At 40.5% G+C, this 64,063-nt stretch overlaps 1 protein-coding gene across 1 annotated transcript; it reads left to right on the top strand.

Annotated features, from left to right (window-relative positions):
- The first annotated feature begins 26,658 nt into the window (after positions 1–26,658).
- On the top strand, positions 26,659–59,814 carry sema3ab (sema domain, immunoglobulin domain (Ig), short basic domain, secreted, (semaphorin) 3Ab). The gene is made up of 17 exons (XM_015964631.3): positions 26,659–26,970; positions 40,763–40,923; positions 41,325–41,387; positions 45,698–45,817; positions 47,151–47,241; positions 47,979–48,098; positions 50,405–50,547; positions 51,770–51,884; positions 51,968–52,037; positions 52,120–52,264; positions 52,346–52,565; positions 53,278–53,369; positions 53,462–53,503; positions 54,155–54,312; positions 57,895–57,962; positions 58,602–58,747; positions 59,084–59,814. The coding sequence occupies exons 1-17, from the start codon at positions 26,853–26,855 to the stop codon at positions 59,609–59,611; spliced, it is 2,400 nt and encodes a 799-aa protein (XP_015820117.1). The 5' UTR covers positions 26,659–26,852; the 3' UTR covers positions 59,612–59,814.
- The last annotated feature ends 4,249 nt before the right edge of the window (positions 59,815–64,063 follow it).

The following is a 64,063-nucleotide window of genomic DNA, read 5'->3' on the forward strand; positions in this document are numbered from 1 at the left end:
CGTGACGGGATACTCTCCCTACGAGCTAATGTTCGGTAGGCAGCCTCGGTTGCCTATAGATATTGCCTTTGGGTTACCGCATTTGAACAAGCCCTCTATAACTCATTCTCAGTATGTTAAAGAACTGAAGAGTCATCTGGAACAGAGTTATGACATTGTCATAAAAAACTCTCAAAAAACAGCGAGGAAGAACAAAGAACGGTTCGACAGAAACATTCGTGAGTCCACACTAGGTGTGGGAGATCGTGTTTTAGTCCGAAATCTTCGCTTAAGAGAAAAGCATAAATTAGCAGACAAATGGGAGCAAACAGTGTATATAGTTCTCAAACAGATGGAAAACTTGCCAGTATACACTGTAAAACCAGAGAACGGAGAAGGACCCAACAGAACACTCCACAGAGATCTTTTACTGCCTTGTGGTTTTCTCTCTTCATTAGAAAATGAAACAGAACGCGTTACGAAACCTAGCAGACCTCATACAAGACAGAGTTCAGCCTTAGAACCTGACCCAGATGAGCCACTTGACGAAGAGGTAGATGAGTTTTATTACTCTGATCTTCCACAAGTGCTAAACCGACCATCCTATCAAATAGCGGTCACCTTGCCAAATAGGGAACTCATAGCAGATTCAGGACCGGTAAATAATATTCAACAACAAAACACACTATCCTTACACACAGGGGATCGCAAGGAACCAACCTTAGCTGGTAATGAAAATGCTGAATTGTCCTTACTTGACAAAGGCATCAACACCGAAACATTCTTACCTGACAGAATGAGTGAAACTGCGACATTCTTACCTGAAAGAGTGAAAGAAGCAGCAACATACTTACCTGAAAAAACGAAAAAAAACGAAGTATACTTACCTGACGTAGAAACGGGGGATGAAACTAACACAAACCTACCTCAATTGGATGGTGTCCTAAAGTCGCAGCAACGTGATGTAAGTTTTGAACCCATCATACACGATCAGACACATACATCTGGAAAGACCAAAGTCTTAGAGAATAGCTCATCAGCTCTGTCGGAAACAGAGAGCTCACTTCGTCCTGTCTCAGTTGAGAATCAAACCGAAACGGATGAGCATGATACTGTGCAACCAGAGATGTATGTCAGGAGATCTGAACGAAGTAGTCAGCCTCCTCAAAGACTAACTTACTCTCAATTGGGCAATCCACTAGTGACCGTAGTTAGGTCCCTTTTCCAAGGACTTAATAAAGCTTTTATTGACTCTCTTACTCAAGAAGTTGTGTACCCCGTAGAAACAATGCACAGGGACGTGCATGATATTTAATGGGGGAGGATGTAACCCAGAAGCTAGAACCTTAATGAGGTATTAACTAATTGGCTTACTAATATGATCCATCCTCAATTTAGATAAAATATAAAATATAAATTAAGGAAATTAACAATACTAATTAATAGATATCTAATTAACTAATAGATAATTTCATAATGAATTATTGGAAGGGTGAATAACTAAAATAACGAGTTTAATATTAAACATCGGTTAAAACAAGAATCTTGAACATCACTAACAGAAACAGAAGAGGAAAGCTGTATACTATTGGTCCAGGTGGGAATCTGAAATTTCATTGGCTGAGAGAAATAAGTCCCGCCTCCGCGAAATAAAACCGTGCGACGCAGCTGAGCGAGAGGAGAGACAAACGGCTGTGCAGCACGCAGATACAGAAAGCAAAGACTGAGCGGTTAGAGAGAGAGAGAGAGAGAGAAAAAAAAACAACGGTCGAGGCCGTGAAGAACCCTGATTTGGGTGCCGCATAGATAGAGGGAGAGGCGGACTTGACTCCTTCTAATAAGAGCTAGGAACTTGGAACCAACGCGGTGAGTAAAGAAAAAAGAAGAGAAAAAGCTAACGATGCAACTTAAAAAAAAAAGGAAACTTAAATAGCTTATCAAATTAATTCCATTCTTATAGATTTGTGTGGAGACGACAGAGTGAACCAATCCTCTGTAGGAGGGAACCGTTGGAGCGCGTTGGTGAGTGAATGAGATTAAATTCAGTAAATTATTAAATTCAAAAAGCTAATTACAGCAACCGAGGTGACAGCAGTGGGCTGCTAGACGTTAGATCCCAGGAGTTAACATCTCAAACTACCAGTTAACGGTGGTAGGGCATATAGGAGTTAACGGCTCAAACCGCCAGTTAACGGCGGTAGGGCATATGGGATTCCCAGGAGTTAACGGCTCAAACCGCCAGTTAATGGTGGTACGGCCTAGATGTACAAGGTCCTCAGGGGTGTTATAGCTAACGCCATAGAATTAGCAATGCGTCCCTTAACCAAACATTTAATAATAAAAAAAATAGATAAATAAAAATAAATAAAAGCTAACTGATTAGGGAGGAATTATTTTACAAAGGTGGACCAAAGGACCAGAATTTATATTTTGTTGAATTTTGTTATAGAACATTTTATTTATTCATTTATTTATTTATTTATTTATTTATTTATTGTGTTACAGATATACAAGGTGTCACAATGCTGTATAGAAACACAACTAAATGTATCCTTGTTGTCATGAATGTATTTCTTGTTGAATAGTGTAGAGTAATAGAATCTATCTGAGCCTATTGAGCTGAACAATTGTTGTCATATGTAATTATATTTCCAGAGCTACTGAGAATTATTTTAATAGACAATCAAATTGATGTTATGTTAGTTGAACTGTGAACCCAAACATGATTGGCTATGCCAATAGAGTGAAGCATTTGTTTAAGTCTGTAAGACTTTATGCTGTGATGTGACGAGAAGGGTCGATGCCAACTCGCTAACAGTCCTGTTGTTTACAGGCTGGGTTTTTTTTTTCCTTGGGTTTGATCCCGACTCCTATGATCACTCACTTGGAACGAGAACTGGATTTCTTCCTGACGAGGGAGATGGCGAGCCTTAACCACTGAACGAACCAGGACATCTCAAGTAACTGAAGAGCAGACTGCTCTCTTCTGTGAACAATCTCAACGGTGCGGTAGGAAAAAATCGCACCACCGGACTCTGACTTTCACCCCAAGCGTGGGGATTTGACTTGACGCCGGCTGACTTGTGACTCATATGATCAAATCTCATACCGACCATTTTACTATTGTCGATTGTTTTCATCTGTTTTTGTGTGCTATCTTTATGTTATATTTCCCATTATTATTAAAATTTAGTATATAAACCGTTTCATGCTATACCCGTGACTCCAGTCATTCTTAAACAACCTCCAATTCTCCCCGAACCTAATTATTGGCCCATTTGTTTATTTTTTCTTTTAATTATCTTATTGTATCCTGTAATCCGGTTACAATACCTCTTAGCCAATAGCGGTGGCAGATTTAAATTAGAATACAGTGCAGAGTTTTTACCGGACAATGGCACAACACTGCCAGTCTTAGGCAGAGTATTTAAATTTTAACTAAGATGCACTGAAGTGCCAAATTATTGACGACACGTGTCTGCAGCATGATTAGACACTCGCTTATTTAGTTTATCAGCAAAAAAAAAAAAATATTTGGGGGTGACTTGCTCTTTAAGATCCATGTAAAGGTTAAATGTGATTAATTATATCTAGAAAATAAAACAGTTCTAGCTCATTAATAAAAAAATAACTACCCCTATTTTATTGCCTGATATTTTTAAAAAGTGGAAAAAAGTGTTAAAAGTTTCCCTTCATTCAAGCCTCAGTGACTTTTAGCTAAAAATATCGACTCCAATATTTAATAATTCAGCATTGTCCAATCGAACCAATTGAACTTTAATTTCAGCCTTGCAAACACCATAACTTGGTCTGCTGCTCTGCTGCTGTTAAGCCACTAATCGCAAAGAAGCCTTAAATTACTGTTGTTTACCAAGTTCATCAACATTATGCTAATCTGTATAAACACACACAAAGGCATTGTTTTAACCCATGGCCTTGAATCTCATTTGACTTTAAACTATGTGCAGCCTACTAACCTTCATGTCATTTGAACTAATTTGATTCATAAATTAGATTTTGCTGATGGAATGGGTCATGCCCCCATTCATCATGTATTCAGTCCGCTGTAATTAAAGAAAAAAAATCCAAAAGAAGCTCCATGCATCCATCTTGTTTTATGGAATGAACGTGACCAGTCTCTTTGGCTTAGTGCTTACTGGGAGACAAATTTGGACCCCGTACAGTGGAGCTTTGTTAAGGCACCCCAGAACTGACACATGTGTACACCCATGCACGTGCACACACACACTCCACAACAACTCAGCAGAAGTCAGTCTTAAACTCTATTAGGGGCAAAAACACCTAAATTAAACGCTGCATGCTTGTGGTTTTTCATTTAGTGCGCTGACAGCGATCCAATATTCCTGTGGTGATGTTGGATAACTTTATGACCCTGGAGAGCACAGCTTGGGATATGGACTGGGCCAGATACCCCCACTTTACTCTCTTTTCACAGCACAGTTCATTCAAATGTTTAATGTGCAAGAACTGAGTTACTGCTGCAGAGGACTGGCAAATGATTCTAACTACTGTTTGTGGTGGCATGTGGAGGGTTTTGATCATTTAGTGAAAACATTACTGTGGTAAAATAATGATAATTCTGTTAAAAAAGAAAGAAATATTACAATAACACCCCAGACTCACATTACAGGCCAAATCTCTTCTGGCTGCTGAGGTCTAGATGGATTTCTTATTTGATGCCAATAGTTAAACCCATCAGGGATGTGAAATATCTTCAATCGGTTTCTCGCTGAGCTGCGACTGTTGGTGACTGCAAACAGTTATGTGGATTTTTCCTAATTAGTCACGCTGAGAAGGAGGTTAGGACCCAAAAACGCAGAACACACTAGACAGGAGCAGATGTCAACAAGTAAATCCTTTATTTAAATTAGGAGACTTGATCGAGTGATCCAAAAACAAAAACAGAAACAGAAGTTCACAACTGAGCACTGACTCGAGCAAAACTCAGGAGGGAACAGAACAACGTAGACACAACGATGGACCGACAAACACTGAGGGACAAGACAGGGTTTTTAAACACAGAGGGAGGTGATCAGGGGAACAGGTGACAGGTGTGAGTGAGATCTGGAGGGAAGGCAGGTTTATTCAATAAACTAAATGGGTAAAGAAGAGAGCAGGAGGGAATAATCATGGGACAGAAGAATAGGAAATTGTTGGTTGAAAAATTAAAAGTTAAAGGATGTAAGAAATATGATTTGAATATTCTGTTAAATGGGGGGATAGTGGTTTATAAGTTAGTCATAGACTTTTTAAGGGAAAGTAGAATACTTGATAGAATTTAGTTAAGTGTTTTAATTTTTTAATTTTTTAATTTTTATTTTTTTGTAGGATACTCCCCACTTCAACTCACACTCCCATTCAGTAGGTGGCGGAAATGCACGTGAAAGTTGGTTGCCACCCACCAATTAAACAACAGAAGAAGAAGAAGAAGAAGAAGAAGAAGAAGAAGAAGAAGAAGAAGAAGAAGAAGAAGAAGAAGAAGAAGAAGAATGGGACATAAGAGGAGAACTTGGAGGAGACTGGGGACAGAGGGACACAGAACATGACTTAATTATCTGAAAACAGTCCCAAGGGTTGAAAAAAAAACCTTGTGTGAGTGATGTTGGTCTTGCTCTCAGGTATGACATTTTAAACATATTAAAAAAGATGCATTTTTAATATTATTGTGGGTGACTTGAGCTCTTCTTTACCTAACAGGACAGTGGTGGCTATTGGATGGCTGATTTAGAGCCATAATTAGCTGGATTTCACACGGAGTTTTAATTACTAATTAAAGCATTTTAGCAAGACATTTCATAGAAACATTTGCAAACAAATAATATCAATTGTGTGATGGTTTTGAAAATTTTCGATGAGTGCCTAATGCAGGAAGATTTTTTTTATGTTTAACCTTCAACTCAAAGTGACTAATCATATTTTAAAAATAAGTAAAAAACTGTTTCTCATTTAGCTTAGTCTTTTAGTAAACAAGCTGGAGCTGGTTTGCTCCCACCCCTGTCCTGCTCAGGCTGCTATAAGCTGAGAAGCTCTGATATCAGGCTCAGTGGAGCCACTGTTCCTCCAGTGGCCGCTCTCTCTTTCTTGCGAGCCGTGATATTGTTCTTATTTATTTGTTTCTGTGGGACATTGTGAAACACATTATTTTGAGGCACATACTTTTTTGAGCAGATTCCTTCATGCAGTCTATACACATACTGGCTTTACTTTCTGTGAGTAAAACTTGTGACTTGGAGGTTGGTGAACAAATTGCAAGTGAGCTAAGAATAAATCGATTCTAGCTGATTCTGCTTCAAAGGTGGTCTCATGATGTATGTTAATCATTAATGTAATAAAGGTTAGGCAAATGGTGTGGTTCCATATCGTAGTAGAAGTGTATCTTAATAGCAACCATATGCAGTACCATTCCTGCAAATGCCTCAGTGGTGTTTCTAAAAACGGCCAAAGCAAAGCAGATGGCCGTCTAGGCCCTGCTGACATCACATAAATGCTCTCCGACAGCGAGCTCCATTAATTTTACTTGATGACACGTCTCTAAATTAAAACTCCCTGATACGCCTACATGCTCGTCTGTGTTTTAAGAATGAGCACTCGCAGGAAACAGGTCCCACGAAGTCATGCATTGGACTTACGGAAAGGAAACATTTGGGGCTTGCTGGAATTTTCTGAATGGTTACCGTGCAGGCGAGCTTTTCTCCTGCGTACAGCACTTTGGAAGTTGTAAATCTTTGTCACTCAGGAACCACAGAGCATTCAAGCTGCCGCCTTTTATGTGTCTGTGGTGTCTGGAACACACACTCAGTCATACGGACTCCTTGAATGATTCATGGATGACTGTCATTCTGGGCTGGATGTGTTTGCTGGGATGTTTGAGTCCGAGCACATCCTATAATCAGCTTTGGGAAACATTTATGATACCCCATCAGTTCTCCTCATTTACACTCTTCTCACACTCTTCCTTTCTCAGTGGCCTAGTGGTAGAGTGTCCACCCTGAGACTAGGAGATCAGGGGTTCGACTCCTGGTCGGGTCATACCAAAGACTTTGAAAAAATGGGACCCAATGCCTCCCTGCTTGACACTCAGCATTAAGGGGTTGGATTGGGGGGGGGGGGTTAAACCACCAAATGGTTCCCGAGCGCGGCTGTGTCTGCAGCTCACCGCTCCCCCAGGGGATGGGTCAAATGCGGAGAATAAATTTCGCACACACACCTGTGTGTGACAGCAAATGGGACTTTAACTTTTTAAACTTTTTAACTTCCTGTCTTGTTCTATACCTTGTTTACACTCAGAAAAGCCTGCCAGCTTCGCCGCAGAGTGAAGCAGGCAAGCTTGCTTAGCACTAACTCTATTATTTTCATAAAAAAAAGAAGTGTGCCAAATTTTCGCAGGTGCTTCCTTCAAAACACATCAGCACCCTTTTCTCACCCGTTTGCATTTTCACAGTTGACTTGTTACCAAGAAACATAATGTTTACCTGTAAAAAAACAATGTAGGATTAGATTTTAATTGTTCAATTGTGAAAACTGAGATATTTAGCCCACATGAACTTGTTTTCTGTAGTTCTAACCTCAAGCTGTCCTCATCCCCCGTCCTTTTCATTTGGTGCATGTTCTCACACTGCCTCAAGTTCATAATAACTAATAAAACAGTCGCCACTGTAGAACTGTAATTGCACACCCCTCTTGTTTGCCTCAACACTCTTGGTGTTGTAAGAGGATATTCTACCCCCCCCCCCCCCCCCCCCCCCCCCCAAGAACCTTCAGTAGTTCAGCTATAGGTATAATAGGCCATTGTCTTGTTATTACTAATTTGCTTTCAGGGTAAGAAAGTTCAGTGACTGGATTGTTTTGTCATGCCAATAAAACTGGTTTCATTTACTGTTTGTTGATGTTGTTGGTCGTAGTAACAGATGTGCCAGCTCAAATATTTCAGCCAGAGGCAGAAAAGCATGCCACTTGATCTCATAACCCAACCTGGTGTGTTTTTCTGAACATCAGCACCACATTAGCATGGTAACCAGGTGTGTTGTTCCAGATTGTGCTTGGATATGATTTATAAAGGCCAGCTGATTCAGTTATGAGGTGTTCAAATTTCAGTAATAAACTTTCAGTCTTCCTCCTTGAACCGTCACCTTATCGTGGTGGAGGAGTTTGAGTGCCCTAATGATCCTAGGAGCTATGTTGTCTGGGGCACTTAGTGCCCCTGGTAGGGTCTCCCATGACAAATTGGTCTTAGGTGAAGGGTGAGACAAAGAACGGTTCGAAGGATCTTTCATGGTGGTTAAAATGAAGAGTCGGAGTACCCGGCCCGGAGGGTTACCGGGGTCCCACCCTGGAGCCAGGCCTGGGGTTGGGGCCCGTGAGCGAGCGCCTGGTGGCCGGGCTTTCGCCCATGGGGCCCGGCCGGGCCCAGCCCGAACCGGATACATGGGCTCGTCCAACTGTGGACCCACCACCCGCAGGAGGAACATGAAGGGTCCGGTGCAATGCGAATCGGGTGGCAGACCAAGGCGGGAGCCTTGGCGGTCCAATCCCCGGACAAGAAAACTAGTTTTTGGGACATGGAACGTCACCTCGCTGGCGGGGAAGGAGCCGGAGCTTGTGGCAGAGGTTGAGCGGTACCGGCTAGATATAGTCGGACTCACCTCGACACATTGCATTGGCTCTGGAACCCAAAACCTGGAGAGGGGTTGGACACTCTACTTTGCTGGAGTTGCTCCGGGTGAGAGGCGGAGGGCTGGGGTTGGCTTTTTGTTAGCCCCGAGACTCTCTGCCTGTGTGTTGGGGTTTACCCCGGGGGACAAAAGGGTAGCTTCCTTGCGCCTTCGGGTCGGGGAACGGGTCCTGACTGTTGTTTGTGCTTATGGGCCAAATATCAGTTCAGAGTACCCACCCTTTTTGGAGTCCCTGTGACGAGTGCTAGATAGTGCTCCATCAGGGGACTCCATTGTCCTGCTGGGGGACTTCAATGCTCACGTGGGCAATGACAGCTTGACCTGGAGGGGTATGATTGGGAGGAACGGCCCACCTAATCAGAACTCGAGCGGTGTTTTGTTATTGGACTTCTGTGCAAGCCGCAGTTTGGCCATAATGAACACCATGTTCGAACATAAGGATGCCCACCGGTACACTTGGTACCAGGGCAGCCTAGGTCACAGGTCGATGATAGATTTTGTAGTTGTATCATCTGACCTGCGGCCGTATGTTTTGGACACCCGAGTGAAGAGAGGGGCGGAGCTGTCAACTGATCACCACCTGGTGGTGAGTTGGATCAGATGGCAAGGGAACATGCCGCGTAGACCTGGCAGACCCAAACGCATAGTGAGGGTCTGCTGGGAACGCCTGGCAGAAGAACCTGTCAAGACGGTCTTCAACTCCCACCTCCGGCAGAGCTTTGACCACGTCCCGAGAGCAGTGGGGGACATTGAGTCCGAGTGGGCCTTGTTCCACTCTGCGATTGTCGAGGCGGCTGTTGCTAGCTGTGGTCGTAAGGTGGCCGGTGCCAGTCGTGGTGGCAACCCCCGTACCCGCTGGTGGACACCAGAGGTTCAGGGAGCCCTCAGGCTGAAGAAGGAGGCCTACAGGGCGTGGCTGGTCTGTGGGTCTCCGGAAGCAGCAGACAGGTACCGGATAGCCAAGCGGGGTGCACCAGTGGCAGATGCCGAGGCAAAATCTTGGGCGTGGGAGGAGTTTGTTGAGGCCATGGAGAAAGACTATCGATCGGCTCCAAAGAGGTTCTGGCAAACTGTCCGGCGCCTCAGGAGAGGAAGGCAGCAACTCGCTCACACTGTTTACAGTGGGGATGGGGAGCTGCTGACGTCAACTGAGGCTATAGTCGGACGGTGGAAGGAATACTTTGAGGAGCTCCTCAATCCCACCAATGCACATTCCGAGGAGGAACCAGAGCTGGGAGGCCTGGGGATGGACTGTCCGATCTCGGGGGCAGAAGTTGCTGAGGTAGTCAAACAACTACACAGCGGCGGAGCCCCGGGGGCGGATGAGGTTCGTCCTGGGTATCTCAAGGTTATGGATGTTGTAGGGCTGTCATGGTTGACACGTCTCTACAACATTGCGTGGTCATCGGGGGCAGTTCCTAGGGAGTGGCAGACCGGGGTGGTGGTCCCCATCTTTAAGAAGGGTGACCTGAGGGTGTGTTCCAACTATAGGGGGATCACACTCCTCAGCCTCCCTGGAAAGGTCTACTCCAAGGTACTGGAGAGGAGGGTCCGATCGATAGTTGAGTCTCAGATAGAGGAGGAGCAATGTGGTTTTCGTCCTGGCCGTGGAACTGTGGACCAGCTCTATACCCTTGCAAGGGTGATGGAGGGGGCATGTGAGTTTGCCCAACCAATCCACATGTGCTTTGTGGATTTGGAGAAGGCTTATGACCGTGTCCCCAGGGGCACCCTGTGGGGGACGCTCCAGGAGTATGGGGTGGGTGGTTTTCTGTTAAGGGCCATTCAGTCCCTTTACCAGAGGAGCATGAGTTTGGTCCGCATAGCCGGTAGTAAGTCGGACCTGTTCCCAGTGAGGGTTGGACTCCGCCAGGGCTGCCCTTTGTCACCGGTTCTGTTCATCACTTTTATGGACAGAATTTCTAGACGCAGCCGTGGTGTGGAGTGTGTCGAGTTTGGTGGCAGGAGAATCTTGTCTCTGCTTTTTGGGGATGATGTGGTCCTCCTAGCTTCATCCAGCTCTGACCGTCAGCTCTTGCTGGGTAGGTTCGCGGCCGAATGTGAAGCGGCTGGGATGAGGATCAGCACCTCCAAATCTGAGACCATGGTTCTCGACCGGAAAAGGGTGGCTTGCCACCTCAGCGTCGGGGGAGAGGTCCTACCTCAAGTGGAGGAGTTTAAGTATCTCCGGGTCTTGTTCACGAGTGAGGGTAGGAGGGATCGGGAGATCGACAGGCGGATTGGTTTGGCGTCTGCAGTGATGCGGACCCTGAGCCGATCTGTCGTGGGGAAGAGGGAGCTGAGCCAGAAAGCCAGGCTCTCGATTTACCGGTCGATCTACGTCCCAATCCTCACCTATGGTCATGAGCTTTGGGTAATGACCGAAAGAACGAGATCGCGGATACAAGCGGCCGAAATGAGTTTCCTCCGTAGGGTGGCCGGGCTCAGCCTTAGAGATAGGGTGAGGAGCTTGGACATTCGGGAGGGACTCAGAGTAGAACCGCTGCTCCTCCGGATTGAAAGGAGCCAGTTGAGGTGGTTTGGGCATCTGGTCAGGATGCCTCCTGGACGCCTCCCCGGGGAGGTGTTTCGGGCATGTCCTGCCGGCAGAAGGCCCCCGGGTCGACCCAGGACACGTTGAAGAGGTTACATCTCCAATCTGGTCCGGGAACGCCTTGGGGTCCTGCCGGAGGAGCTGGTGGACAAGGCCGGGGAGAGGACGGCCTGGAGCTCCCTGGTTGGGATGCTGCCCCCGCGACCCGGACCCGGATAAGCGGAGGAAGACGACGACGACGACGACAACTTTCAGTCTGTAGTTTTATATTTAGAATTCAATTCTGCAGTCAGAGAAGCCAGCTGGTGGAAAATGAGACAACGTTTGTTTCACATGTTGCCAAAATCCTTACTGGTAACCTGATAAATGCACATTTTTTGTATTAAGCAGGTGAACACGTGCATATATCTTTATATGACTTTATTAAAAATACAGTAGTAAAAACCTATTTATTTATGTATTTGAGTTGTGCAGCTTAATGTTTTCTGCATTGCTTTCAACTGGGTAATTAACCATAATGGTCAGGGAAGTGTTTTCTTAAGCGAGAAGCTAAATGGCAAGAGGAAATATTTACTGCTGCGTTGCTCTGTGGGCACTTGTTAAAGGTGCTGACAGCAGCTCAGGTTGGTCCAAACTCTGGAACACCAATGCACACACCAGCACACTCTCACACGGTTATATTGGTGGTACTAACCTTACAGCCTCAAGAGGAAAAGAAATACAGCAGAGGAAAGGAATATTCACGTCAAGGAAACTTTATATAGATGCAAACAATTGCAGTGAGCAACAGAACAAAATAAAGATAAAGATTTTATTTTAAAGTTGTACAAAAACCATCGGAGACAAACATGATCCGTGTTCTAACTTTTTCAAAAGCCTCAAACTCTTTTCTGGGATTTAGAAAGTGCTGAGTCTCATTTTAGTTGAGCCAGATGGAAATAAAAAATGTTGTCTCTGGGCAAATTTTCAAATTTTTTCCTCTCATGTGATCAACTGCTGCAAAGTCAGAAGCAGGAACAAGTTATTTGTCTCCATGGGCAAATACATCAGAATACATTAGTTCAGAAGAGCCTTGACAAATGGAAATGACTTCAAATGAGACAAAAGCCAGAAAAACGAGTGAAAGATATAAGCACTCTAGTCTGTGCTGTAGCTTTGACTTAAGCAGAGCTGCCATTAAAAAGGATAACTATGGTTATCTAAGACAGGAATTTTTGTAACATAAAAATCCTTCAAAATGGGCCAAAATACCTTGAGGCAAGACTAGTGACAATTAACCATCTCAGGCTCAAAATAAGTTTTGATAAAATGACAAACAACTAAGTCCTTCAGGGGTACTTCTGAGTAAAAAATGTCTCATGAAATATGTATGTGGAGTAACCAGGTAGGTAGGTTTTAACTGTTGCAAATCTGCAACACCTGCCTCCAGAGGGTTCAAGCTATGTTCCTATAAGATGCTTATACGAAAAGTGTAAAATTCTTTTAAAGTCTACTTTCAAAAATAAATATAAAATAATAGATTTTGAATTTTTCTTGATGATTCTAGATGCAGAATTTGAAACATTTGCACTAATTTGCTCTTGCAAGAAGTTATAGTAAGCCATAAAAGATATAAAAAATAAATAAAAATCTGAAAAATATCAACTAGACCCGGGTGAAAACATTAGAATCCCAGGCTGGAGAGATTAGCACCAAGAATTGAAGGTGGCCTCCCAGAGTGACCTTTCCTGAATTCAGACCTTAGGTTTGTGGAGATTTTCTGAGGAAACTAGAAAATTACATAATGTGCACAAACGACACCCCCCAAACACCCAAGCTTGATTTTCCAACAGGAACTTCTAAGATTACCATTGCTGTGAAACATGCTTTGACCACAAGTATTGAGGAAAAAAGGTCTAAATGTCACATTGATTCTACAAGTCGTTACAAAATACTCAAAACACTTGGTTGTTGGAACAAAAAAATTGTCATTTCTAGCAGAAAGGTGATATTTCTGTTTACTTTCTATGGATTTGTTGTTTTGGCTGTAATTTCAAAATCATAAATGACGAAATAAAAATATGACAGAATGCTTTTGCCATGACTGATTTGAAAAAAAAAAGAAAAAAAAGGAAGGTGTGTTTCACTCATTTAATCAATACATTTGCGTTTGCCTCTAGTAAGAACGAATGCCTTGTAAGTTGTACTCTGGGTGCCAAAAGCCCTAGTGTGCCTGTTTCAGGATCTAGAAGATTGCCAGCTCAGAGGTGAGTTTCAGACGGCAGGATTTGGAGTCTTACTTGTTGATATTTTGACATCTCAACTCTGATTGGCTAACAGAAATGCATCTCTACCACTGACTCTGTTTGCTCTGCAGCGTTGATGAGTTATCTCCAGGAATAACACAAGCCCAGAGGAGTTCTGCTGTGTGGTGGAGTTTTAATGCTAATGTTAGCTCCTACTAGCTGAGACGTTCTCTGCTGATTCCTCGACGCTAAACCAACAACAGCTTTCCCCTTCACGAGTCAAGATGGGTGAGTCCATGAATGTTAAGTGACATTGTGACGTAGATCTGTCAGGCTTTTCTAATCCTTGAGTTTCGCCATCTATTTAGAGATAGTTGTAGGAGACTGATTTCATGATTAGCCTGCATGAAAAACTCAGACTGATTATAATCAGAAATAATCATTAAAATGTTTATTCAGTGTTCCACACCTTTAATAACCAACATTTGCATGTCATTTTAAGATTAATTAGAGATGGGCGTGCGATCAGTCATTTTAGAAAACAGCATGGTACGACTGCTTTTTTAAAACTGACAGACCTGTTGTATTATCTATGGTGATAAACAGTTCATTTTATTTTTTTATTTTTGTTCAATGTGGCGTAAGCCATTTCGGTTCTGTATGTGTCGTCAGTAAAACACCAGTGGTTCTAATGTGTCTGGACAGCAGAACACTTACAATCCCCTCAAGCTTATTTGATAACCATCTGTTATACTCACTCATCCCAGATCACCTCTAATTCTCACTCCAAAAAAATAAAACTGCCTCAAATTTGGAGAAACACATAAGTTCACGTTTACATCCATCTTTCATCTTTAAAATGAAAGATTAATCAGATGTTTAGTCAGAGTTTAAATGGAAATAAATGGCACTTATTTATTCCCCGAGATCTAACAGTGGTTGTATCTCTTTATTACAACTGTTTCTACCCTGTTTTAATTTTATTTTATTTTTTTCTCTTTTCAGCTACAGACATGGCTGATCTGGTGTAGTTCATGTTACCCAGCTAGATTACCCTTTTCCACAGTTGCATGCATCATGAAACAGCAAAGGTCGTGGATGTACCTATCACAACCCAAAACTCAGCGGACACAGTAGTGAGTGTGTTTACATGCAGCCAGTAACCCTTTTAAAACCCGAATATTCACAATAACCCGGTTCCGCAGGTCCATGTAAACACAGCCAAAAACCCGGATATGCTCATAACCGGGTTTTTAAATCCCGGTTACTACACCTGGGGTAACCCTTTTCTAACCCGAATGTTTGGTCGGGTAAACGCATATCGGGATATCCCCATCAAAGCGTGTGTTCTGCGCATGCTCTGTTCGCAAGGAATCTTGGTCTTTTGAGTAGCGAGACGTCTTGTACGCGCCAGAACACCGGAAGTAAACAATAAGTTGGGAGCAACATGGCGAGTTGCGGCACAGCACCACACTTTTGGAGTGACGAGGAAACCTCTGTCTTCATCGGTGGGTCAATACCAGCACTAAAGCGCAAACAAATGCGGTCACTATCTCTTCCGAACTGGGAAACGTTGTTGTTTTCACGGATACCGGAACAAGAAGAACCGGAAATGACGCATATTGCATCTTGACGTAGTCCATACGTCCTGACGCTACCCCAACGTCCGCATTTAAATCGGGTTATGCAAGTTAGAGGTAACTCTTTCTATTTATGCTTGTAAACGGGTTATTCTGATCAACTCAGAAACCCGAATACCGACCTTAACCCGATCATAACCCGGATATTGGCTGCATGTAAACGTAGTCAGTCACCCATGCATCAGCTGACACACGCATTCACGCTAACTATTAAGAAAAAGTTGAGCTGCAAAACTGTTAGTTGGGACTACCATCCTGAATCAAAGTCTCCCCGTGACACTGAAGGACAAATCCTGATTAAATTAAATGAAGCGCTTACTTAGCAAGTTCCTCCAAGACACATAAAGATAACATGCTGTCTGTTTCGTTGACTCAGATATCGGAACAATCTAAATGTATCGTTAATTTTAGTGCATAGTAATTAAGATAAAGTTAATGAAGGTAAGACTAATTAACAGATGATGAAATGACATGCCAGTTATTCCCATTAACGCATTATCTACAGCGTCTGACTTATCTTTTCTTTACAGCGGTACACTGCCAGAGAAATAGATATTTAAGTGCCACACAAGTAGTTTTCTTTAAGACTGACGCAGCAACAAAGTAATGCAAAAAGTTTTTGACTGTTTTTTACATAGTCTGCCTTCATGGTGACCCTGATCAGCAACTTTAATGTTTCTTTCTGTCTTATATCATCTTAGATGATCACAGAACTGTGTCCTAATAAGATTATATTGAAGAACAATGATGCATGTTGGCATTTGGAGCAGCGGCTGCAAGGACAACCTGCAAAACGTATTGAGAACTCAATTACTGTCATCTTTGATGGTCATGTGTCTTGAGTTAGATTTATCAGTCTGTAGGAAAGTCAGTGCATGCTTTAATAGTGTTGAACAAACATGTAGTTAAATGTTTTGAGCCAAACTTCTCTTTAGTTTATCATTAAATCCCAGCCTTCCCCTTTCCATTATTCATCTATTTCCCTATGGGGGTGAATGGATGAGGATGGGGTTAAGGTGAGGCTGTCTGTGTGCAGGTGTGAGTCTCAGCAGTAAAAAGGTCAGCTGTGTCTCTGAGAACTCCTGTAATAAACTGGCCTCTTGTCAAATTAAAGAGCAAGCTACCGCCAGCCAGACTACAGATGAAAACCTATTCTCACGTGGCAAGAAGGAGTATTGCAAAGCAGGAATGTTTGCCAGTAACAATATTATTTCTCTGCTGTCTGGTATAATGCGGTGAAGCTCATTCGTTTGTGTCTGAGATTGTTGTTCGAGTCTAACTTTAGATCAGTGTTAGTATATTGAGCAGCTGCATGGCACACTGCCCACGTGAGAGAGGGTGAAGGATAAAAAGCTGTGCTTTGGTTCATTTCTCAGTTTTGTGTTGTGTTTTTAAATAAACTTATAGCATTATTAGAATCATGATGTTTGCGTTATTTGAAATGATAATAAAAGTAAAATCTTGTTTGGCACTAGCTTGACTGATCTCAAAAAGTTTTAGAAACATTTTTTTGCTCAAAAGTTGCTCAGAATCCACACAGTCTTCGGTCTTTCACCATGCCGGCACCGCCCTGAGAGGGACATCTGCTCTCCTGCTTTTACAGTCACTCTGCTGACATGCTGGAGGTTTCTTACACGGTTTTCACTCACACAGCAGATTCTGGCCTGCTTTCGGGGTTCACATATGGCTTTAAAGCTCACTAAGCAAGAAACGCTTTACCAGACCCTCCACAATCAACCCTCTCATTAACAATCATTTCATAATGCCCTGTAAACACTGGGGTTAATCAGTCTTCCATTCTGAAAAACAAAAACGTTTCCCTACTGGATGGACACATGAAAGCCACAGCGCACTGTGGCATGATTGGAAATGGCAGGTTGGATGCTCCAGCTCTTTGTGAATGCTGTCTGTGGAGCTATGCTGAGAACACAAGGCCACTGGCAGAATCAGGGAGACTTTAGTTGTTGTATGCTTGTGTGGAAATAACAGCTTGACTAGGAAGTGTTTGCTAACTATATAACAGAAGTTGCGTTCGTGTTTATTCACCTTTGACTGCCCATATCTGTGAAATGTGAACAGGCACCCAGGCAGAACAACATAAAGCTTGGGTCAGGAAGAAATACAGCGATTAGGGGAAGGGGGAGGGAAGAGTGAATAAATGAGAATTTAGACTTGGAGTGTGGTGACTGTGTTGTCTTTGATGCCTTGGCAGAGACTGGTGCTCGACTAATGTGGCGTGACACTCTGAGTGCTGAAAGCGTGGCCAAGGGTTCCTTCCTTTGGCATACGTATCTAGGTTGGAGCTTAATTGGACAGCTGGACTCTTTCCTCGCATAGTTTCACAAAAAACAAATACAACAACAATGATGTAAGGTTCCCATTTTTCCTCCTATATTCTGTATTATTATAACAACCCACCTTGCCCCATCTTCTCTGACTTTTCAGTAGTGCAGAGGAAGCACTTGCTATATCAGTGATGTATTCAGAAATTGAAAGGTGAACTGGCAAGATCCTTTCTCTCATGTCTGTGACTAGCTCAGTTGTTAGTGACACTTTAGGGCCCAATTCCAACACTCACACTTCCACCCTTGTAGCCTTCAATTGTGTATTCAGTCCAAGGGGGCAAGTGCGTAGGATGTCCCAATCCTCAAGTGCAGAAGTTGATCATGACCCTTTCTGCACCCTTGATCCGCATTATTTTCCTCAAGGCCGCATCACTGTGGACTTGAGGAAAGACTACGATTTAATGTGGATAATGAATAGGAATTTAGTCATTTGTGTGTTTGAATAAAAATGTTATTAAAAAGTAGCACAAACGGCGATCGACATTCTGATATGTGTCATGGTCAATGATGCAAGGGTCACTGTCCCAAGTAAGCAATTATTTCTACATTTGTGTAGTGCACACTCAAAGCCCTCCAAGTGCACTTCACTGAAGACACAAGGTGCAGTGCGAGAATTGGGATGGGACCTAGCAAAAAGAAAACATTCAGAAATTGCCCTTTCTCTTTCTGGATGGTGTAGACGTTCTGCAGAAATTGTAGACGTAGAGATCTGCATGAACTCACATTCAGTCAGAGGTTTTACTTGAAAATGTTTTTTTTTGTATACATTTATTTTCATGCCTCTCATTGTCACTCATCACCAGGAGGCAGGTAACAACTATTTTACCTGATTGTGTGTGCATAATGTTTTGAGTCAACCCAGTTGGCCAGCCTAGTAATGAAAAGATAAAAATAGCTACTTCTCCGCTCACTTTGAAGTAACATTTTATTTGGTAGTACCAACAGACTGTGTGGAAGCTTGTCATTGCGTGAATAAAACTCACCAAAACAGCTATAGCTTGTTTAAAAATAATCTACGTGTAAACTCTGACAAGAAAGGCAGCAGACAATTTGCGTCTTTGTCCTCTACATGAAATGTTAATCAGCTAAAGGTTTTGTGTTTTATAACCTAGAGTTCACCTTTTCAGAAACGATGTAACATCAAGACTAATTGTGGTGATTGAGCTAAAAGAACATCAATGCCAAATGTTCCATTCCTCACTGTGGAGAATATTTACGAGCAAGACGTTAACGATCAAGTAAAGTCATGTTGTATCACCGGGTAAGAATCTGTATCCAACTGCATGCATGCGGATGAATGTTAATAATAGACAACAAATACAGTCACAGGTGAGTTTTGTTTAACAAAAAGATATAAATGAGTTGTTGCCTTTTTTTCGAACTGTCATGCAGGATGGAGACTTCAGAGGGAACAAGACAAAGTCAGTGACAACACCTGGACTGACATGGGCAGGTTGAAAGTTGTCCTGCAATAAGCTAAATGAGGTGTAATTTCCTCTTGAGTAATTAGTTTGGAATTGGTGCCATTTTATCACAACTTCCCTTAGGCCTCGGGGAATGAGGCTTCCGGTCTCGGGCTCTTAATCTCAGAAGATGTTTGGATGAGACTGACACGAGTGGTACAGAGCAGGGAGGTGTGGAAATTAACTTGATGAACAACAGTGACCATCTGTTGAGCTTGTTTTCATTGTTTTATAGGAAAATGTGGCTCAAATTAACTTTTAATGAGGTCAAAATGACCCAAAGGAGATTCAAGCTTTTTTTCTTCTGTTTCAGAGTTTACACGTTAGTCTTCTCTATGTTGAGAAATAACCAAATAACTACATTTAAACCATATTCACTTAAAATGTACAACTCTTATATCATTAAGGACAACATTTCAATTTCCCAAAAGCACTACAAGAATATTTTTATTTTTTGGTGTCTGTTTTGTCCTTCCATTGTTTCAGGCTTTATGTTTCATCTCCTGCACCCATTCACCAGATTGTACGTATTCTGTGGCTGAAGGAGGATCATCTGGTTCATGTCAGTGTCAATGTTCTGATGGAAGCTATAAATCAGCGTAAGAGCATAAAGGCTTCTGTTTGACCTCACATTCATACCAGAGACCCTGTGAGAAGAGACACACCAGATGAATATATCAACCCAGACTCGCTAGTTATGGATGAGGTCAATAAATTCATCTTAAAATGTCAATAGGAACAATAGTTAGGAGCTCAGTGGATACCCTTGAAGCTGAAGACACAAGGATGTTTTTATTGATCTAACTTTTTTTATTTGTTCACAATAAACTTTTAAATAATCTAATAGTTTCATTTTCATGCTGTCAGAGAACTTAACCAACCTAACCTGAGTACCATCTCCTATAGGAGATCAGCTTAGAGCTACAGACTAGACTTCTCAAGAGGATCATCCTCTTAGTTTTGTATTTTTTTAATTAAATCTAACCTTTGACCCCACTGAACCTTAGCATACCATGAAAGTAGTAAATACACTTTGGCACTCAATGACATAAAACCTCAGTCTAAAAGGGAAGGCCTACTTTTCGTGTTGATTTGTTCTGTATAGAGCACAATCATAGAAGGACTGTCTAGAATGTGTATAGTATACGTATATAGTGTGTCTATAGTGTATACAATGGCAGAGTGGAGTTATATACTTCCATCTCTGGAATGCTCTATCAGCAAGTTTAAGCTAAATAAACAGAAGTTCTTGTGTGTTTCACTGGCTGCTTTGTCATAGGCACCCCTGTGTGGAAAAAGAGGAAAAGTGTTTTTTGCTGGTCACATGCATTTTTGCCTTAAAGGCATCATTGTTATGTCTACCTCTAGTACGTCTAAGATTACATGGCAGGTTATGGTTTGTGGGCTTTTGGTTTTAGGTCTCATTCACATTTCCCAAACTTTCCCTCCACACACTCAAAGCTACTTGTGTTTAACCCTCTCAGGCTCAAAATAAGTTTTGATAAAAGGATGAACAACTGAGTCCTTCTGGGGTACTTCTGAGTCAAAAAATGCTCATGAAATACATATGTGGAGTAACCAGGTAGATAGGTTTTAACGTTTCAAATCTGCAATGCCTGCCTCCAGAGGCTTAACATCAGGAATATTACTTGGACTAACTCTTATTCATAACAGTGTCTGAAATCACCACCCAAACAAAGACAAACATATTCATGCATTTATTTTCACATTTTTTTAATCAACTAAATTTGTTTAATTGACTCAGTTTTGATTTTATTATGTCTTGCTTTTGTTTATTATAATCCCCCCAAAACCATACAGTTCGTGTATCAGGTGTCAGGTTTGATGATGGAGTCTGTGCTGGAACCTCTCCAGAGGCAGCAGGCTGTCTCATGTTTATATGGCTATCCGTTTTATGACTTTTTGCTTGGAAATACATCTTAATTTCTTTAAAAATCTCTATAAATATTGGTCTATAGGGTAATAAAATGGTGAATTCAAATGATAATTGTTTACATTATTGGACAAAACTACACAGCAATAAAATACATGTGATGTTTCTGTGTCAGAATTAGCACTCATTAATAAATAAAAATGTGTCATTGAGCCAAATGCACATAATCAAAACGTATGTTTCTGCTTGATGGCAGGCTGCTGTAAAACGAGGCTCCAGAATCATGTGAGACAATGTCAAGAACACAGAGCAGGTCTGACTATTGATGTTTTACAACTTTCTCAAAGATAAAGATGAAAAAAAAAAAAATAAATAAAACAGAACCAAAATACTTCTCACTTTTAAAAGTTTAGCTTCCTTCCATTTGAATGTGCTTCTGTTTATAAGTTGTAAATAATGGCTATCTTAACCAATGTAAATAGCTTCCAGAAGGACCTTTGATTTGAGAAATTAAGTTGAAATCTTTAGGATTGATGGGCTAAAGGCTAGTGTAAGAACAGCCAAGACAAATGTGTATTGCTGCTCGATTAAAAAAAATGCTCCAACCTTCACAGTTTCACAGTAATTCATGCAACATCATCATATACACCTTTATACCATAATGACCTTCATGTAACATCCCTGCAAACAGTCAATGTCGCATGGACGTGCAGATCATGTCTATATTGAGTCCATCGGTCCAGACCACGTCAGTAGGACGTCCAAACTAGGTCTTTGCACAGCGGGATAGATTTTTTTTTTTCAGAATGTTCTGAATTTCCTTCTGGACTTGACCCCATGACGCACCAAACATACTTAATGTTGTTGCTTTGATGAAATTAACTCTTTTAAACAACTGCATTTACTCTTTGTAAAAAGATGTGTAATGCAAATGCGTGAGCAGGCTGAGGATTAATGGTCATTTTAGCATGCTTTGCTCTTGAAATGCACTCTAATGTATTCATATATGAGCTCAGACTAGCTGTTAGCTTGTCAGTCTTAAACATGCATAGGCATATTCTCCATAAAGAGGCAGCCAAGGAAGCTATCCTAAACAGATAGGAACATAATCACAACTTTTACCCAGAATCATTACTAAAACAGCATAAAGATTCCCATCAAGACAAAGTCATCTGAGAAAGCTTCCAATCTGTTGAGGAAGCTATTTTAAGAGTTTTTAATTTTTTTTTCTTTTTTTGTGCAACACCAAAACAGCAATCAGCTATTGGTTATACTACCATTGTTCTAGTCTTTGTTTCTGGCCCATGTGATGTAGACAGAGACTGTTTTGTTTGAACTTGTGGACATGAGCTGCAGGTTGTCCAGAGCCTGAAATTTTGATGGATGATGATGAATTTATGGTGCTGGTGATTTATGGAAGCAGATCCAAACAGAAAATGTATCATCTGATCAAAATGCAAATGTGCTTCTGCCATAATATTCATCTAAGCTATCTTGTAAATGGCCTTCCTGTTCATGAAACGGTATATTTATGCATCAGTCTCTGATGCACATATAGATGTGTGTGTGTGTGTGTGTGTGTGTGTGTGTGTGTGTGTGTGTGTGTGTGTGTGTGTGTGTGTGTGTGTGTGTGTGTGTGTGTGTGTGTGTGTGTTTCCCGCAAGCTAACCACAGAGGACCTTCTGCTTGTCATGAAAACTGTGTGCTTGCTTTATGCTGAACATGATGCACAGTTCCCAGTAATTTATTCAAAGCTTTGAGTTTTTTTTAACTCTATTTATCATCAAATTTTCATCAAGAAAGAAAACATCAACAACAGCATGTGGTTCACTCAGTCATAAATAGTGCATTGCATACTCAATTTGTTGCATTTTCTCAGGGACTTTCTTACTTAAAATACAAAATATATTTTGACAAAGCCAGTGAACAATAGTTAATCAGTTGTTTTTCATTGTTCATTCAGTGGTCAGGCATGGTCTGACTGCATTTTTGCATCATATGTACCTATTAAGTATTACATGCTTCTTGATTTATTCATTTTTAGCTAAAAAAAGAGAAAAAAAAAATAGAGTAAATTATGCCTGAACTTTGTTACTTCCGCTTCATTTTTCCTAATGCATGTTTTGTTTCCAGTTCATTTCTCTCGCATATTACCTGTTCTTTTCTTTTGTAAAAATACACCAAAACCACTGCTGGGTGGGTAGATTTAGTAAAACAAACTATTCAGGTTGGCTTTGTGGAGGGCAGGTGGGTGGAAATGTGTTTAATTTACTTGTCTTGGTCCTGTGGTTTGTTTCACTGAGCCAAATCCTCTCATTTGGGAAACTGCATTCACAGGTTTGAAGAGAGTAGGTGGAGGTCAGAGAGGATAGAACAGAGAAAAGAGGGTGTGGGGTCGATCAGAGCAATGGCAAAAAAAAAAATAAATTAAAAAAATAATGCTCTGGTTTTCTGATGGCGGTGGCCATTTGTGTATGACAGAGAGGGAAGAAGAGCTGATGAAGAAGAGAAAGAGGAAAATAGGTTGTATTGGAAGAGATCTAAAGCTTGGTGGTAGACTTTGTAGGATGGAGTGGGGATTAGTTGGAGAGCTGAGTGAACTTTAGAGCTGGGGGCTGCAGCTTTCAAATGAGGCATCGATAGATCTACTGCTGTCCCCCACTTCATGGCCCTCATCAGCCCCACTTCTAAACATACCACAACTCTCCTCTCACCCTCCTCCCCCCGATGCACTCACAAGTATAATCTGATGAACTCTGAGATGGCCAAAGTACTCTGGGCCCGCTGCCTGGTGAATAAAAGAGTTTAGACCATGTTGAATTGGCGCTTGGAGAAAAGGAGGCATTCTCCTTTAAGTACACAACTTCTTTGGGCTCCAAACCCATTCCATACATAGTCAAGGATGTGTCCCTCTTCTCATTGGACTGGTTTTGCACTGGTATGATCTTCAGCTAGGTGGAAAATCCGAAGGTAAATGAGATTTAAGCAACTTTAAGGAGGATCTGCTGGAGTACATAGAATACTGGTCCAGGCTATTTAGAAACTGGAGAAACGAAAAGTTAATTTAAAGCAACATTTTCAAAAAACAAAGACAATTTTAAAGGAAGTGTAGTACAACTTATTACTTCTTAAGACTTAGATGCAAATTGTCAATGAAATGAAAAAAAATCAACACATTTTCAGTCACTGTTGTACTTGTCACAGTATAAATAACAAACAATCCCAATTCCTTTATGTTGAGTGTTTGGAAGAAACAACAGATTGTTCAGTCTCCCACAAAAAGTAGAAATGTTTGTCCTAAACATTAAAAACAAAAAAGTCAAATGAATAAATGAAAAATTCACCTTAAAGTTTTCTTGATCTACTCCAAAAACTTCTAGTAGAACCATTCAACAGTTTTTGGTAAGGATGAGGCCCATCCCATCTCTACAGGATTAGTTCAGCTCTCCTCCCACTGTCTGATGGCTCTTTATCCCGGTCGACACAGCCTGTTAGAGGTCCTAACCACCGTTCCCACTCCAGTCATTATCATGCACCACGACGAGGGATCCGCTCACGGAGGCTCTGCTGTTTAGCATGAGACTGACATCTCATTTGTGACGGTTTAAAGGGAAACTCCCATTTAGGCGATGATGGAGTAACCAGTCAATGACCAACTGATCCGTCTTTGTGCCAGAAACTGGATGTTAATCTGCCATTGTTTTTTTCTGAACTCATTACAACAAAATAAAAATAAACTTTTAATTTGTAGTTGTCCATAAATTGTTAAAAGGCAAAGAAAGGCAGCTTTACTTGCATAGCACATTGCACACAGAGGCAATTCAATGTGCTTTCCATTTGCAAGAATTGCACAGACAATAAAATCAACGTGATAGCACAATTAAAATAGACACATACATTTAGATTAAATTAAGTACACAGATTAATTTTAAATTTAAGAATCACAGCGCAGAAAGTGCAGCATGAGAGACATTGATTCAACGGTTGATTAATACATGCAAGTTTTCAATTTTGATTTAAAAGGTACTAGAGATGGGACACATCTGAGGTCATATGAAGCGACATCATCCTCTGCTGTCCACAGATGAACGGAGAAGGAAGTGACGCCACCAACATCGTCACATCTCCGAAGATGGCTACAGAAAGTTGCCGAAACGTTAGCAAAACAAGGTAAAAAACAACTCCTTTTCTATGTTTTAACCCTCCCGCTGTCCTAAAGGGTGTGACCCCGCGAGGAAAGTTGACCATTGAGCAGGGTTGATGGTTTATCCCTTGGATCCACGTGGCAGGGATGAGGAGGGAGCACCACCTCACCCCTGCCACATGGACCTCAATGGATAAACCATCAATCCTGCTCAGTGGTAAACTTTCCTGGCGGGGTCACCCATAAAGACAGTGGGAGGGTTAAAAGAACCAATCAATCCAAGTTGACAAAATACACAGAATGGACATACAGAAGATCTATGCAAACTTCTGTGAAGTCCTTTTCAGTAATTATTGTGACATATCTCATAATATTTAGTTAAAAATGTCAACTGGGTCAGGAATGAACTATTTCATGTTGTACAAATCTGCAATGACAACAATTAGACAGATATTTTAGAAAAAGGTAATGACCCAACATGAAAGCAAACATGATGTCAGGGTTTATAAACAAATATTTGACAAAATGAACAAAATATGTAAAATATGTGATATATTTAATCAAAGAAATTTAAAAAAAGCACTGACTCTGGCAAATCACAACTTAAACACTTGTTTTGTTAGTTATCGTTGCAAAGAAAAAAAGGGGACATCTTTATTTTTGGTAAAATAATATTTTTGTCCTTTTTCTTTTTTTTGTGCGTGTGATTTTTGTTTCAAACTCAAAATGAAAAGCAAAAGTTACAGCCATAGAGCAGAAAAGCTGGATGGAACAGTATCTGACAATAATGACGAGAAACACAGGACCATTTCTACTGGGAGAGTGATTACTGACTGAGAACACGTGAGCTGATTAACCCCTGCAGGGCAGGACTTTGTGATAAGCTGAGGACAAATAAGGACACTAGAAGACTCTGGGATGAACAAAGAAATAAACACTCGAATCCAACTAAGAAAAAAAAAACTAAAAATAATGACCTAAATTATAAAAATCAAAATCAAAATAAATCACAGTCAAACCAAAACTAAATCCCTTACAACAACAGAGTTATCTACCTAAAATACAAACAAACCAAACCAAACAAAAACCAGAATCACATCATTATTTTACATTTTGGTCCCAGTTAAGTTTTACTACATCTATTGTAACTTTTTTCCTTGCCCTATCCCATTGGTTCTAACACAACTCTCAGTTTTCCTTTCACATGAGCTGTTTTCGCTCTCCTTCCCTCCACTCCCGCCTACACCACACTCTCCATATCTTGCTCTCCCTCTCTCTCTCCCACCGTCTCTCGCTCTGACTGCGCTGTTTGCCTCAGCAGTTCTCAGTTGCATCGAGCGTCTTGTGCTGAGGGGACAGAGCAGAGCTGCGCTCAGTGGGGCTGAACTAGTTCAGATCACTGTTAAGTAGAAACAGATCGGACCAAGCAGACGGGCTGAACAGCTGAAACAATCTAGACCAGTTTTGCTTTCCTTAGCTGAAAGTGATAATGTGGGAGTTTTTTTTTAGATGTTCATGCTGACCAGGTGACAGAAAGTATCCTTAGCTCTTCTCCTTCTGGTAACAAACTTTAAGCTGTCATTATGTAAATCAGTTATTGGTATTTATGTCAATTTTCCTAGTGTTAAAGTTGGGAATTAAAGAGATACCGTGCCAAAGCTTCAACCCTTTGCAGGATTCTGGACTCTTATTTTGGCTTTTGACCTGTGGAACAGGAAATTGTTTTTGATCTGGCAGGAGACGAGACCTGCTGTGAGCCAGCCTGGAGAGACCCACCAGCATTTTTCCATAATCATTGGACAACAGGACCGTTTTTCTTACAACCACTTTTTCCAGCTGAACCAGACCTGACATTGTCTACACAAGGAGCTGTTTATTTAAAGGACTTGTCTGGACTGCTTTGCCCCAGAGGATCATGGGCTTTCTTTGGGGCAGCATTCTCCTGCTGTGTGGGGTGGTTCTGATCAGGACGGAGGGCAGCAAACCCCAACAGACCAAGAACAATATTCCACGGCTAAAACTCTCTTATAAGGGTGAGTTTGTGAATTCCCACATTGCTTTTAACCCTCTGGAGGCAGGCGTCGCAGATTTGCAACGTTAAAACCTACCTGCCTGGTTACTCCACACACGTATTTCATGAGCATTTTTTTTAACTCAGACGTAGTCCCGAAGCACTTAGTTGTTCGTCCTTTTATCAAAACTTATTTTGAGCCTGAGAGGGTTGACTCTTAGCCAGATAGTGTGTTTCTAAATCTACATGACGAGATGCTTTATCTTCAGACACATGAGAAAACATCAAGAATTGAGTAAAAGTCTAAACAAAACCGATGTTTTATCAAACGTTTAATCCCTTTATCTTACTGTGACATTTCTTCAAATGATCATATCTTAACCTTCTCCGATATTAGACAGGCTGGGGTGATTTTTGAACATGAAAGCTGTTAAAAAATGTGTTTACAGCTTTTTAAATTTCTGATGAAGGTTAATGGTTCAGTTTGGAAAAAGGAGACTAAGATGTTGTCATGGAAAGCTTGACTCAGTGTTAAAAGTAGATATTTAATGCTTAAGCAATTACCAGGGACTAATTGTTATAAATCACTGCACTATCATGCCAAAGAGAGAGCATTTAATTGGAGTAAACTAACTTAATGTGCCAGACTTGCCAGTATGATGTGTTTCCAGCAAAACTAACATCTAATTTTAGAAATCTTCGTTCTTTATTACTTTCCCTGTTTTGATCAACTGCTGATGTCTGTTTTTAATGAAACGTAGAAATTTCCAAGCTGATAGGTGTCATTTGTCTTCCTCTTAATCTCCTTATATATATATATATAATTTCCCTGGATGTTATTTTTCTGCTTCATTCTCCCCTGCATGGTAATTATGCTCAGATGAATGGTGAAGGTCTGTTTCAGCAGATGGCTGCAGCAAAGTGAAATGTTTCTCGCTTAGCACTGGGGGATCCATAATTATGCACACAAGTATGCACACACACACACACACACACACGCATGCACACATACACAAGCATGCATGAATATGTGGCCATCTGTAGATAGCAAATGATACCTGTGAGGATATCAGTCATGTGAAACCACATGCTGTCAGTCTGGTGAAACACACCCATCCGCTGATATCTCTATTGGAGGCTTTCAGGTAGAAGAAGTCTGGCCAGCCTGCTTATTTGGCTGCTTCTACCTTCAATATTTCCACTCATCTTCATTTGGATTCTGGCTGATTGGGACAGGATTTGGCACCATCCTTCAGCTGGTGGTGATTTACTGATAATGCAGAGCAGGTACAATGTCCGTGGAGATCCTGATCACATAAAACAATGTCACATGCTGATTCCATTAAGCAAGGGACACGGAATTTCTCCCCTATGAATCATTCACAGTCTTGTACGAGTTATTTATCACTCTTGTGAGACATGATGCAAATTGACTTGTAAAGAATAATCAGATAATTCAGCCTGGTGAAGTGCAGGAGACTGAGGAGATGGTCAGTCCAGTAACACAAGGAGTTGGCAGGTGAAAGAACTCTGACCCCTACAGGTCACTGGGAATACTGGGATTAATATCCATGTTGGAACTGCCTGCTCCACCTTTGTAAGTGTGTTTGACTTTTCCATAGGCTATTTACCTTAAAAGTGTGAACCTATGCGGGACACCTAATGAGGATAGACTAATAACACACACAGTCTTCCTGCTGAACCTTAAAAATCCATTTGATCCTTGAAAGTGAGAGTTAAAGGGCAGAAGGCCATGGAGAAGGGGGAAAATAACAAAGGTGCCCCACTGCTACCTAAACATGACGTAAAATCCAACTGTATCAACAACAAAGTGTCTGGGTGACGATGGCGAGGAGGTATGGCCATGGACTAATGGTGCACAACAGCACCACAGAGTGTCATAAATGCTTCAAACTGTGTTATCCCCATGCATAAATTTGAATTCAAGGATGATTCTGACCTCCAGGTGAATGAGTCCTCTGAGGGGATCAATGTAGATTTATGATTTTTCGACTTTATGGGTCATAAGAAGCAGAGCGCGTGCTGTCAGCTGTCCAAGGGAAGAAAGGAAAAGAGACGGTACTTGAGTTTTCAAGATGTGGGTGTTCTGCCAAAACGGTTCTTTTTCTCTGACCTGCCCACCTCTCCCCTCAGAGAAGGCTTGCGCAAAAAAGCTCACACTGAGTCCACTGATGCTCATGCAGCTTCCAGAGCAGCATGATTGTAGGTTTGATTTTAAATACCAGAGGGGCAGAAAAAAGCAATTACATGACAACTGAAACCACATTAGAGAATTCTTAGTCTCACTGGTCACATAACTCTCTTTAAGTATTAAGATATATTTGAGTTTAAATTTTTTATTTTATTTTTTTCACTATGAAGTGAACGGACTTTAAATCATAGCTGAGTAGAAATGTTTCTCAAAGACATTGTAAAGCACCGGTACATTCGAGAATCCCAAAGCAGAGCTGGGTTTCTTGGGTGTGTGTAGAATAAACACAAAGTCCCTAAAAGTTGATGGAACACGCCTCCCTGCACCCAGACAGATGAGTTCAGGCTCTCTCTCTAAAAACTCTAAAAGTCCAAAAGAATGTTTAGCACTTGTTTCACAATGAGTTGCTTTTATTTGACACTCTTCTCCAGAGACATTCACTAACCTTTATGCCAGTTAAGTTGCACATCGTCTGCGCTGGCTGCAGAGTCAGGAGATAAATTCAGTCTGTTTCAGAACGCTTACACAATCTCACAATGCTCGAGGCTCCTGGCTCACACTCTGCGTAGTCTGTGATGTTTGGAAAATGATGGGGAGATTCTAACCAAGTCAATGCAAATTACAGTATATAAATATTTCTTAAAAATGCAGTAATTAGTCTGAGATTCTGTTAATTTTCTGCCATGATGCCGTAAATATTTACATTATTCTAATTGCAGAAATGTCTTGAATGAGCTTTATGGCAAAATCCACCGAACAGACACATTTGCAAAAAAAAAACAAAAAAAAAAAAGTTATTTGTGCTCTACTAAGATGTTGCACTGTATTCTCTGAAGCACAAGGGATTCAGTGGATGTGTGAATTAAAGCTGTGATATTTTCTGTTTTTTAGTCTAGAAACATTCAGAGTTATGTGAAGGTGCATCTGAATTTTCTTGGGAAGCACTCAGTCAAAACTCCCTGTGTCCTTCAGTTGGGAAAGTCGTACAGAAAAAGACGGAGAGAATACAGGGTAAAAGAGTTTATTTATATCAGTCTCTCGGGGGACTGTTGATTCTTTGCATCCATTCCATCTGCCCTCTTATCGCACTTTCTTATCTATTCATTTCTTCCTTTTCTGTATTTTCTGCCTCAGACTGAATTTGTTATTTTTACTGTAAAGAAGAGAAGGAATAGAATGGTTGTTATTTGGTCAGTGAGAGAAAGTGCTTTTATGAGGATTTATGCAGACATACCTGCACAACAATAGAATAAAAAAACCAAAAAGTACTGCACCTAATGTGACAAACCACTTAGTTTGTTCTTCATCTGCCTAAAACTTTTTTCTGTCTTCTATAAATTTAGTTGGAGGAAATGTGGTCCAAACCAAGCTAATTAGGGTGAAAAATAAGTTGCAAAACCATGAACTTTTTTTATATAAATTTGCAGAATAAACAGGAGAGAACCCCTTTGTGTAATCCACGTAAACCCACCTGCTAGTTTTCTATAGGGGATGCTAGTTCAGACATGTAGAGGCTAATACCTCTGCTACAACCTGGAAACATCCCACTTCTTTCCAATAACACGATCATGCATACACACAGACTCACACAATACCCAGAGAGTATGTGTCTCTGGGTGATTGCTTTTAATAACTTAGCCATTGTCTCTGTTGAACGGTTGGTTACCATGGACACGACTCCCAAAGACATTTTTCAAAAGCAGAGATGTGTGTTGCAGGTGATTCTGCTCCACACAGGTGGGGTTTGTTGACGAGCCATATGCAGAATTGTGTGTTTATGCTTTAGCTAGTAACACCTTGGAAATTTAGAAGGTGATGATTTATTTCGTGGACAGAATTATATACAACAAATTCAAACCTTGCTTTTAATGATGTATTTTTTAAAAAGAAAAATACAATGCTAAATAACATCACAAGACTTATGTATTAAAATATTCATAACTTTATCCTGATTATTTATCTGTTGTAGAATAAAACATGCAAGTAATAAGCATACTTATAGGGATACTTATATTAGTTCAGGAAGTAGAACGGGTTCTCTGACCAGAGAATGGTTCTGTTGTGTCCTTGGGCAAGACAGGGGGAAGAAAGGAAAAGAAACGGTACCTTGCCTGCTGGTAGTGGTCAGAGGGAACGGTGGTGCCAGTATATGGCAAGCCTTGTCTCTGTCAGTGCGCCCCAGGTCAGCTGTGGCTACATCGTAGCTCATCCTCACCAGCCTGTGAATGGGTGGATGACTGATTGTGTTGTGAAGCACCTTGGGGGGTTGTAGAAACCTAAGAAAGTGCTATACAAATACAGGCCATTTACCAATACGTGAAAAAACTGTAAGACAGCTCATTTGTACACAAGTGTATACTGTGTAGTTTGGTCTGAAATGTTGCCTTGCTTAGAATGTGAGATTTTCAATTTTAGTCTCTAGTCTGTCTCTTCATTACATAATAAGTCACTGACCCCTTCCACACTCGTTCCAAATTTCCCACTTCTTCTGCCTCCCAGAAACAAAATTTTAAAAGTTTAGAAAAAATTTCTAGACAAATTCAATTAATCTGTGACTGTTTAGAGACCATGTGTTTATTCAAATGTTTTGATTATGTAAACAATTGAGTGTTAGGCCCTAGCCTCTTCTAGAAGACACACCATGCCGGCAAATCAGCGTAATACTGCTGCCATGGTGTCTCATGAACGCACAGTGGCAGCGTGTCATTGCGGGAATTTTGCATCATTCGTGCTGCCATGCTTGGTAGTAATATTGCCGCAACCCTGGACTTGTGAATGCATATTAAACCTTGGTGCAACAGAGGGAGGTGTCATGACCATGTTGGGAGTTACTGCCAAGCTCCAGTTGGCAACTATATTGAAAATGAAAGTAAACACGGGCAAAAAGTTTAGCTTTTGTAAACAGAACAAACAGGCTGAGATGATAAACTGGAGTGATGCAGAACTCCAGGAGCTTCTCCGTTAGATCTGGAGCCCAGGTCACCAGGGACTGCCTGGGGACTGTAGAGGACAGACACCTTTAGAAGTGGCTTATTATAAAAACTTAATAAGCGTGGCTTTGATCGCAATAAAAAGCAAGTTGTGTGCAAGATAAACGGAAGTCTGGAGCAGAGCAGGGACCTCCCCATCCCTAATTTTATGCCACCATTATAATCTTTTGTAAAAAAGACACAATTGCGCTACTTTACCGCCATGATTTGACCACTTCTAAACAACCTAAGACTCCCCCTAATGCTGGCACCGTTTTCTGAAATAGGCTCCTGCAGCTCATGCTAATAAAGTGTAAAACTCTGCAAATGTTTAGAGAGTATTTCACAGTTTTGCCCTTTTTTGCAATAGCACAAAACATTTCGGCAAGATTGTGTGGTCAGTTGTTGTGATGAAGCACCTGAACTTTTACTACCTGCAGTTGTCTTTATGCATCAGTTCAAGCTTGGCTTCCAATTGAATCCCTGAGCTCAAATATTTTAAACAAAAACAATTTTGACAAACATGGTAAAGTTTGATTTGATTAAAAACACATGTTTCAATGTTTTGACATGGGATCAAAAATGATCACAACATCCACGACCAAATCTAATGTAATCCAGTTATTTACCCGAGATATAAAACAAATCTCAGAAGAGCGAGGATGGGTCAGATGTATCAGTTGATCTACCTCTGACGAATCACAGATGGCTTATTTTGAACAGAACCTTTGGCTGATTTTTTCTCCATTATTTAGAAAGAGAGTGTGCCAGTTCTTTCGTGAAAATTACATCAAGTTATTTTGCAACAAAGAAAAAAATTGAAGGCATGCACTTGAAAAGTATAAAATTACCTTTAAATTTACGTTTTGTAATATATTCATGGAAAATACAGACTTTTGGTCTGGAACAGGTACTGAGGGACTGGATCAGTTTTCAGAACATTTTTCAATTCCCAAGAGCTTAGTGCATGAAGTTTGAATGTTGCATTCACATTCTGTATTGAAGGATGATGTCAGGCTGGTAATACATTCTTCCAAGTTCATTTTTAAGACATATTTCTCCTGTTGTCCCTGATGAGAAGGAAACCAAATAAACCTTAAACTCAGGAGGACTTCTTGTGGGGATTATGTATTAGTAACACGTGCATGTGCACAGGTCAGTGAAAATTGTGGTTTAATATCCCCAAATTAACACAAACAATGATTTCTACTTGGTTCCTGTTTTAAGTACATCTTCAGTAGTTAGTTCCATTAAATCATCTGCTCATAATCTCTAATCTGGATTTAAAACTTCTCATCTATGGGTAACACTTTACAATAAGGGTCCCTTTATTAACATTAGTTGGTGTGTTATTAAGCCCTAATAAACAAAGGGTGCCTTAATTAGCATTACCCTTATTAACTATTAAGTGTCCTTAAGGTCTGGACAAAGGGCAGGTGTAGTGCCTGCTTAGCAATGCATTGCATATTATGGTTAAGCAGTTGTTTCTGCTTTATTTAGTTTGTTTATTAATGTTTAATAATGCACCAGGTAACATTAATAAAGGGATCCTTACTGTAAAGTGTTACCCACCTATTTTTTGATGCAATTGTGTTTATCTGTTTTCCTCTGACAAACGTATGGCCCATGTGGAGTTTTCATGATACAGAATAAATGTGTTTCAGAAACTTTTGAAAACAGTGTCAGTCTGGCTAGCCATCCAATATATTACCATATAGTCTGGCCACGGCCCATTAACGGCTGTCAGTCGCAGGCGGGAGCTACGATTGTCTGTCTTTTTATTTCCCGTGTTCTGTCTGGCTGTGAAGCAAACATAAATGTTGTCTGAATGCTGGTGGGAAGCCTTTCAGATTTACTCTCAGGTGGAGCATCAAAGCTTCTCCTTTAATGCCACGCCTGATACTTAAAACTTTATTGTTATTGTTTTTGGATGCTTTATAATTCCGACCAGACACCGAGACAGAGGTGAAAGAGAAAGGAAGAGACAAAGCCGGGGGATGGGGGGTCCCACAAAAATAAAAATAATCAATGATGAACAAGAGTCTACTTATAGACCTGTAGAAAGAGAAAAACAAACAAAAAAAGGGACACACAACAATACAAGAGCAAGCTATCACTGTGTCAACCTGATGAGGAAATATAAAATCAACATTGTTTTACTGAACAATCACACGATAATAAATCACAGTGCATTTAGTGCCAATCACAGCCTTAAGACATGTGTTGAACGTGCCCAAGTCCATACTTATGAGAGCACCATGTGAGCACCTGTGTGGGTACATGCACTTGTATATGTAAGGTTTCTCTATAGGAGCATCCAATAGAGAGTGTGAGGGGCCACAGATCTGTCCCCCAAAGATGTGTAGGAGATGGAAGGAGCTCCAAGCCCCAGAGATCCATGAGCTGACCCAGAGCGCAGGGACCTCAGGGACACTGTAACCAGAAAAGCTCCAGCCCCCTCTTGAGAGGCACAGAGGATTGCCCCTGGGGGGCCACAACAGCAGCCGGCAGAGTCCCGGAAGATGTCAGCGGCAAGCCCACAGGCCCACCCGCAGCCTCCCACCCCGTAGCTGGCCCAGCCCGGAACACGGGACACAGGGGCAACAGCCCTACTGGTGACCCAACAGAGCCCAGGGACTCAGATCCCACCATTGCAATTGTCTTTCAAACTGTCTCTGCATGCTATTGGATAATAAATGACATGACATACTCTCTGATACAGATGTCAGTCAAGAGGCAAGTCAAGAGGCAGTGCGATTTACTCTGCCAAAGAAGATGCAAATACATCCTTTTTCTGAATAAAGTTATTCAGTCCACATCAAAACAGCTGATGCCAAAAATGTGTCAAATGAGCCGTTGGCATCTTTGGTTTTTCAGTAACATCCAACCCACCAATAGAGCGCTGTGATTAGCCCAACTCACCAATAGAGCACTGTGATTGGACCGCTACAGATGTTAGTCAATGGGGCAGTCTGACATTGCATCAGGGAAGAAGGCATACAACAAAATCAATAATAATAATAACATAAAACATAAAACAATAAATTGTTTTTCTAAATAAACGTGCAGTGATTGGCCAGCCACAATACTGGCCGGGACTGAGGAGGTCCCAATGGAGCGTGCCGAGATCGACATGCAAGGCTAAATAATTTTGCTTTGGCAAGTGATTGTCTAGATTACATTTATATATATATATATATATATATATATATATATATATATATATATATATATATTCACTAGATGTATTAAACTCTAGTTAGAATAAACACATTGTTGTTGAAGCTTTAAACAAATTTCAAATTTCTTATTTTGCATCCCTTTCATGTTTAGGCCACACACACACACACACACACACACACACACACACACACACACACACACACACACACACCTTACAGAGCCAAAAAATAGACTCACTGGTCAAACATTAACCACGAAATTTTAAACTCAAACTGCAATTTTAATCAAATCTCGAAGAAAATAACTATGAACAGCAAAAACTTGCAATAAAATGGCATAATGGAAAAACTGAAAGAATGACATTAGCAAACATCTTTTTGAACAGAATATATATGTATCATTTAGAATGGACAAGCCAAAGTCTTGACCTTGGTTCAGTAGAAATGTTGTAGAAGGAGGACTTGAAGCAGACGTATCACATCCAAAGCTTTTCCTGGGTAAAGAGCAGGATTCTTCCCGTCAATATGTAGAACAGTTACTTAGAACATGTGGTTGCAGTTGTTGCAACAAGAGGTCACACATGGTTCTCAAAACATTAGATCACATCGTTTTCCACTCCAAGGTATCGTCAGATTGTAAACAAAGCATACTTTTTGAATGATAGCATTACGTTTTTGAAACTGGATTTGACACAAGCAGAAAACTGAAATGGAATGCACAGCATAACTATTTAGAAAAAAAATCAAGAAGTTATTACTAAGGTGGGGCAGGTGAGCTGATTAACAGATGACACATGTGGAGAGAAACACTCAGGGGAACAGAGGAGAGCAATGTGTATAAAACAACAACAAAAAAACACAAAAAGACTCAGGCCAACTTCACTCAAAAACCGATTATTAAATGATTATTTCTAATTATAATTGATAACTTCTTAGTTGTTATGCAGGCTGAAAATGAAAATAGTCTTCTACCCCTATGTCCTGCATTTTCTGATAGCATGGTGTAAAGGGTTTGATTTACATATTTAATGAACCATAAGACATGCGATTCCATAGTGAATATGAAATCAATCTTATGGATCTTTGGGTACTTTTAACCAGAAGATTGGAACTTTTTATTGCAGGGATTATGTAATACTTGGTATTAACTCAGAGACAAAAGAATGAGAGTCAGGTTTTAAAAGTTTAAAGATTTATTACCAAACAAATTAAAACTAGACTAACTTTAAACACTAAATGTATGGTGTAACTAAGGTGAATGAGACGGAGAATGGTGTAGTGTGGAATGTTGTTCAGAACCAGCAAATCCAGAGAAATGTATAGTTCTGATGGGTGTGAAGGTGATGTCTTCACGCTAAGCTTTGATTTGGAGATTCATAACACACATTGAGACGCCATTCTGTAGGCCTACATACCCTTTCGGAAGTCCCCGTTAGATCAGGAATGTCGAGGTCCAGCTGGACCCTCTCTGGAACCGAAGCCGGTAGGAAAAGCAGCGGTTGCCGACCAGACCAGTCTTTGAGATACTTCTGGGTGACGACATTTTATTGGCATCTAGCGAGACCCAAAACGGGGTCGTGATGGTTCAGCTTTTATTCTGAAAGGAACCGTTGCAGCAGTTGGAACAGCAACAGATTTTATTCAGCTTGTCGTTGGTTCTTTCGGCTGAAGAGGAAAGTTACAGATTGGCCACTCCGACAACTTCTCTAGAACGCTTTGAACTGGCGTAAAAGATGACGTGGGCATAGTTTTATAATTCGGATGTTTTGATTTACGGTCGAATGAAAAGATGACAGATTTACCAAGCACCACAAAAACCACGCCTCCATCAGATCTGGAAGATTCTGATTGGATCAGTAAAAGCAATGTGTGATGTGGCTTAACCTTACGTGTGATCAGTCTCCAGGGGAAACATTTAAAGTTGTATTACTTATTATATTCTATAGGATTGTAATATCAAGTAATTAATATTTTCATTTCACAAATTGGTTCACATTTTATTATTGACTAACACTTTGTTTGATTAGCTTATTAAAAATAGAGTTCTTTGATTTATTAAAAAGAAAGAGTCCTTTGTCTTCATTCTTCTCTTGGGCTGGAAAGGAAAACAGTTTGGAAGCAGATGCACGAGACCTTGAACAATATCTCATGCAGATTAGTTCTTGCTGAGGAGAGGGGGAAATGACTTTCAGGTGGAAAACAGTCATTTCATTCTGTTACAATGGTGAAACGCTAGGATTTGAAAAACCTGATAAATCTATGTCACACTGTCACTTAACATTCATGGATTCACTCAGATTGGCTCAAAAAAGTGAAGGCTGTTTTTGGTTTAGTGTCCAGGAAACTACAGCATGGCAAAACTTCTTCAGGCTTGTGTTATTTATGGAGATAATACATCAATATCGCAGAGCAAACTGAGTCAGTGGTAAAGTCATGTTGCTGTTAACCAATCTGAGGCGAGATGTCCAAATATCAGGGAATAAGACTCCAAACCCAGACTAATTTCTCCTCTGGCTGACTTCTCCATCCTCAAACAGGCAAACTGGAGCTTTTGTTTCCCACAGAGTACAACTTACAAGGCATCGATCCCTACCAGAGACCATATACATAGACCATATATTTAATACATCTGTATTATATATATATATATATATATATATATGTATATATATATATATATATATATATATATATATATATATATATATATATATATATATATAAAATGCTTTATTTTTCTGAGTGAACCACACTTTTAAAATATTATCTGCACGTATCACTCCACTTTTAACACCTAGGTTTTTTAATGTAGAGTTTAGGATAGGACAGTTCTAGCTACCAAGTTTAATTGAATGACAACATGCTGAAGCCTGACTACACTTATTAAAACAAACTAGTTCATAAATGAGTAAAAGCAGTCTGTGTGTCTCTTCCCTCTTGTTCTTTTCTTCAGCTTTTCTCTCTCGGGCTCTGACACACTTCAGAGAAGGGGGCATCCTCTCTGTTAAAACATTCATGACTATTTCTGTTTGTTTTTTCCTTCCTGAGAGACACAGAGATAAAAACAGAGTACACTGACGTAAGCATTTCCTCCGTGTTCACCACTTGTACTGGTGCTTGGTGTAAGGGTCAGTTATTGGTTCAACTTCATCCATTTTAAAAGTGCAGCGTGAAGGAAAAATAAAGTCTAAAGAAGTCAAGATTCAGCAACACTAAGAACAACTTTTTTGTTTGATTAATGTGTTTTGGCTTGTGGCTTGCATCAGGGCCAGTCAAGATAACCTGATCAAGAGGATGCTAGTCTCGACTAACTTTAGTCACAACATCCATGCACAAAGATTGTGGTGGTTTATCTCCATGGGGGCAACATGCAGTATCCTAGGCAGGGCAGCTGCTTTACAGAATCTGCAAAACAAGCTGCACAAACACAGTCACAAAACTCTCACCCCTCCCGCTGGCTACTGTCCTTAGGCCATGCCCTCCTGACATGGGAACTGGTGTTAAACACCAATCACGATTTTCTAGGTCCAAAGGTCTTGTTTTACGTGACTTCAGATGGTGTTTTTCTTTTTGGGACTCTGGTAGTCTGTCCTAAAGGTGGTGGTAGCAGCCGACTGTTTCTCCTTCTTTGATATTTTTGAGCGGAGAACCTCTCAACACCAGAGGTGTTCTGTTGCAAAGATACACACGCGCGTAATCAGCGGAGGAGCCAGGGAAGTTCAGAAGAGCAGTGGTTCAGTGAGACCGATGACTGGATGGTCCAATCGCTAGTTTCATACTGAGCCGTGTTGTTGGCTGAGATCTTTTGACAAATGCAAAAGAACCACCTTACATTTTATCTATTTTTTTATCCCCTCAAAATATCTATAGCTATACTATGGTAGAACACTATCAGATGGCATGAAGACATGTTTAAGCTAGTTGCCATTTTAGAAGAAGAAGAAGAAGAAAATATAATTTCTATAGCGCCTCTCAAGATAAAAATCACGAGGCGCTTCACAAAAAAAAAGTAAAAATATAAAAAAGCATTTAGAAAATGTTTAAAAATATATTTAAAATGAGCAAAAATAGACAATTATGATTAAAAACATGTTAAGAAAGAGAGAGAGTGAATAGGAAAGAGGGAAATCAGTGGATCCTGAGGAAGGTGGAATAGGTGGAAAGAGCAGAATAAAGAGAAAGGGGTTGAAGAAGGTCATACAAAAGCCAGCTTGAACAAGTGAGTCTTCAGCTGCTTTTTAAAGGAGTTCACTGAGTCCACTGATCTTAGACTCAGGAGGAGAGAGTTCCAGAGTCTGGGGGCCACAGCAGCAAATGATCTGTCACCTTTGGTCTTTAGCCTGGTGCTGCACAACCAGTAGGGTTTGATCACTGGACCTCAGGGACCTGCTGGGGGTGTAGGGACTGAGAAGATCACCAATGTATGATGGTGCTTGTCCATGTAAGGCCCTAAAGACCAGAACCAGGATCTTGAAATGAATGAATTGTAACCATAAGCAGCATTGTTGTAACAAATCCATGACACACACACACACACACACACACACACACACACACACACACACACACACACACACACACACACACACAAACACACAGTCACACACACACACACAGTCACACACACACACACACACAGGGACTGGACATTGAAAATATGACCCAGACTAAATCTCCATCACACCATCAGCGTGACTCTGGTGCACTTTGATTTTCTAGTATGTAGCTACATTGATGACAGGATTGCTGAACGGTTTTTGTCGCATAAAACATGGCAGAAAGTCCCATTGAAATGGGGAATAGCAAGGACAAAACCCTGTTGATTACTAACAGCTTAACAACATGGTAGTCTTCACACTCGTGGAGTATTTTCAAATTTGCCACAATCCAGCCAAGATTTTTGTGTAGGTCATACTGTTGGGGGTCTTGGAGTTGTAAGTCTAGATGTCTGCTGGGAAGCTTTTGTCAGTACTTTACCTAAAAACCAAGCTGCAGAGTGCTCTAATGGCTGTGATTTAGTGTAAAGTTACTGTTTGGACTATGAAAGATTAGTAGAGTAATATAATATTATGTACTGACAGCTTTCCACTGTGGATATTTTAGGTTCTGCTTGGATGCTCTGATGAAACTCTCTCCTCCATGCAGACAGTCTGGTTGCTGGCTCCAGTACAGGCATACCTGTCAGTTCCACTATAGCCAGAATAATCTTTTCTCTAGCTATAATTTTGGCCAATCCACCTTTTCTTTTTTTTAACATTTTTGGTAATATATCTTTTTGTTAATATAACATTATTTAAATGGTTTGGCCAAAAGGCTAACACCACCTAAGAATCTGGGGGAAATAAGCAAAGATAACATTGAAAAATCTGTTTAGTGGTTAGATTAACCACCAGCATAGCTTTGAATTTCACCAGCTTTTCAGATCACTGATTAGACATTTTTCCTTTGCAGAGATGTTGGAGTCTAACAACCTAATAACATTTGAAGGCCTTGCTAATAGTTCAGCTTACCACACTTTCATGTTGGATGAGGAGAAAGGACGACTTCTGGTTGGAGCCAAGGATCACATCTTCTCCTTTAACCTCCTCAATATCAGCAAAGACCAAGCGCAGGTAACGCCAGCGATTTGCTGTTTTTGTATTAACTTTACTCATTTATGAGTTATAGTCTGTTTGCATTTCTGACCGACTTACACCGCTGTTCATCTCCATCTGGAGTGCCAGCCTTGGGTGTCTTGGGAGTCTCTTTTCTGTTTCCAAAGAGAAGTGCTTCATCTATATTTTAGAGCTGGGCTGTCACACAAAATCACGCTGTTCCAGGCATCTTAGCTGCTCTCTGCACACCTGGGTGGATTAAACTGGAACAAAGTGGAGAACAAATCACATTGTGACCCCTTCAACTCTTGTAAACACCAAATCTGCAGCTCTATCAACTGACCCAGTCATAATCAAAGATGGGAAGTGAAGGGGTATGTTTTTTTTCTATCTTATGGAGAAACAGTTTTTTGTTGCAGATCGCTTGGACAGCTTCTTCCACCAGAAGGGACGAATGCAAGTGGGCAGGAAAAGATCTATCGGTAAGAGCTGGCCTCCATGTAGGAGTCAGAGAACCAATCACTTTGGGAATTGTTAGAATAAGTCACACTTTTTTAAATCGTTATTACTGTTTAACTATGAAACAAACTGTCTTATAGAAACGGAAATAAATAAATAAAAATTGCAATGCAGTTCAAAAACTGTGAACATTGCATTTGAAATTGCGTCCCAAGCTTTTCTCCTAAGTAGTTGCTCCATCTTTTATTCACTATAAAAGGGTTTGCAGCGATGCTGATGTTGGGAAAAATTCCCAAACACCTTCAAAGACCTTACTGTTTGATAAAAGCTACAATCACATCCATAAATAATGTGAAATCAACACAATTCCAACCGTTTGGGCTAAATACACCACCACAATGGATCTGAAAGGAAACAAACATGATGTGCTATAACTGCAGATTGTCAGCTATTATTTCAGGGTATTTATTTCCAATCCAAGTGAACGGTGTGGGAATTCCAACAGTTTGCATACAGTATATGACTCACTTGTTAAGGGACCAAAAGTAATGGGACATAATAATAATTATAAATCAAACCTTTACATTTTATTGCTTGGTTTCAAATCCTTTGCAGTCATTTACAGCCTGGAATGCTCATCACCAGATGCTGGGTTTCATCCCTGGTGATGCTCTGCCAGGCCTCTATTGCAACTGTCTTCAGTTCCTGCTTGTTCTTGGAGTATTTCCCTTCAGCTTTGTCTTTAGCAAGTGAAATGCATGCTCAGTCAGATTCAGGTCAGGTAGTTGACTTGGCCAATTCAGTTCAGTTTATTAATAAAGCGCCAAATCACGACAAGAGTCGTATCAAGGCACTGCACAATGTAAACATTCCAAGTACATTAAGCCAATCAGTTAAAAGTTTCCCAAATAAGGAACCCAGCAAACTGCATTGTCAGTGACTCTGTTTCTTAACATTTTTTTATCACAATTGTCTATTTTTTGCTCATTATATATTTTAACCATTTTCTAAATTCTTTTTTATGTTTTTACATTCTTCTTCTTCTTCTTCTTCTTCTTCTTCTTCTTCTTCTTCTTCTTCTTCTTCTTCTTCTTCAGTGTCTTTGCAGCAATCCTCATACTAAGCAGTTACAAAACATTACACTTATTTGCCTTAAAAATGATGTGGTTACTTCTGTAGTATGCTTTGGGTCACTGACCATCTGCACTGTAAAGTGCCATCCAATGAGTTCTGAAGCATTTGGCTGAATGTGAACAGATAATATTGGCCAAAACACTTCCGAATTTATCCTGCTGCTGTTGTCAACAGTCACATCATCAAAAAATACAAGGGTATTTCTAAATGTCAAGGCACCCAGCCTTGCGAGGCGATGTCTTGCGAGAATATCCATGTATCCTTGCTCAGCTAGCTAAACGGCTAACAAATGGAGAACACACACTTCGGCAGAACATGAACATTGGAACACGCCTTGGTGGTTCCTGATGACGTATCTCCTAGGCAACTGGGGCAGGGCCATTACATCAAGGCAAGGTTCCTTGGTATTGAGAAACACCCCAAGAGAACCATACAAGCCCACGCCATGACACTACCACCACGATGTCTCAATGATAAGATGGAATGCTTAGGATCATGAGCAGTTCCTTTCCTTCTCTATAGTTTTCTCATCCCATCACTCTGGTACAAGTTGATCTTGGTCTCATCTGTCCACCGGATGTTGTTCCAGAATTGTGAAGGCTTGTTTAGACGACGTTTGGCAAACTCTAATCTGGCCTTCCTGTTTTTGAAGCTCACCAGTGGTTTACATCTTGTGATGAATCCTCTGTATACACTGTGGTGAAGTCTTTTCTTGATTATTGACTGTGACTCACACACACCAACCTCCTGGGGAGTGTTCGTGATCTGGCCAACTGTTGTGAAGGGTGTTTTCTTTGGTCATCCACCACAGTTATTTTTTTCGTGGTCTTTCTGGTCTTTTGGTGTTGCTGAGCTCACTGATGCGTTCCTTCTTTTTAACAATGTTTCACACTGTTTTGGCCACACCTAATGTTTTTGCTATCTCTCTGGTGGGTTTGTTTTGGTTTATCAGCCTTATGATGGTTTGCTTCACTGATAGTGACAGATCTTTGGATCTTATCTTGAGAGTTGACAGCAACAGATTCCAAATGGAAATAGCACACCTGACATTGACTGTGGACCTTTTATCTGCACAGTGTAATTGGGATAATGAGGGACTATCACACACCTGGACATGAAACAGCTGAGAAGCCAACTGTCCCACTACTTTGGTCTTTTAACAAACGGGAGGCCCATATGCAAACTGTTGTGATTCTTACTCTGTTCACCTGATTTGGATGAAAATACACTTAAATTAAAGCTGACAGTCTGCAAATTGTGTTTGTTTCATTTCAGATCCGTTGTGGTGGTGTTTAGAGCCAAAAATGTTAGAATTGTGTCAATGTGCCAATATTTATGGACCTGACTGTAATTGCAATTTTGCCTAAGATAATTCTGTATGTTGCTGTTTAAAATGTTTCTTTATTGTTTTACAGCATGCTTACTATTTGTTTTATATTGGTTCCTAATTTTTAGAAAGATAAAAAAAATAATAAAGTTCTGATCAACTGTGTTAAAAGTAATAAAGCATTAAAAACAAATTCACCTGATAAGGTGTGATGAGAATCACAGAAACTGCACAGTACCATCACCATTAATATCATCTATTCAATTAAATATTTTTGTAGTAGATTCTGTCATCAAATATATTTTTTACTCCTAAAATGCAAAAATTGTGAATTTCTTGACTAAATTGTGACATTTTAATATGAAAGTCAACAGAGTTCCTTATGTTGAGACAAATGTAAACTTTCAGAACTTTCATAACATATTTGTTCAGAATAACAATTATTAGTGACATTTATCAGTTTGAACTAAAGATGAATCTTTAACAATTACTAAGTTACTAAGGGTTTAGAGCTTTTAAGTCCTTTCATGACAAGCAAAGCATCTTTCCGGATCTGGCCGAGAGCAGTTTCATAACAGCTAGTGGTTTGGTTAAACACAGAAAGGCTAGATCTGCTCCCTACAAGTGTTGGGATGAATTTTATCCACCAAGTGCTCAAGGCAAGAAGCTGGGATGTAATCCTGGCGATGCTTTTTTTAGGCTCAATTCACTCACAAGTGCCCCTGGCCCTCAGCTCTTCCGCATGGCAAATCCGACACGCTGAGAGCTCTCCTGTGTGTTTTCTGTAAACATTCTGAAATAGGTGAGTTAGGTCTTCTGAGGGTGGTCTGTCTGTTGGATGAAAATGAAAATTAAAGGTATGTGAGGAAGGGGAAAAGGGTGAGCCCACAAATGCCCGGTGATATCCTCAAAACAAACATCTCTGGAGCTGAAACAGGGAGGAACAAAAGGGCAAGATGGGTGAAAGGTATGTTCGGTTGGATTCACGAGAGAGGAGGAAGCAGGAAAGCTACAGTGGATGCATGACTTACAAAATCTGCTTCATATTAGTGTCACATTAAATAATTGGAAACAGCTAAATGAAACTTTCTTACATTCAACAAACAGATTAAATCCACATGCCTTATGCTGATTGAAATGTTTTTTCCTCATTCTGCAAATAAATGTGTTTTGCATGCCATATTTTCATAACACATACCTATGTATGAAAACATGAGTGGCATGATGAATGCATCCATCAAAAATACCTTTTTCCTGCATCATTTTGCCACATTTTACAAAGACAAGTATCACAGAGATTTAGTATTTACAGAAATAGCTTTTTTACAAGCAGGATCTCCTATTTGCTGAGAACTATTAAAAGCTAGATCCACTTCATGCCTGATTTGTGGCACTTCTTTTGTTCGTTTCTATGCATTTTTGTATCTGACTCGTTTTTCTGTGTGTGCGTTTGAAAATGTGATGACACGTTCAATTTGTTTGGAGGTCAGACATGCTCAGACTGCTGCCGAAACAGGATAAAACATTTGTCATGTGACTTTGAAACAAAATAGGTGATGAATAAAGTGTCTGTTTTAATAATTTCAGCAGAAAGTAAATCCCTTTGGCAGAAAAGTTACAATATTGGGTATTTTCTTTTAAAAGCCAGCACATAACAAATTCTACTAAACTAATTGTACCTTTTCTTAAACTTTTTTTAATCTCCTTTCTAAAATCCTGAACTTTGTCTTTGGTTGACACAAAAACTGAAATGTTGCTTTTATTATCTGAGTTGAACAATGTGAGAGAATATTCTGTGCATGACCCAGTAAATACAAGGTCTGAGTAACAAAAGCACCATAACAAAACAATTTTTTCTTTTTGCTCCATCAGAGAGACTGTGCAAACTTCATAAAGGTGCTGCTGCCATTCAACCAAACCCATTTCTATGTGTGTGGAACAGGAGCCTTCCATCCAGTGTGTTCCTACCTGGAGGTGGGCAAGAAACCAGAGGTAAAAAAGATGCTTTACACTGATTAATGTTTCTGTCACACACATTAATTCACATTGGGGAATCAGAGAGGCAGTGAATTTTAAATAAGGAAATATTTTGCTCTTTGAAGGTCTTAAAGTTTAACTTCATTGAAAAACTATGTTTTTAAGTAAACCTCCCACTGTCCTAATAGGTGTGACCCCGCGAGGAAAGCTGACCATTTAGCAGGGTTGATGGTTTATCCCTTGGGTGGCAGGGGTGAGAAGTTAGCACCACCTCACCCCTGCCACGAGGACCTCAAGGGATAAACCATCAATTCTGCTCAATGGTCAACTTTCCTCGCGGGGTCACACCCATTAGGACAGTGGGAGAGTTGATTTATCTGATCATTGCCAGTCACTCTGAGATTTTCATGGAGGCTGAACATGAAAATGGTCTTCTTCACCTAGCTCCTGTATTAACTTCTGATAGAAAATAGACGGTGAAACTTTATACTTTGAAAATCCTGAAAGATCTACGTCACACTGTCACGTAACATTTATGGACTCACCCATCTTGACTTACAATGGGGAAGGCTGTTATTGGTTGTTGGTTTAGTGTCCAGGAAAATGCAGATCATGTCAACTAGACGAAGCTAACCATTAGCAGCAACTTCACGACCCAACAGAAGCTCCTTCAGGCTTGTTTTATTTGTGAAGCTAAAACATCAATGTAACAAAGCGAACAGAATCAGTTGTAGAGTTGCATTGCTGCTAGCAAATCCTGGTCCAAAGATCTGGATGTAAGACTCAAAAACCTGCCATGTTCTGTTACCTTCCACTTCAGCTGAATTCTCCACCCTAAACCAAGCACACCAGAGCTTTTTGTCTCCAGAGTATGACTTACAAGGCCTTAAATTCTACTAGAAACCCCTGCAAATGTATTTATACTATAAGTGAAGTGGACTTTTAAGACCATGCTTTATGGACCCTTATGTCACAGATCTGCCAAAATGAGGTAATGATTTTTAGTTCAGGATTCTATCGTGCTTCTGCTCATATATGAGTTTCCTATTCATTAGATTATTCTTTACAGACCATTAAAAGAAGGAAATGTTGCTGGAAAAAAATCCCCGTTTTGTGCGGATCATAAACCAGAAATGCCATTCATCTGAGTGTTGTGTTCAAAGTCGCATTAGGGAGACTTCTCTATTCTTTTCTGTCTCATTTATGCTGGTTTACCATGTACACAGTCATATATTATCAGCTCATTTAATCACACACACACACAAAACTATTTTTTGATATGACTCATAAAATTCTATATGTGATGGTAAATTAGAGCTTTAATGTTTTTACTTTTGTCTGTATGCAGGATAGTTTGTTCAGACTGGAGCCGCATGTAGAAAACGGCAGAGGGAAGAGTCCCTATGATCCTAAGTTGCTGACTGCATCCATGCTAATTGGTGAGTTTAGGGGCAGCTCCAGAGCGTTGTCCCCCTCAAGTGCAATAAATCCATGGGAGGCTACAAACATCCGCTGCACTGCTCTTTCATTGAAACAGATTTGACGTCAGTGTAAATAACAGAACAGGGGTTTTCTGACTTTCATTACACGTGGACCTACTTTGTATTTACACACTAGAACCCCTCATTGACAGCACTGTAAACTCTATTTCAACCTGAATGCACCTCATTAAGTGGTGCTTGTGTAACTGTGGTGGGTGACATTTCCTTTGGTGTCAGCGACCCTCTCGTTTTTGGCAGGGGTATGCCAGCGTGGTGTTTCTCTTTACCCTGGATTATTAGCAGTCACATTGTGTTACATCACCATTTAACTTAACAGATGGACCTTTTATAGGCTATCACCCCTCATCTCCTCTCTCTTTTCTTTTTCCTTTCTCACCAACATTATTATGTACTCCCCTTGTTTCACTCTTCCATTCTGTCCCTACGCATCTGACCCTCCATTTGTTCATCTCTCCTCAGCCCTGCCTTCTTTTTTAATGTCAATTTCACACTCCTGATGTTCATCACATCTGTCACTGCCTTTATTCTCCCAGGACTGGAAGTCTACCAGTACTGCTAAGCCCCTCATGCATTGACACGTGGGCCACCGAGGAGAAAGAGGAACAAAAGAGTGCCTTTCTCATCTTTCATGCAAACACAAATGATCCCCCCTTCTCTCTCTATGTCTTTCTCAGATGGGGAGTTGTATGCTGGAACATCAGCTGACTTCATGGGGCGGGACTTTGCCATCTTTCGCACTCTTGGTAAACATCATCCAATCAGGACAGAGCAACATGACTCCCGTTGGCTCAACGGTAGGTTGGAAGGACAGAAACCTTCATTTGGTACAAGAAAACGTATTTGCATCAAATTATTTTCTATAAATATAAGGAGAAAACACTGAATAAACAAACAACAGCAATGCAAGGAACATTTGTCTACATGGAAAGGGCAGGATTGAAAACCTAAAAGGAGCTTAAGTCGTGCGTATCTACTTCCAGACCATGGGTTCCCAGAAAAACGAGAACAGGAATGGGAGTAAACGGGGCCATAAAAGCTATTTCCCAATCCCATTTGGTATGTGACACGGATTTTATTCCTTGTGTCTGTGAATTTTAAGGACACATTTTGATAGACACCTCATGTCTGGAGTGCTGGAAGTGTTTTGCCATCTGCTGACTTGCTCCCGGTGGCTGGCTGATGGGGTCCAGATCCCTGGGCTCTGTTGGGTCTCCACCGGGGATAAGCTTGACCGCTGAGTTCAGAGCTCAGCCTGCCCTGAATTGGGCAGTTACGGGCAGGCCTGGGGGCTTGCCAGTATTATCTCCTGGGTGGCTGGCACGGCTGCTGATCGCTCCCCCTACCCACCCCCCCAGGTGATCCTCTGCACCTCTCAGGAGGGAGGTTGGGGCTTCTCCGGCAGCAGTCTCCCTGGGGTCTCCGCGCTCCGTGGGAGACCTCTGGATCTCTGTGGTTTGGAACTCCTCCATCTTCCTCAGGTCTTTGGAGGCAGGTCTTTGGCCCCTCACTAATGAACACTTCTATAGAGAAACCTCACATACACAAGGATATGTACGCACACAGGTGCTCACATGGTGCTCCCACAAGTATGGACTTGGGCATTTTTAACACACAACCAAGGGCCGTGGTTGGCACAAAATGCACTATAAATTATTACTGTGTGCTTTTCAGAATAAATGTTATGATTGCTTATAATTTAGGTTTTGTGTGAAAATACGTCCAGGAATACAAATGTTCATAGCCAAATTGACGTCATCGAAACCAGACTTATAAACAAGTAGAGGAAAAATGGCTGTAAGTTCAGCTAACTTCAAATCCTTCCTTCAGGAGGAAAGAACCACCATAAATCTTGCCATGTGGTAAGTAGCAACTACACTAGGGGAGAGGATATTCTGTGGTGATGTCATATTTGCAATGTGCAGACGTGTGATTTGTAGTCATGCTAATTACAAACTTTTACAAGCTAATAAGTCTTAAACTATGTGACAGGCGTAGTTGAAACACACATGATTACTTTTCATTTAAATTGTAATACAACATATGTGTGGTTCAGGGCGTAAGGCACAGTGGATTGACTTGCATTCATTTTTGTTCTTCTGGGGACCCATGAGCCGACTGGAGCAGGAATATACGGAGGCTCCCTATACTGCTGCAAGCCACTAGAACAGGGATGTCCAAACCTTTCAAGGCAATAACCAAGAAAGTAATGTTTGAAGTCAATGGGGGCCACAAGAATGTAATTTTCTTGATTCAAAAAATGTTAACATTGTTTTGTATATATTTTTTTTTAATTTGTACTCTTCAAAATAAATCCAAAATAGGCTTATAAGTGAAAATCTGAACAAAAATACATTAGAAAGTGGCGATTTATATCAACATCCTATTGGAGAGACACAATTCATCATTCTAGAAATTCAAGTGGGGGTCGTACAACATCACTCACGGGTCTGAAAAGGCCACCGGACCGCAATTTGGACATGCCTACACTAGAAGGTGTCTCATTGTTTTATTTTATTTTTTTACTTTAACTTATTTACTTTAACTTCCAATTTAGTTCCTATGTAATTATTATACATGTCCATGACTCTAATATATAAGCAATCTAAACACATTTTAAATGATTGTTGTGCTGTGGCCTTTTAGTCATGGACTCTGTGACGGATAAAATGTATCGCTGTGACAAGAATGCAACCTAACAATGCACAACCAAAAATGACAGATTATTTTTCATGAAAATTTGAAAGAAAATCTCAGCAGTCATCAATCCTCTTCATGCTGTTTGTTACAAATTGCTAGTCTCTTACTTACTTCTGTCAAGAAGGTCTAGAACAGTGAAGCATGGCTCAAAGTACTGCAAAAACACGTATTTCTTCGGTGCGGTTCAGGTTTAAATAGAACACCTTTATCACAACAGACCTGGAGTATAAGTCTAAGTGCAAAACAGTTTCTTAAAGCCTCCAGGTTTGTCTCGAATACTGGAGTTTTCCAGTTTGTCGTTTTTAACCTGATGACTTGTAGAAATATTTAGAACGTTCAAAAGCGGTAACAGTGTACTTGTTTTCAACAGATGGATTACAATAATAGGAATGTGTTTTTGTAGAGCCAAGGTTTTTGGGCGTTCATCTCATCCCAGAAAACGACAACCCAGAAGATGACAAAATCTACTTGTTCTTCAGAGAAAACGCCATGGAGGGAGAGCACGCTGGAAAGGCTACATATGCTCGCATTGGACAGCTTTGCAAAGTGAGCATAATTCCAGACACACAGGCACCAATGCAGGCCCTAAAATGAAAAAAAAAAACAAGCAAACAACGAAGCATACATTAAATAAAACTGAAACAGACACCATTTACATCATCTAAACATTGAGAAACGTGAGTGAATGAGTATATTTTACATCTTTCAAGAGTTGTTTTATGTGATTAATTACAGCCTGGCGATCATTTGGTTATGTTGCATATGACGCAGTTGGTTACCCAAATCTTAAAGACAAATATGACATCAAAATCTGCACTATTGTCCTAATAACAAGTTTGACTTCCATGCCCAGTTTTGCACTATTTCATCTAATCTTTAAAAAAGCAGTTCCCATGTCCAGCCTTAACCTTTGGTTCAACTGCACATCACGCCTTCTTTATAACAGCCGTCTTTATTAGTCAGAATGTCAGGAATTTGCTGTCTTCAACACAAGACAGACTATTCATTATGCAAGTTGTGGTGTTAATTTGAGCCTATGCATACTTGTAGAAAGTCTAATTTACTGTCATAAATCAGCAGACGTGGAATGCATTTGTATGAGCCAGGCCTTTCTGCGCACTGTGTTTTGGATGCTGGAACACAAATGCTATACTGTGAAGCAGGAAGGGTAAAATAGTCATATTTCTGCTTGACATCTAGAAGGCTATTAACCACCATCAATAGAAGTTAGGAGAAGTGAAAGTCAATTTTTCATTTTGCCATTAACAAAGATGCTGTGTCAGGAAAACAAACCAAACATCTTCAGTAAATAAGACACTGACAGCTTCTTAAACAAGTTTGTTCAAGGAGCTGTTCGTGATTTAAATAGATGTTTAGCTAAAGAAAATGAAAAACACATAAGACAAATTGGTTTGTGATGAAATCCACTAACACATAAATCAGTCACAATGGTATGTGTGCGTTATCAGGTAGGCGTGAACGACGTCGACTGTGGCTTTGGAAATAAACTAAAATGACTTCAAAATGTTGTCACAAGCCAAACCAATCATTACAAGTTATTACAAGTTTATGTATAACCAGTTTTTCACAAAGGAACCATTAGTAGACCTTGGCTCTTTCATTTTGACTCATGTCTGTTTTAACACAGTTTTTATCGAAACATCTAACGTTATGTTTATAGCGTACATTAACAGTATAACAAGGGGAACACGTTAGTGTAATCTATTTACTTTTGCTAGTTGCCAAAAAGTAGTGTTTTGCCCATCAGAATGACCTTGGGGGTCACAGGAGCCTGGTCAACAAGTGGACGACCTTCTTGAAGGCTCGACTGATTTGCTCCGTGCCAGGCAGTAACGGGATAGACACCCACTTTGATGAACTACGTGAGTTACAACTCCTCATTCTACTCAGGTTCAGTCAGAAATGTGATACACAATGTCTGTGAATCACTGACCCTTGCTTTCAGAGGATGTTTTCCTTATGAGCACAAAGGATCCCAAGAGCCCAATCGTCTATGGAGTATTTACCACTTCCAGGTATTGTGACCTACTGGAGTTGTTTTTCTCAAATTGTTGATGACGAATTGCCTAAATCTGACTCATTCTATCTTACCCTTAGTAATGTTTTCAAAGGTTCAGCGGTGTGTATGTACAGCATGACAGACGTCAGAAGGGCTTTCCTGGGGCCATATGCTCACAGGGATGGACCAAACTATCAGTGGGTTCCCTTCCAGGGCCGTGTTCCCTACCCCCGGCCTGGAACAGTGAGTTTGTGAATTGATCTTTAAAGTTTCTCTTCATTTATTTTGTCTACTTTATAAAATCAATTTATTTTCATCCCAAAGTGCCCAAGCAAGACCTTTGGTGGATTCAATACAACCAAAGAGTTTCCGGATGAAGTCGTCACCTTTGCCAGAAGTCACCCAGCCATGTTCAACCCCATCTATCCGATCAACAATCAACCAATCGTAGTCAAAACAGACGTGGATTACCAGTTCACCCAAATAGTAGTTGACAAAGTAGAAGCTGAAGATGGCCTGTATGATGTTATGTTCATAGGCACAGGTAATATGAATGGGGAACACATTACACTGTAAACTAAAGCCTAATTTATACTTTGTCAGCTCCGTGAGGGAGAGACGCACATGCATTGACGAGACGTTTTGCTTTCAGACTTGTCCGTCAGCTGAAAAAGGGCGTAGCGCTATTCTGATGTATCCTGCCACCATTAAAGCCACTTATCTGGTCACGATAGTGTATTTACTATTGTGATTACATTGTTTCACTGTTTTTGAGAGATTTTTTTTCCCCTCATTTTCCTCCACCTCTTCATGTGATCGGCACCTCTAAACCCACGTTTCTCATCTTTCCTTTCCACAAATAAAATGCTTGCTGCATATCTTTGTACTCATGGGTGAACAAACGTTCATATTTTCAGACTTTTTCCACGATACGTTTTTTTTTTATCTGTTCTATGTCTGCCGCTAAATATCTCTTTCAGTTTTGAAGCTGCAAAGATGGTGCTGTTGACAAATGAAAACAAGAAGCAGGGTCCTGACCAATCACGAGCTTGCGGTCTCCGTCTCTTTCGATGGATATTTAAAATTCAGGGCATGTTTCCGTCTTCCTCCGCAAGCCCCTTAAGGGCTCTTGCGTCGACGCGTAATGGCATTGCGTGTGTCTGTCCCGATGCAGACGAGAAGTATAAATTAGGCTTAAGGCACACATCATGTTGGGATGTAAAAATGTAGATGTGTGTTCTTCTGTTTCATTCTAGACATGGGAACTATTTTGAAAGTTGTTTCCATTCCCAGAGGATCCTGGCATGACTTAGAAGAAGTTCTATTAGAAGAAATGACTGTATTCAGGGTAAGGATTTCTTTATGACGCAATTATTCCATGGACACTTCACATTCACCAAGAGCTCATCAATGATATATATATATTTTGCTATCTTTTAGAAACCAGTTGCCATAAAAGCCATGGAACTTTCAACTAAACAGGTACTGATGTTATTATCTCTTGTTCTGCTTTCATGACAACACAAACTACTTTTAGTGGTAAATAACAAAAAATGATGAAAACATTTGTCCAAAGTTTGTGCATTGCCAGCACCTGAAAGATAATCCTCTCTCTCTCTCTCTCTCTCTCTCTCTCTCTCTCTCTCTCTCTCTCTCTCTCTCTCTCTCTCTCTCTCTCTCTCTCTCTCTCTCTCTCTCTCTCTCTCTCTCTCTCTCTCTCTCTCTCTCTCCCTCCCTCTCTCAAGAAGACACACCTAGCTTAAGGGCAGAAAGACAGAACAATGACACGTTTGTGAGCACAGTTTAAACACTTTGAGATAAACTGCCTTGTCATCACCCAAATATCTTAATTGCTGGCTTTACTGTGACAGTTAGCTTGTCATTGTAAATGACAGGGATTTAAAAACAAGCAAGCTAATCGACAGAAGGAAGAAAAGAGTTGTGATATATTGAATGCTCTGACTACTGACTTTTGGGCCAATAATTGTTGCATTCCTTAGACACATCTCACCTGAATTTAAATCTGAACTGATTCTGCAAATATAAATATGTATATAAATATATATATAAATATATATATATTAAATAAAAACAAAATCAAAGATATAACGTTTACTTTTTTTCTATTCCAAGCAACAACTGTATCTTGGGTCAGACATCGGAGTGTCTCAGATGCCTTTACACCGCTGTGAGGTTTATGGAAAGGCTTGTGCTGAATGCTGTCTGGCAAGGGATCCTTACTGTGCATGGGATGGCACAGAATGCTCCAGATACTTCCCTATGGCTAAGAGGTATAATAAATCATCATGTTCATACATGTAAAATCCCAATAATGTAGGCTGTTATCTGCTATTGAAACACGTTGATAATATATTTGAATGCTCCTTTTACTTTACCCTATCTGGCCAGGAAGCAAACCACCACAAGTGGTCCAGGATGGCGCCGTCTGTTTGCATGATGTTTATTTATGTATTTACCCCCTCAAACATTTTGAGGGAAAATCTGTTTTAGTATTTAATTAATCTTTCTAGTAAACTTAGATCACAGCTGTCCCTCTCTATGGTCTATTGGTTTGACTATTAAGCACAGTCCATCTATTTTAGTTTGGTTGAAGTCAGTCATTCAAAAGCCAATGCTACATTTTCCCTTCCTCAGGCAGTTTGATGTGTTGTGGGAGTCATTGTCGTTGTCAGTGCATTTACATGCAGCCAGTAACCCTTTTAAAACCCGAATATTCACAATAACCCGGTTCCGCAGGTCCTTGTAAACACCGCCAAAAACCCGGATATGCTCATAACCGGGTTTTTAAAAACCCGGTTACTACACCTGGGGTAACCCTTTTCTAACCCGAATGTTTGGTCGTGGAAACGCATATCGGGATATCCCCATCAAAGCGTGTGTTCTGCGCATGCTCTGTTCGCAAGGAATCTTGGTCTTTTGAGTAGCGAGACGTCTTGTATGCGCCAGAACACCAGAAGTAAACAACAAGTTGGGAGCAACATGGCGAGTCGCGGCACAGCACCACACTTTTGGAGTGAGGAAGAAACTAAAGCTTGTAAACGGGTTATTCTGATCAACTCAGAAACCCGAATACCGACCTTAACCCGATCATAACCCGGATATTGGCTGCATGTAAACGTAGTCATCGTTTGAACTGTGTTGCTGAGCAATTGTGAAGTCGCCCTTTACTGTCATATTTTTCATTTGTGGTTCAAACATAATATGAATGAAAATTAATGTGATCATTTAAACATTAAGGAAACTCTCCATGTGGTGAAAAGCTAACGGGCCCCTTTCTTGGACTGCAGCCTCTATGTCCATGGCAAAGTAACACAAATTCCTCCGTTGATGGTTACACTGGTGTTTCAGTAACTTTATGGCATGCTTGTTCCTTAATATTCACACATTTCCCAACCACTTAGCTTAGAATAACTTTTGGGTGTTATTTTCAGAGAGAACACTCAATACCAAACATTAGTAACTATTGGAACTGACCATCTTTAATAGGATATTTGATCTCAAAAAGCAATTATTCAGTGATTAATTTTTGGAGTTGACCAAATCCAAGATGGCTACCTCAAATAATCAACATTTGCCAACACTGCTAAGTCCATTTCCCAGATGTTAAGATTTGGTATCATAGTAGTTCTGCGCCAACCCTGTGACATATTCCAAGTGCTACACAGGAGGTTTGCTTAAAAAAATAGATATTGATCCATAATTTCATGCGGTAGTTGCTAAGAGTCTTTTTACAATGCATACTTTGGGAATTAACAACTTGCTTAAGTGCAATTTGAAATAATGCTACAGTGAAATAATCAAATAATTGTCTAATGTCTCAATCAAATTAGAAGGAAAGTTATATTGAAACAATTATATTCTCAGCTGGCCTGGGTGGGGGCTTGTCAGTTTTTCTACTTTCAGAAAATAAAGATAAAAAGGAGAGATGCAGCTACTGTTTATATCAGTTAGTTATTGAGGTTGCTGTGTCTCTAGTGAACTACCTGCTATGCCGGCATTTGTAATTCAACAGCGGCTGGCAAAAAGCTCCACAGTTATTTAAAAAACCTAAGCCAGTACACAGGAGCGACCCAGAAGTTATTTCTTGTACCCCTAAGAAGCCATAGCATCCTTTTGTTTTGCTCTAATATTGGGTGAAGCAGGCAAGATGCTAACAATGAGCTAACAATGCTAACTGTGAAATATAAGCAAAGAGTCTACTCTAAAATGATCTGACACCACTTTTTCAACTACTGGATATTACAGTGAAATGTATGTGTGATGTTAATTTTGAGTCAGTCGTGGAGTTTTACTTTCTTTAGTTAGTAATTTAGAACTACAGTATAACAGCAGGATGGTAAACCACAACACCTCCTCTTTACCATTAAACACCGAAGAATGCTAAAACCAGATATGATGATGTACTTATCTATTGATTTTCAACTTGCCGTGTATGACACATATTTGCTTGTCATCTAGAATCTTCTGGTGCTGATCCATAAAGGACAATAACCAAGAAACTCACGGAACAGAAATGAGAGAGTGATTGCAGCAATCAAAATTGACCAAGTCCATCATCCTTGCATATTGTACCTTTAAGATTGCATACTCTGAAAAGGTTTAGATATGTGAAACCTAAGAGGATAAGGTCTATCTAAATTATACAACTAAGTGATGCACCTAATGAAGAATTCAATAAAATCTCTAACATTTCAACCCATTACAGAAAGATGTTATATTGAGGATTTCTACAAGCATCACTTTCAAATTATATTCACTCAAACCTCCCACTGTCCTCATGGGTGACCCCGCCAGGAAAGTTGACCATTGACCAGGATTGATGGTTTATTTCTTGAGATCCACGTGGCAGGGGTGAGGAGTGAGCACCACCTCACCCCTGCCACGTGGACCTCAAGGGATAAACCATCAATCCTGCTCAATGGTCAACTTTCCTGGCGGGGTCACCCATGAAGACAGTGGGAAGGTCAAGCATGGTTAGTTTAGCAACATGGTATTACATACGGAAAAATAATGATGGTATTTGTTCAAGCAATTGACAATCAGATGGAAACATCCTCCAATTCAGCAAAGACAGACTTCTAGTTTAGGCTTTTAATCTTTCAAAAGGCCCTAAAGGTAAATGTGTGTTTTTAGTAATTCAACCCACGTGTGTTTACTGTAAACATGAACTAAAGTCAGCCATGTCTGCAGGGTGAACCAAAGGTGAGGTAGATGTTAGAAGTTCAGTAATGGTAGTAGCGGCGTGTTTGCTTTGTTTGCAACCTCCCACGTGTGCAGTCGTGTGTATTGATTTGAACTTGAGCTGCTCGGTTTTCTCTTGTCATGCCTGATTGGTCGTTTTTTATACTCTTTCATTTAAAAAGCAAAACCAGTTGGAACCAATTCTACAAGTATCCACAAAAACAAGAAATTAATAAATAAATAAACTGAATAAGCAGAAGGTTAAGCAAGGGGTCACAAATCACATGTTTATGTTTTCTCTATAGCTGCTTTGTTTAAAGTTTGCAGAAAATATCCTCAGGGTTATGACGCTAAAAATTCAGATTTTATTAAGCATGTGCACTCTGGAAAAGTGCCAGTTTGGCTGATCAATGTTGAGCTCCACTCTCATTCACACCCTACAATTAAAGCCTTTCTTCTAAACCTTGGGCTGACTGGTGTTTATCTGTTTGTGTTGGCCTGCACAGTCACTGCATACCCGAACCTCGTTCAGAAACACACCTACACTCCAAAAACTTCCTCCAGGCATGTGTTCTCCCTCCTTCTCTCCCTCTTGTTCTCTGTTTCTCTCACACACACAACGCCGGCGTTCTGCCGACTTATGCATTTGCCTATTTTTTGTGTTTCTGCAGGAGAACAAGAAGGCAAGATATCAGGAATGGAGACCCACTCACCCAGTGTTCAGATCTGCAGCACCATGGTACAGTTAAACTGCGTCTGTCCATTCCTGGCATAATCTAAGGAGGGATTTGTGTGTGGTGTTACATCAGTGGGATTTTATAGTGTTCTGGTGGTGTGAAAATTGAGGTTGGTTCATGTGAAACTTATAATTAGCATGGTCAACATTCTTTCAAGCCTCCTCTCTGTCGCCAAGACCTCCTGTTAGTCGCCTTGACACAAAATCAGGATCTCTGTGGTCAAATGTACTCTTACTTAATTTCACATTTGATCCATTTAAACCAACAAGATGAAAGAAAAGTTTCATTGAGAGCTATCAATCTGTGGAGTGGTTGTTCAAATACAGCTGACCGGTCTCACGTCACCCTGTCAGAGTCAAAAGCTCCGATAAGAGCTTCACATACCGAACTGTATGAAAAAATAATCTTCTAGTCACACTCTGTTTTCTTAAGTGAGATTTGCTGTTACAGGAGACGCCAATCCAGGAGATGATTGAGTGAGATTAATGAAAACACATCAGAAACACTTTTTAAATTATGGGCTGTAAAGGGCAGTGAAACATGTCTTTTAGGTTTGTTTGTGTTCCTGTTTTTACATTCGGAAAACATTTCCATAAAAATGTGACTAAATTAGATATTTTTCTTTTTACTCTCTTTTCTAGATGAACTGAGTGGACAGGCGACTCTGCTGGATAAAACTGTGTATGGTGTGGAGAACAGCAGCACTTTTCTAGAGTGCAGTCCCAAGTCTCAGAGAGCCACCACGTACTGGCAGTATCAGCGCTCCGCTGAAGAGCGAAAACAAGAGGTCTCCGCCTCGGCAACTCCTCAGACATTTATCACTGTTTTTATTTCTCATTTTCTAAATGGGTTGAAATACATTTTGCCTCCATAAACAGATAACTGAGGCTTCATCATCATACGGAGACGTTTTATTAGATCATAGCAAATCACATTATCAGAATTCAGTGCCATAGCTGACTCAAATAAAATCAATTTCTTATAATTGAAAAGTGCAATGAGCTGCGTAACTGATTAGATTTTGATGACACAATGACGGTTCAGCGTTTTGATGCGCTGAATTGAATTTCTGCTCTATTTCTATGTATTTACCATCCTGTCTTCTTGCTTTCTAACTGTTCAGATCAGATCAGAGGAAGGCTTCATCCACACAGACCAAGGTCTCCTGATTCGGACTCTCAGCAAGAAGGATTCAGGCACTTATCTGTGTCAGGCAGTGGAACATGGCTTCATGCAAATCATTTTGAGGGTTAACCTTGAAGTCATTGATGCTGACCGGCTGCAGGATCTTTTGCATCGTGGTGAAGATGCAGCAACCAGCGTCCACGCTCAGGAGTTTACATCTAGAGAACCTCCCAATCAAAAGCTTTGGTACAGAGACTTCCTCTCTTTGGTCAATCACCCGACCCTGAACACTGTGGACGACTTCTGCGACCAGGTATGGAAGCGGGAGAGGAAGCACAAGAAGCAGAAAGCTCACCTGGTACAGCAGGTGCAAACACAGCAGCAGCAGCAGCAAAAAGGAGTAGTGAACGCTCAGAATAGCGTGCACATGCAAGGAATGGCATCCAAGTGGAAACACCTGCAAGAGAGGCAGAAGGGTCGCAATCGCAGGACCCATGAGCTGGAGAGAGCCCCTCGCAGCGTCTGACCTGTGACCTGCTGAGGCTTCAGACCACAACCAGATCTCATTCTATACACCTGAAAAACATTTCATTTTGTCCTTCATCATGTGAAAAAGACATCCACCAAGATGGAATGGGATAAAAAAAATTAAATAAAAAACACAACTCTGATCTGCCAGCTGCTATGCTCTGTATGTGGGCAGCCATGTTTAAGGTACCACAGAACAGACAACCGCAGGAAACAGGATGTTGAGTGTCATCCACGACCATTGGGACATGTTATGTCAGCTGGACCTGAACTATGCAGAGGGTCAGAGGTCAACCAGCACAAGACCTGAACACAAAAAACCTTCTACATAGACACCACTGACTTATTTGTCGATGACATTGCTTCATGGTGTTGTAGTCAGATGTTTTTCTTAGATGACCGCATACCTAAAATAGAAAGAAAGGATTTTCTGTCTCACACAAGAAACACAATTAGATGAGATTTGACTAAAATAATCAGGAAGAGAACTGGACTTGATACATTTAGATAATATCAACTTGTAAAATCAGCTTAATAAACAAGCATGACTGCCCCAAAACTGCAAGAAACTAAGAGGAGCATGCAGTTTAACAAATTTAATCATGTAGTTAGGATGTGTAAATATTTTCTTCTACAAAATCTCCTCACAAGAAAGGGACTAGCTTGCATTTCTCTGGTTGGTTAATGCTGACGGTCAAATCAAACCTTATTTAAAACAAAGTGTGCAACATATTCATAACCCGGGAGATTTTATACTTTGTGTGTAAGTGTGTGTTTGAGAGTGTGTGTCCATGCCCTAAATAAGCTCCCATAACAAAAAAGATTTCATTTTATTTTTCAGAATCTTTCTTAGCATTTAAAAAATTATAATTTTCATTCTGACCTCTTCCATGTTTATTTATTGGTAAACAATTCTATGTGTTGTGTTTTTTATTCATGTACAGTCTTTTTTCCCAGAGTTTATAATTCACAGGACCAATTTGGTAAAAGATAATAAAAATGTTGTTCATCACCAACAGATAACTGCAAGTTTTAATCGATTCCACAGCACTGAACACAAGCCAGTATCCATGCTGTACTGTATTTTCTACACATGTCCATATTTATCACCGACAGTGAAGTGTGACGCACTTTCATTTCGCCGCACGTAACATAAAACTAAAGATCTAGTTTTAAAAGCAGCGCACAAGCAAACACAAACCCCGACTGTAGCTGTGAACATCACGTAAAGATAAATACTTCTATGACACCAGTGCATGTGAATACCGGCGTCGCGTTCTTGTTTTGCTTCCTAGTCTGATGTCGTCACTGTTAAGCTGTTGCTTGCTCATGCAGTACACAATAGTAGCAATCGTGTAAATAATGCTTATGAGGGTCCTCCTAACAGTATCTAAATAGGAACTCAACAAGAAGAGTCTGTTCACCGATCTCAGTCTGTTCACGTCCATTTCAATAACAATAGACAATAAAAAGCTTTGCAAAACATCGTTGTGTCAGAAGACTGTAAATGCATGTTTGCAAGCCTTTTGTAAGCCGTGCTGGAGGAAGACGAGAAGCAGCTGGAGCCGGCCTCGGGAGATTTTAGTTTAATGAGACAAGCCGAACACCAGAGTAGTGGAAGTGCATGTGATAAGAGCGTCTGTACGAGCAGGAAAACATAGGAGGCCTGTCTGACAAATGGTGGGAGGGAAGGAAACGGAGTGCTGCTGTTGCTGCTTTTTTGGCATAACGATATTAACGGTGATGTATTCTACTGATGTAATAAATATGTGTCTTCATGAAGTGCTGGTTTCAATAAATCTGTTTTTGATAGGTGCTTGTCTACGTTCCTGGGCTTTGCTTTGTCGTGAAACACCTCTATGTTGCATAGCACACATAAATCAGTATAAAGTATAGCCGGTGATGGAACAGAAAGAAAACGTAGAAGATGGAAACTGTGTTCTTTGCAGTAGGAAACTCATCATTGTAACGCAGGTGTCAATAAGACAAGGTTTTTTTAAACATAGATGCATACAAGTAAAAGTAGCTGTAGATTATATATCTTTGTCTGGAACTCAAACACAAACAGAACTAAATTAAATGTGTACTTTCATGGTGTACCATCAGTTTGTAAATTCCATGAGATCAGGACCCTTTGCTGCACTGCCCTCTGGTGGTTGCAGTTTTTATCTGTGCAGCTCATACTCATGCAAAGCTCAAGTTCGGTCTCAGAGGAGCCCTTGTTGATGCCCTTGGCCTAAGGTCAAAGGTCATCCCATGTATGACTCACCAGGGCTTTGACTGTGACCTCTGCAGCTTTTTCATACGCTGCTGGAAGATCCCAGGGGTTTCAGTGCAAACAGCTACTGACGAACCCTTCAAAGAGAACATTACCAGGAGGTTTTGGTGTTGATAGTGTCAGCTGGAGGGACTCAAACCTTCATCGAGAAAAAAACAGATTATTTCAGAAACCACAAATAAACAGACAGAAGCATGTCAGATACATGACTCTGGATGGTTTATTATGAGTTAGGAACTCTTTGAAAGTATTGTTTTTAGAAAACCCTTGAATATTTTATACATGCACCTATGACAGAGATGTGGACTTGAATCATAAAACATGGACTTCAGTCTGTTGAGGAATTTAAACTTGAATGAATCACAAAACTCTTTGGATTCAATTTGAACAGTAGAACAGATGACTCGTGTCTTCACTTGGATAATTTACTCAGATTGAACAATAACAACTAAACCAATGTTGTTGATAATAAAAAAGCAACATCACAACCTTTGTATCTGATGGTGAATGGCATGTATTTATATAGCGCCTTCTAGGGTTCAACAACCACACACAGTCATTCCCCCATGCACACACACACACACACGCACACACACCCACACACACACACACTAGTGGTGATGATCTATAATGGAGCCACAGCTACTCTGAGGCGCACTGACAGAGGTGAAGCTGCTGAGCACACACACCACCGGCCCCTCCAACCACCGCCAGCAGGCAAGGCAGGTTAAGTGTCTTGCCCAAAGACTACAACAGACTGAGCGGAACTTGAACTGGCAACCCTCTGGTTACCAGGTGAGTGCTTAACTCCTCCACCACCATCATTGATCAGGTTCAGTTGACATTTTTCTCTGAAAGAAGTTTGACTTTACAAAAGAATTCAGAATTTCTGAAAATGATTCATCATTATTTTGTGGTTAAATTACACATTTAGCTAAATAACTTGATGAAGAGGCATAAGTCAAAGTTTAGGACCTTACTCGATTCAGGACTTGTATGTCTTGGGAAATGACTTGAATTGGGACTGGCACAGGAAACTTGTGATTTCAACAAATTTCAGTGACATATAGCATCATGGTTAAGGCAGTAAAATTAATAAAAACAAGGCATTTACAGGTTGAGATCATATACTGTCAACCTGATCTTGTAGGGGATCAAATGATACTTCTTCATATTGTAACATTGAACCACAAACCTAAATGCATTTTTTTAAAGGGAGAACATCAAAAATGCATCATTTTATAACTGCAATGAATTTCAGCACACAATGCTAAATTCCCTAAATTGCATGTAAATGATAATGAGTTGGTTTCATAAACATAAAAAGACAACCTTGATGGAAACATTGCAGCTTTACTCTCATTTACAGAGTTTGGCTGCCCTCCTGTGGCTGAGGAGACTTCCTTTTCAACATGGTTAACCTCCAACATTCTGATGAACCTGAAGGAAAACAGCAACTCCCTCCAACTTCCAGTCAAACCAGACATTACTGAGGAGGACCACCCTGACACTCACACTCAGTGGTTAAGAAAAGAGAGAGAAAACAGAGAAAATTAAGATGGCTTGACTATGTCAATGCTTTTCATGCACACATGGAATGATCCAGTGCTTTAACTACATTTCAGGCTACAATTAACCTGTATTTGCATCATTTCAGGTCAGTTCAGTTGGAACAAAGACTCTGACAGGATTCCCTGTCCTTCTATTCGCCTTTTGTGTTTGATCACTGAAACTGGTCTGCCTCACAAAAAAGAAGTGATGAGAAGTCATCTGGTGTGCACCTGAATAGAAATGCAAAGACACATGCTAGTGCACAGACTCGTGCCTTTTTCTCTAGACACAGGACATCTTTTACTGCTGTCACATTGTTTACCAAAACTGTGGGAACGAGGTAGTGGTGTCTTTTCTCCCATCAGGTGGTTTGGAAAAAGTGAAATGGAGCAGAGCTTTATTTATTTTTCGCTAGTTACAATACACTCAGTGCATGCTTCTGTGTCCCAGGAGAGTTCAGCATGTCCAAACATAGATCACAGGTGTGTTCCAGCTGCTCCTTTCTGCATCATCTTCAGAGACTACACATCGGTTTACCCTGGAATGTTGAAAGGAATGAAGTTTTATCCTAAAAACTATATTTTGAAAAGGTGTGCATGCACTTGTTATTATTTGAAGCAG

Source organism: Nothobranchius furzeri, chromosome 4, assembly GCF_043380555.1.
Source record: "Nothobranchius furzeri strain GRZ-AD chromosome 4, NfurGRZ-RIMD1, whole genome shotgun sequence".
In the NCBI taxonomy this organism is placed as follows: domain Eukaryota; kingdom Metazoa; phylum Chordata; class Actinopteri; order Cyprinodontiformes; family Nothobranchiidae; genus Nothobranchius; species Nothobranchius furzeri.

What these genes read in the sequence shown, in the direction of transcription:
- sema3ab (XM_015964631.3), top strand. Translation starts at nt 26,853, where the DNA reads ATGGGCTTTCTTTGGGGCAGCATTCTCCTGCTGTGTGGGGTGGTTCTG. An exon ending in GGAGTATTTACCACTTCCAG is followed by an intron (nt 52,038 to 52,119) that starts GTATTGTGACCT and finishes TCTTACCCTTAG; the next exon opens with TAATGTTTTCAAAGGTTCAG. An exon ending in TTCAGATCTGCAGCACCATG is followed by an intron (nt 57,963 to 58,601) that starts GTACAGTTAAAC and finishes TCTCTTTTCTAG; the next exon opens with ATGAACTGAGTGGACAGGCG.